Here is a 72,089-nt window from a genome sequence, read left to right as displayed (position 1 = left end):
GCTCATATTTCAAGACAGATCTTAGCGATATAATATGTCGATGCAGTCTTTGAACGTATTATCACTCAATGTGAATGGCCTAAACTCCGCTATCAAACGCACTCGTGTTCTTGAGTATCTACATCGTAAAAAGGTAGATATCGCCCTTATTCAATAAACACACCTAAAACAATGCGACGTGGCACGATTTCAGAATAAATATTATAGATTAATTGCGTCATCGTGCGCCCTAAATAAAACCAAGGGAGTATGCATCCTTCTTAACCGGAAAATATCATGCAATGTAAATGTTACTGGAAGTGATGAGAATGGAAGACTTGCTTTTGCCCGGGTTTGTATACTTAATCATAAATTAGCCTTCACGTCCATATACTGCCCAAATGAGCCTGACAGAGTTTTCTTTTCTTACATTCAAAACACATTGTTAGAACAAAATGACTGTTCTTTAGTGGTGGGAGGTGACTTCAATGCAGTCCTTAACCCGTCTCTTGATAAATCTAATTCAGATGTAACGGCCAACCCTTCATCTACCTTATTGAATACACTTCTCAAAGATTTAAATCTTTTGGATATTTGGCGTATACAGAATGTTACTTCTAGAGATTACACATTTTTCTCCAACAGACATAAATCATTTTCCCGGATAGATTATATTTTTCTTAGCCCGACCCTAATTGCAGGACATACGTCCATTACTATTTTGCCAATTCTATTATCTGATCACTCCGCACTTATATGCAACATCGATCTGCCCAACATCAAGTCAAAGGCCCCCAGGTGGCGTTTAAACACATCTTTACTAACTAACGCTGGATTTCTTAGTTCACTCAAAGCAAAATTAAAAGATTTTTTAGATATTAACACAAAGGATTGCCCTAATCCGCAAGTTTTATGGGAAGCCACAAAATGTTTTTTACGTGGTTTCTGTATCTCATTCTCCTCAACTTTAGCTAAAACAAAAGCTTCCCAGATCACAAATCTTGAAAACAAAATAGAATCATTAGAGAATTTGCAAAAACATAACTTCTCAGATGATCAGTCTAAATTGCTAGCATCTTTGAAGGATGAATACAAGACACTGGCCGTATCAAAGGCAGAATTTATCTTGCATAGAACCAGACAAAAGTACTATTTTGATGCAGAGAGGCCTAGTCATCTACTTGCTCTTATGCTTAAAGAATGTGAAACAAAAGCTCACATCCCAGCAATAAATACGCCTAGGGGCAAAATTACTACCAATCCGCAGGCCATCAATAATACATTCTTAACATTTTATGAAAACCTATACAAATCAGAGGTTTCTTATGACGATGCTACCAGCAAACATTTTCTTGACCAACTAGAGCTTCCCTGCCTCAAGCAAACTGATCAAGATTATCTGGAAGCTGTATTAGAGCTGGATGAACTTCATAAAGCTGCGAAATGTCTCAACAAAGGCAAATCGCCTGGTTTGGATGGCCTCCCTCCAGAGCTTTATTTAGAGATATGGGACATGGTGGGCACACTCATGCTGGATTCGTTCAATTTTGCAATCCAAAATGGGACCTTCCATAGAGACCAAAAAACAGCACTTATGACCCTGCTCTTGAAAAAGGGAAAAGATCCCTTTGAGTGTTCGAGCTTTAGACCAATATCTTTACTTACAAGTGATCTGAAGATATATGCCAAAGTACTCGCTCTGCGCCTGGAAAAAGTTATTCAATCTCTAGTTAAAGAAGACCAAACAGGCTTTATCAAGGGACGCTATGCATCTGATAACATGAGAAGGCTGCTACACATTATAGAGGTGGCAGAGACGCACCCAAATCCTTGTGCTGTGTTTTCACTGGACGCAGAGAAAGTGTTCGATAGGATAGAGTGGAAATATATGTGGGCAGTTCTACAACGTTTCGGTTTCAGGCACAATTTCATATCAATGATCAAGGCGCTATACCACTCACCTTTAGCAAGTGTTCTAACAGGTGACATAATCTCCTCTCCTTTTACCCTGCAACGTGGTACAAGACAGGGGTGTCCACTCTCGCCACTTTTATTTTGTCTCTCTCTGGAACCTCTAGCACAAGCCATCAGACAATCTACAGCCTCCCCTATGGAAATTGGTCACCATAATCATATTATATCTCTGTACGCGGATGATATAATTTTGTTCTTAGACAACTTTGACACCTCTATTCACCCAGTTATTAAAGAATTTGATAAATTTAGCAGTCTGTCAGGCTACAAAATTAATTGGACAAAATCTGCACTTATGCCTCTAAATAATATACACACAAGTGTTCCTATCCCCAACTATATTCACATCAAAAGTTCTTTCACATATCTGGGCATTACAATATATAAAAACATACATAAAATTACCAGAGACAACTTCAACACTATGTTAAGCAAAATAAAGTCAGATATTCATAGGTGGAGGAATCTAAAAACGTCTCTTCAAGGTAGAATTAATACAGTTAAAATGAACATATTGTCCCGTTTTAATTTTCTTTTCTTTATGTTACCACTTGGCCCCCCTCCAAGTTACTTTAAAGACATTCACTCTATGATTTCCAGTTTTATTTGGGATGGTAGACGGCCCAGGGTTCGTTTGAATACATTGCAACGGCCCAAACTGCTGGGTGGTCTAGCGGTACCAAACGTTGAACTTTATTATTGGTCATTTCAGATCAGGGCACTCAGCAAATGGCTAGACCCACAGTCTACCACTGCATGGAGATTGATTGAATCTGCTAAAATATTACCACACAAACTGCAAGATATCCTATTCTCTAGTGTAACAAACAAAACAATAAAAGAGAGTTTTGGGCCCATTATTGCTAACTCTATACAAGTGTGGAAGAAAGCAGAACGGTGGATGGGCGGCCCACCTAAATTCTGTCGGAATACGCCACTATGGCATAACCAGAGACTATTATGTGGCAACAAACCATTTAATCAGCCATCCTGGTCATCCCGTGGGGTGAATACTTTAGGTGATATATATGATACTCAAGGTCTCTGCTCCATTCAAGATTTAAGAACACGCTTTTATCTTCCTGCGTCCTCTTATTTTGTTTATCTTCAGCTAAGATCAGCATTAAAAATGTATGGAGTTCCCTGGAATTCTCCTCTCCCCTCACATCCCATGTTACAATGGATTGCACCATTACTGGGCAGACCTTCTGTCTCTTTAATATATAGTGCACTGATTCAGCATAGGGCCAAAACTTTACCAATTGAATCCATATGGAACAGGGAGTTGGGGAGTTTAAATGTAAACCTAGATTGGGAAAGAATATGGTATAACCTAAGTCTAACTTCTAAGAACCTAGCGCACCAACTAATACACTTCAAAACAATACATAGAGCCTACATTACACCTTATAGGAGATTCCAGATGAAATTACAACCTACTCACAACTGTCATATATGTAACACTGCTTCACCTGGAACGTTTTTACACATGTTTTGGGAGTGTCCAGTTATTTCTAACTTCTGGTTACATGTAAATTCATCTTTAGCGGATATACTTGACATTTTCTATGTTCCGAATCCTGGTTTCTGTCTTCTTAATGATAATTCTGATATAAATCTAAAGCAAATTCAGTTAAAAATGTTGTTCGCAGGGTTTACCTCTGCAAAGAAAACAATTTTGGAATCATTCTGGATCCATAGCCTTGTCAACATTGTCAATCTTGAACATACAACTGCACGACTCAATAAGGCGCAACCAGCGACTGTACAAGCTTGGAACTCTTTCTCATCTAGGATTATTTCTTGGTCCAGGGACAACAGCTAGGCAATCTTTGATGTGAACTGTACCTGCCAAACATATTTCTGTTGTTTTATGTATTATCTTATTATATGTATTGTCTCACTCAACAATAAAAATGTTGATCACAAATGAGGTCCAAAAAAATGACCCAGTTCAACGGTCAAATGTTGAACGTCAACATGATGTCCAAATTGGGTCATGGTTGGACGTCCTAATAGTGGACCTAGTTTGGACGTCGAATAGATGTCCAGAATTGGTCATGGACCAACGGACCCAATATAGACATGATCTGCACGTCTATCCGACGTCCAGTGTTTAGTGGGTACAGTTCGGTATACTGTATGTGCTATACCACAATCTATAATCTACGAGAAGACATGTCAAATATCCTGCTTATTTGTGTGTCTGCTTTTACAAAGAGTCACAAACACCTATTGTAAGTAGTACTTCTCAAAAGCACCTGTTTTGTTTCATTTGCTGATTGAGTCTTCCTGACAGAACTTAAAGGGTTAGTTCACCCAAAAATGAAAATTCTGTCAGTATTTACTCACCCTCATGTTGTTCCAACCCCGTAAGACCTTCGTTCATCTTCGGAACACAAGTGAAGATATTTAAGATATTAAGATCGCTCCTGCATACAGTCCATAGGCTTCTTGAGGGACTGGCTCTTGCTGTCCTCGAAAAGTCATTAAAGACATCGTTAAAATAGTCCAAGTGACTACAGGGGCTCAATCTTAAGTTTATCAAACGACGAGAACACTTTTGTGCGCAAAAAAACAACAAAAATAACGACTTTATTTCAACTATTGGTTTATTTCTCCCTCTGCGCGAGTCAGGTTACTAGTTTAATAGCGTAAGCTTCTGTTATTGTACGTCACACGCATCACACACACATGACCAGCGTCGGCCAATAGTGAGCCTACGTGTGACATAGCTCTACGCAATCACACTACGTAAACTGACTTACAGGCTCATGGAGAAATAAACGAATAGTTGAAATAAAGTCGTTATTTTTGTTGTTTTTTTGCGCACAAAAGTGTTCTCTTCGTTTGATAAACTTAAGATTGAGCCCCTGTAGTCACTTGGACTATTTTAACGATGTCTTTAATGACTTTTCGGGGACAGCAAGAGCCAGTCCCTCAAGAAGCCTATGGACTGTATGCAGGAGCGATCTTAATATCTTAAATATCTTAATTTGTGTTGCGAAGATGAACGAAGGTCTTACGGGGTTGAACAACATGAGGGTGAGTAAATACTGACAGAATTTTCATTTTTGGGTGAACTAACCCTTTAAGCTAAAGCTTTCATTTCTCAGCTCAGCTCAGCTGTTATTAGTCAAATAAGACAGGAGAACTGAGAGATCTTTAATTATATTAATGACAGAAGAGAGCGAATACAGGACAGTCTCTGACTCCATATGTGACACATGAAACACTTCTATAAACACACAACAATATTACAAATAACTCTCTTCTGATGTCCATGCAAGCTCTGGTTAATATTTCATATAAACTTACATCTCTTCTGATATACTTTCTGCACTTTAAATCAAGTGTTTTTAGGGATAGTTCACCCGAAACTGTCCACTGACTTCATAAAATCATCTCACAATATTGTCTTTTATGTTCCACAGAAGAAAGAAAGTTATTAATCTTTTGATGGACATGAGAGCATATGTACATTATGTCAGTTATCTTTGTAACAGCGTGAATAGTAGTTATTTGGTCAAAAGAGTATAATGTACATGCATTAGGAACACAAGCAAGACTACGAGCTGAAACTACTTGATGTTGTTGATATGTCAGTCTATCGGGGGAATGAAGTGAGAATAAACCGTGCTTTATACAACCCTCCTCTCCATCGTATGATAAAGTCCTGCTGATCCAGAACGCCAGCAGAAGCATCAACACTACCTTAACACATCTTTAATAAAACTCTGTTCACCGCATGTGTTTTATGGGCCGCAAACAGAGCAATTGATGAATCAAGAGTTGTCTCTAATAAAGCTAAATGCCATAGAAAGAAAGGGTGTGTGAGTGAACAGAATGGCATTGACTTCATGATGTTGAAACTGAAGTGCAGGTCCGTGAATGAGACGCAGGCTTTAGCACTGAAACACAGCAGGCAAACGCTGCACTACTGTCTCCAGAGTGTTCGTCCCGTGTGTGTGTGTGTGTGTCGAATCCTGATGTGTGTCAGTTCAACAACAGCAGTGAACAGACTTCATTAACCCTCCGACATCAGGCCTGATGAACATGTACAATACACAGTCAGCCAGCGGGTTCAGGAGCAGGAGACAGTCAGAAAAAACCCAAAATATATAGAGCAATACCATGCTGTTGGAACTGATATCTCTCTGTAAGCTATAATATACAATAAAATACAGGATTACAGAGGGGAGAATGAGAAAAGTGTAAGTCAGAAGCACCAGGAACAAACTGCCCAAAATCTTTTTGCGCTTTACAGAAGTAAGAGATATTGCGCGTGAAAGACCGCGACAAGTGCCGATAAAACACAGAATGATTATCGGGTAGGGGATTAAACAGCCGATCGATCGGGGCAGAGGGTTAAACAGATAATAGGACTTAAAGTTCGCAAAGATCAGAGGAACAAACCAGACGATCACAGAAATAACACAGCAGACTTTCAGTGAATGATGGGTTCTGTACAAGATAGGATGAGAAACCAGAAGATATCGTTCAAGAGCAACACATGCCATAAAATACAGACCCGCAATCAAACTATAAGTAAATGCCTTTTCTGCATCCCGTGACCATGTGATTGTCCATGCTAATCTAGAAATGATCTGAATGAGATCTGACAGAATCAAATGAATAACAAAAACTGGAGTGGAGCGCTGAGATTTGAGAAGAGCACACAATGCACACAGAGTTAAGATCATCATTACAATATCAATGGTGACAATGGTCCTGAGAATTATTGGGTGTGCAGACTCAAGTTTACTGAGAAATTCCCACATCTGACGCCTCCATTCATCTTCATAATCTCCTCCTCTTGATCCGTTGATGCTGGCGTTTTGTTCTGCCATTGTTTCATGAAATCTTGACAGGCACTAAATAACAAACCAGTCATTAGTTTAAAAAACATGCATTAATTTACTATTGTAATCATATATTCTCTTTATTAAAAACATTAGAGATAAATATATGGCGTGACGTGTTTTCTGTGTGATTGTTGAAATAAAGTTAGCTCAGTTTGCTTGACATGTTGTTTAGAGGAGTGTGTGTAATGTTAGAAAGCTTGAAATATGTGAAATGTCAGATTAAAGTTTGTAAATCCTCCATTTGAACAATATGACAGAAGCAAGAATGCTGTTGTTGTGAATATTCAGTCCAGCACAGCTGCAAGTGTACAATGGTTTAGTAAAGGAGGAATAAATCTTGAAGAACTTACGTTACTGACAGGAGTGTGTGTTTGGTCTGCAGGTCAAAGCAGAAGTTTGTGGAATAACACACAGACTGACAGATGTTTCACAAGTTTCCACTGCCGTGTTTAAAGAGCTCTTCATTCACTGCACACACTGGAGAAACACACATCTTAAAGATTCTTGATCTAACGGAGGAAATGCCTGAGATAACACACTTAATTAAATATGCTAATCAGGCTATATCTAATTAAATAAGCGCTAAATTGCATATATTTTGAAACAAGGTTCAAAATAATTTTAGTATTTTGTTGATATATTCAATGAAAAGACATTAGCAGAGGGGGATATTAATATCTCCTTTTGTTACCCTGTCAATCAGAAAAAACTGCCAATAGCCTTAAACAATTGATTTCTGCTACATTTTTAGGCATAAAATGTCATATAAATCAGGCCAAGAATGACATTTGAACAAATCCCTCCGGACAAACTTTCACAATATAGTTATGAATACGAGTGTACTGTAGAGTTTGCTGTGTGTAGGAGCTACAGAAGTGGAAAATCCTCACTTTGAGTGTGAGAAAAACTCATTTTGAGAAAAAGGCTTTTAATGATTTTAATGGCAAAATTCCACTAATTTCTGTTGAAAGCCACGAATTACAGACAAAATATGCTTTAGGTCCAAGTAAAATCCATGCATCCCACTGTTTAACAACCAAAACTCATCATTGCTTCATCCGTCACGGATCCTCCAAAACAACACATCACCACATCAGCAGTCCATCACTGGGGAATATGACCTGAGCAACTCACACACACTTCAGGATACACAATCACACATCTGTAGCGGTGTGTGTGTGACGACGGTGAAGACAGCGATCACAGATTTACAACGACAACTTTTGATGAATTAGGCGAAATCTACACACGCAAATAGACAAAGTGTAGTAAAATAAAGACCTAAACGTGTATTTTGGACTTTTTTCTGCACAAGTCTGAAAGAAGACATGTTACTGAAGACAAATATCCCAAAATCTCAACATTGACCAGTGAATAAAACACGATGTTTTTGCCTGCCGTGTCTCGCCTTAACATTGATCTTTAGCATATCTTGAACAGTTGTTTCACAATAATACATTAAATACGCACTTAATACAGTATAATTTAAATATATTAAGTATGTCCAAAAGAAAGCCCAATTTAAATGCATTTCCTCTCCACCTGGGAACACAGATGATGAAGTTTACGATCATCATCAAATGAATCTCAAGAACCTGAAATGGAAACTGGATCCGGCAGAACCTTAAAGAAAACTTTCAAACCTGCTTTAAACAATTCCACCTTAATTTCTTTAGTTTGTTCTCCACATAATCAAGCTCACTAGAGAGTCAGCAAGCTGAACAACATGTGCTAACGTTTGAGCAAAGGCTGAAACACAAGGACACAATAATTCCCACATGAGACGACATGATCTTACCGGGAATCAGACTGAAGACTGAAGACGCTGCTCATCAGGAGATGATGATGGTGTGTATGAGCTGCTCTGCCATCTTTTATCTTTTATAGCCTGAGTTGACTCCACAAACACCAAACAAAGATGCATTAAACATCATTAACCGTTAATGCACACGAACCGCATCAGCAATCAGCAAACCACACTACACAATATACAACCATTAACAGCAGCACAAGTGTTATACAGAGATGAATGTGAATAGCCATTAATACAGTCATATAATACTAAGATTTTCTTTTATCAAATTATGATTTTACAGTAAGGGCTAAATAAAGACAAAATCTTAAAGCAACTTTTCATTCATTTTCTCATCATTTCGCTAGGGCTGGGTATCGAGTTCGATACTTTGTAGGTACCGACCGAATTGCCTTGATCCTACCGAGTATCATGAAGGATTTAACCTGAAGCTCTTCTACTGAGTCTCATAATTGATTTGGTTTCTGCCATTAGAAAACACTTCTCTATTGAGTGGATATGGGTGATTTTTTTTCCTCAATTTTCTAAAGCTTTATTCCTGAAAGCTTGTTACTTAGATATTCAGTATGATTGCACATTTCCTCATTTCCCATCAGCATTAATTCATAATGAATAATGCCACAAACCACCTCTAATATAACACGAGTCAGTAATGGAGTGGCAATCGGGAGAGTCGGGCTTTCTCCGGTGGGCCGGTAGTGTTTCAAGGCCGCGAGGGCCGGTCTGATAGAGATACATGGCAAGTTCTTAGCAACAGCATCCGGCGGCCTGGTGTGCGGCCGCGGCCCGCGGGTCAAACTGTGCAGACTCTCTGCTCAACCCGTCAATGAATGCATCGATCCGCAGGTTTTGTTGGAGTTCTTCAATGGTCTAGAGCTAGATCTTCTGCCAAGCGTGTCAGAGGTCATTGGTTTTTAATCCGCACTCGTATAGTTCTTTTTCTTTTATCAAAACCGAACATGTTCATCATTGGTTACAGTCTATATCAAGCAGGGACACGTTTGTGTGCAGTTTATTTTCTGATTTCACCGGAACAAATAGAGAGTCTATTCGTTAAAGATATATTTCGAATAGAGAGTCTATCCGTCTATTCAAGGAACCACAAGAGAACGCTTGAGTTAAAAACAACAGATCTTAGCACTAGATCTCTTATTTAATAGCAAACAAAATGAATGCTCTGCTAGTTAACTGGAGCTGTTTTATTTATTTGTATTAGATAGCCTATTTATTATATAGCCTAGTTATTAGTGTAGGCTTCTACCACTGTATTTAAGAATGAATGGATGTCTGACGTCTAATCATTGTTGTGCATATCTTTGCAGATTAAACCGCTTTGAAGATGGCGAGTCCTGTAATCCTTCAGATCATCTTGACCGATGGCAGTTCTCAGAGGTGGACTCCTGCATCCATTGATGACTTAATGGTTGAAGATAAGAAACAGTGTGGACTTGAGGGCAATTTTAGGCTTCAATTTAAGGATTCCATGTTTGGAAATGACTTCCTTAACCTTAACCTAATTAGATTTAATATACAGATCATCAGAGTGAAAGTCTGCAAAGATCAGAGGAACAAACCAGACGATCACAGAAATAACACAGCAGACGTTCAGTGAATGATGAGATCTGGACCAGATAGGATGAGAAAACAAGAGAATATCGTTCAAGAGCAACACATGCCATAAAATACAGACCCGCAATTATTAACTCTTTATCTGACTCTGTAATTGTCATCATTAATCTACAAATGATCTGAATGAGATCTGACAGAATCAAATGAATAACAAACACTGGAGTGGAGCGCTGAGATTTGATAAGAGCACACAACGCACACAGAGTTAAGATCATCATTACAATATCAATGGCTGAATTGGTGCTGAAAATGGCTGAAATTATCATAATTATTGGGTGCGCATCAACAAATTTCCCGACATATTTCTCCATCTGACGACAAAAATTAATCTTCATAATCTCCTCCTCTTGATCCGTTGATGCTGGCATTTTGTTCTGCCATTGTTTCCTGAAATCTTGACAGGCACTAAATAACAAACCAGTCATTAGTTTAAAAACATGCATTCATTTACTATTGTGATCATATATTTTTAAGAATGCTGTTGTTGTGAATATTCAGTCCAGCACAGCTGCAAGTGTACAATGGTTTATTAAAGGAGAAATAAATCTTGAAGAACTTACGTTACTGACAGGAGTGTGTGTTTGGTCTGCAGGTCAAAGCAGAAGTTTGTGGAATAACACACAGACTGACAGATGTTTCACAAGTTTCCACTGCCGTGTTTAAAGAGCTCTTCATTCACTGCACACACTGGAGAAACACACATCTTAAAGGGCACCTATTATGCCCCTTTTTACAAGATGTAATATTGGTCTCGGGTGTCCCCAGAATGTATTTGTGAAGTTTCAGCTCAAAATACCCCACAGTTAATTTATTATAACCATTTGAAAATGTCATTTTGGGGCCTGCTTAAAAATGAGCTGTTTCGGGGGTATACCACCTTAAATGCAAATGAGCTGCATATCCCCGCCCTGCCTTTGGATGAGGGCGTAACTTGATACCTATGGCTGGCAGTCGGTACTGAGAGACTGAAGAAACCGCTGTTTTGAATGTCATTCAGCGTACGTTTGAATCGGAATATATAAATAGTACGAAGAGACTCCGGCAGAATAAACAAATGAGAATGGACCAGTACGTCTCGGTATGGTTTTTTGATACATTTATGTACTTTAGAGTTGTAATAGCGTCCCATTTGAAATGATGGATGTCCAACACACACACACAGACACTAGCGCAATTTTTTGAAACTACATTCACATTCTGTGATAAAGTTTGCTACGTACGAGCGAAATTACATTTATGCGAGGGACCTGTTGCGTCATGTTTAGCTTGTCATACAGGTGCTTCTGTGGCAAATGTGAGAAGATGGCTAACTTACAGAACAACAACATATATGCAGTTTTTAATACAATATCTTTAAAAATATATATATTTATAAATGTGTGGTTACACACTATACAAACAAGGTTTTAAATTATATACAAAGACATCCTATGACGGCAATAACTTTAGACGCATTTGTTGTTGAATTGGCTGACATCGACTGAAAAGACTATTTGCTCAAAAATCATAAAATACACTTACTGTTACTGGAGGTGACGGTGGATAACGTGGATGACAAACAGTAGATGACGATCCACAGCTGAGGATTAACTTTTAAGCCACAACAACAGGATTAACCCACGAGTCCACGACAGAACATTTATGTTTCCAAGAGACATTACCGGTTGTCGTTGAAACAATGGAGGATGTGTGTACAGATCACCGAGGGCGGGGTCTATCCCACAACCACACTGTCAATCAAACCCCTTTCTCACTTTCTACGTCACAAAGAGCTGGATCTTAGAACAGCTCGTTCTGGGACAGTGCATATGATTTATTGAGATTGTAAAAAAACCACTGGGTGGATTTTTATCATTCTAGGGTGGTTTTGCTCACACACTGCCAACACACATTTATGTTCAAACACCATGTAAAAGTGAATTTTCCATAATAGGTGCCCTTTAAAGCTTGTTGATCTAATGGAGGAAATGCCTGAGATTACACACACACACTATCTGATCTAACGTGTGAAACTGGATTTATACCTTAAACACACAATTCACTCACAAATAAACTTATAAACTCAACTTTATATCTGATGCTTTAATTTTTAAATTTCCCTCAGAGTTTATAACTCTTTCCCCGCAAGTGTTTTAAGATTAATATATTAAAATATATTGCAAATAGTGTAAGGCGAGACACTACAGGTGAATAAGGTAAAAATATGAACTATAAAGTTGATATTAACATTAAAGTTGATTACTCACATGAATAGGAGGAAAAAATGTATTGCGAGTTTTCTGTAATTTTATGTTTACATATGCTAATCAGGCTATAGCTAATTAAATATGCACTGATTTGTATATATTTTGAAGTGAAGAATCTGACCATTGAAAAAAAACAACTTAAAATTATTTTAGCATTTTGTTGATAATTATAACCAGACGGGATTATGAATATTTCCTTTTATTCCCCTGTCAATCAGAAAACACTGCCAATAGCCTTAAACGTACAGTATGCGATTTTTGGCCACCAGGGGTCACTTATTTAAAATAATAACAAAAGACGTACTTTGATGACGTCGGGAAAGAGCGTGGGCTCACGGGAGTTGTTGTCGCTGTCAATGACAACCAGCTCAGCTCATGACATGACATCATCGTTTCACAAAATATACGGATATACGGCATCTCTCTGTAGATTTAGCTTGTCAAGAAGCTTTAAATGCAACCCCAATGTTTACCTGTGTCATGCTTCTCCTGTCCCAAACCCTTCTCGGGTCATATTTTTCACCCGTACGTTTGAGCTTTACTAAGCTGGCTGTAGCAGCAGAACGTGCAGGCAAAGCGTAATCATGGTCCATAACTATAATACAGACGAATAAAATATTTATATTACGCTCCTTCAATGAATGACCTATTTTAGAACATTTTTCATATATAGGGCGCACTGGATTATAAGGCACATAAGATACTGCAGTCAAACGTTCGACTGGGTTTGCGTTATGCATCCACTATGTGCTAAAGGCTAAACTAAGAGAAAGTAGTGAGTGCGCGGCGCCGGAGGTGGGGCATTTATTTAGTAAGCATGAGCTCGCTGAAGCAGGCACGTACATTCGCAGCCTGACTCATATGAGTATTCAATGTGCGCGGCTCACTAACATCAACAGTTGTCTGTTTTGAATGAGACGACCCGGTTACTGTGAACGGGGAGCACTTTATGCGCGAGCAGCACCGGGGACAGTGTGTCTGTTAAGAGTGAGCACTCGTGAGCGGGCACGTGATTTACACACATAAAAATACGTACTACTTTTTTTTCTTCGTCATTTTCTTTGCTTTATTGGCGGTAGTCCAGTGTTCCCCTTTGTGTTTGGCGGTTTCGCCGGGTTCCGCAAGGAAGTTAGAGAAAATAGAGGAGTCAAAGGTTATATGATGCCATAGACGGGTGACGAAGTGATAAAGAAACGTCCCGTGTCTTCGAATTAAACTATAAATTTCTCCGTATTTGAAAGTTGATGGAAACTGTCGGGATAATGTAAGACAAACACTACAAACACACAAAGTGTAGTAAAATAAAGACCTAAATGTGTATTTTGGACTTTTTTTCTGCACAAGTCTGAAAGAACCCTTGTGAAAAAAAGTGCACTTTAGTGTACTTTTATAAAGTGTACTTATTACAAAAATAATACACTTTAAATGAATACACTTAAGTGCGATTTAAAAACAATTTTTTTCGGGGCACTGAATGCACATTAAGTGTAATTTATTTCAAATATATCTCATATTAAGTTGAAATAAAGTGTAATAAGTTGCAATCAAGTGTGATTTTTTTGGAACAACTTAATTGGTACTTTAATACAACTTTATATATACTTTCATAATTGCTTCTAGTGTATTTAAATTATAGTTAAAGTGTACTACACAATATAATGACACAGAATTAATGTGATTAAAAATATACTTTGAAGTCAGTCAACAATACACTTAAGTGTGAATTAAATACAATTTTTTCGGGGCACTGAATGCACATTAAGTGTAATTTATTTCAAATATATCACATATTAAGTTGAAATAAAGTGTAATAAGTTGCCATTAAGAGTGATTTTTTTTGGAACAACTTAATTGGTACTTTAATACAACTTTACATAAACTCTCACAATTGCTTCCAGTGTATTTAAAATACAGTTAAAATACAGTGCACTAGACAATATAATGACGCTATTAATGTGAACTAAAATATACTTTAATGTCAGTCAACAATACACTTAAGTGTGAATTAAGTGTAATGTTTTCGACAAACTTAATGCATATTATATGTAATTGATTTCAAATGTTTCACAGATTAAGCTCAAATTAAATGCTATTAGTTGATATTAAGAGTTATTTTCGAAATATGGTAAAAGTGTACTTCCAAATATACTGACAAGCAATTAATGTCAACAAAAATATACTTTAATTATATAATAGTGTACTTGTTTATTACATTAAATAATTTTTTTTAATTTAAAAAAAAAATATAGTTGCAATTTATTTCAAATTTGGACAAAAAAAGTCTTAATAACCTATATAGTTACAATCAACACAAATTCAATTTAAAACCCTCTATATTTACTGACAAAACAATTGACAAATCTCTAAAATAAATACATAAAAACCTTTGTTGGTGCACAAGAAAAAACCCAAGAAACAAACGGTTACAACACTTAAAATGAAAATTCTGTCATTATATACGCACCTTCAAGTTGTTTTAAACCTGTATGAATTTTTCTTCGGCTGAACACAACGAATATATTTTGAAAAATGTCAGTAACCAAATAGTTAACTGGTTCCATTGACTTCCATGGTATTTTGTTTCCTACTATGGAAGTCAATGGGACCAGTTAACTGTTTGGTTACTGACATTTCTCAATGGGACCAGTTAACTGTTTGGTTACTGACATTTCTCAAAATATCTTCGTTGTGTTCAGCAGAAGAAAGAAGGTAACACTTAACTGCACACTATTATTCATTATAAGCATGAGTGAGTTAACAGTTAATCATTTATAAAGCATTAATAGACATTAATAATAAGTTTCTAAATACAGCAATAAATGTTTTCTTCTTGATTTATAAGCATATCTATAATGTGTTTCATAATTGTATTTTCATACTTAGTTAATGATCAATTAATAATTTCTTAATGAAGTATAGCATTATTTACAAACCAGTTATTTAAGAGTTGTCAGTGATTCATAAGATCACTTAAATGTAAGTTGAGGGTGAGTATATGATGACAGAATTTTAGACATTTTCAGAAAACATAATTCTGTATGATTTATAAGATTGTTTCAATGTAAATTACTGGTATTACTATACTTTTGGGGTAATTTGGTCTCCATAACCTAGGGATTACCAGTACAAACATCATTTTAGAAGCAAACACACATTACATCAAATACACGACCCATGAATTAATACAAACAAAATGTGATGTTATACTGCAAAATGAGAACACTAAGATTCAAATGGGTAATGAAAAAGGTATTATTAGTTAACTCCTTCAGTTAACATGAACTAAGAATGAATAATACTTGAAGCATTTGTTAGCCTTAGTTAATGTTAATTTCAACATTTAATAATGCATTATTATATTCAAAAGTTGTGTACTAAAATTATAATGCACTGTGAACTTGTATGAACAATAACTATAAATTGTTCTAACTTTAAAAAACTATATTTGAATTAACTAATCTTAAGAAAGATTAATAAATACTGTAAAAAATGCTAATTTTTTACATCATGTTTTGCTAATACATAAACTAATATTAACAAATGAGACCTAATTAAAGTCAGGGGCGCAACTACCCAGTTTCAGAGGGGTATGCAGCAACAATTTTAGCCCCCCCCCCCCCCCCAAAAAAAAAGGAAAAATAAATGTAATGTAAGTGTGCTGTGTAATAAGTGAGTAGGAAGAAATGAGAGCTAACAGAAGAAAATAAGTGCAAAATTGTCGTTTATTAACGGGTCAATGACGGATAAGGATTTTCCACAGGCCAATTTTAAAATACTAAAAATAATAATATCTGTTGCAATTGTTCAAACATTAAGGATGTTGTGTACACCTAAATTCATTTTAAAAATTGAATTTAAGTGATTTTAGTGTTTTTTCATCTAGATGAATTGTCCCTAGCCTTAAAGGGCACCTATTATGCCCCTTTTTACAATATGTAATATTGGTCTCTGGTGTCCCTAGAATGTATTTGTGAAGTTTCAGCTCAAAATACCCCACAGTTAATTTATTATAACCATTTGAAAATGTCATTTTGGGGCCTGCTTAAAAATGACCTGTTTCGGAGGTATATGGCTTTAAATGCAAATGAGCTGCATATCCCCTCCCTGCCTTTGGATGAGGGCGTAACTTGATACCTATGGCAGTCGGTAAGCAGAAGGGCTGAGAGAGTGAGAGACGCGCTGTTTTGAATGTCATTCAGCGTACGTTTGAATCGGAATATATAAATAGCACGAAGAGACTCCGGCAGAATAAACACAAATGAGAATGGACCAGTACGTCTCGGTATGGTTATTTGATACATTTATGTACTTTAGCGTTGTAATCGTGTTCCCTTTGAAATGATGGGCATGTAACACACACACACACACACGCACACACATAAACACTAATGCTAGCCAGGGGCGTAATTTGCGGGTGGGACGGGTGGGACATGTCCCCACCACTTTTTGCCAGGGTCGATATTGTCCCCACCACTTTTTAAAAGTTCTCGCGGCACGGATAGCTAACAGTAGAAATAAATAAAACATATCCAACTGGCAGACCAGTCATTTCGTTCGTTTGTAAAATAAAAGAAGCGATCTAGCCCTGAAATACGTTGTTTTTTAAATCAAGTAATCAAAGTGCTCCTTGCCGCCTGCGATCGGTGGCGCGGTTACAGTGTATCTCGTGGCTCACACGCATGCATGCGCGCTTCAATCCGTTTCGGAGACTGTTTCGGAGACTGTTCGTTCCGGTGTAGAGCATATGAGCGGAGTGGAGCAGGAGCGAGTGGGGAGCGCGAGCTGGTGGATCTTGGACAGAGCGCAGAGGGGCATTTTTTGAAGGACGGAGCGTCGCCCTATTTCCCGCTCCAATTTCGCTCCGCTTACAACACGAGTCTGACTCCACGTCTTTCTTTTCCCCGCCTAGCTCGCACTGTGTTCAGCAACCCAAGGGGGTCTGCAAGTGCAAGGGCAGAGAGGGTTTTCTCCGCAACAACCGGAGTCTGAAGCCTCAGATATTGTCCAAACTTGTGTTCTTGAAGGTGAACTCAAAAGAACTGTAGATAAGGAAAGCAATTAATTTTCTTTCTTTCTTTCTTTCTTTCTTTCTTTCTTTCTTTCTTTCTTTCTAAAAGTTTGACAATGTAACCCATTTAAATTGTATATCCATAATGCACTATATGTAATCCATGCACTCTGCGCAAAAGTTCAGTTATACGAATTTTGGCCTAATAGTTCATTTAGCATACTTTTAAAACGTTAATGTAGCCTACTATAGCCTGTAGGCTATATTTTTATTTGTATATAATAAAGCCCATTGATTCGTTTAATTTTACAGCATTTTTTGTACAATTGATAAGCATAATTTTATTTTATTTGTGCATGCTGTGCAAAAGTTTAGTTATCAAAATGTTGGCCTAATAGTTAATTTACTTTTTAAATTTACTTTTAAAATGTTTATGTAGGCCTTTATTTTTTACATTTTTGTTTATACACTTATTTTGTTATCTTTATTTAGGCCCATTTATTCGTTTAATTGTACGGCAGTTTGTGTGTACAATGGATAGGCTAAAAGCCAATTTAAATTTTAATCGTGCGCGTTACGCAAAAAATCAGTTATCAAAATTCTGGCCTAATAGCCTATTAATTTACTTTTATGCATATTTTTGATTATATAATTTTTATTCATATTATTAGGTCAATTTATTCGTTTAATTTTACAGGACTTTAGGCCTATAGCATTGGCTATTCCACTGGACATGTTGTAAAGTCGGATATATGTTTTTATTCACGTGTCACGTGATTCATTCATTTATACACATGATGTCCCACCCACTTTTTATAACAAAGTTACGCCACTGATGCTAGCGCATATTTTTTTGATATTACATACACATACTGTGATAAAGTTTGCTACGTACAAGCGAAATTACATTTATGCGAGGGACGGGGACCTGTGGCGTCATGTTTACTTGCCATACGGGTGCTTATGTGGCAAATGTGAGGAGATGGCTAACATACAGAACAACAACATATATGCAGTTTTTAATACAATATCTTTAAATATATATAAACGTATGGTTACACACTATACAAACAAGGTTTAAATTATATAGCCTACACAGACATCCTACGACGACAACAACTTTAGACGCATTTGTTGTTGAATTGGCTGACATTGACTGAAAAGACTATTTGCTCAAAAATCATAAAACACACTTACTGTTACTGGATGTGACGGTGGATCGCAAACAGTAGATGACGATCCACAGTTGAGGATTAACTTTTAAGCCACAACAACAGGATTAACCCACGAGTCCACGACAGAACACTTATGTTTCCAAGAGACATAACAGGTAATGGAGGATGATGTGTACAGATCACCGAGGGCGGGGTCTAGGCCACAGCCACACTGTCAATCAACCCCCTGTCTCCCGTTCTACGTCACAAAGAGCTGAATCTCAGAACAGCTCGTTCTGAGGCAGTGCATATGATTTATTGAGATTGTAAAAAAACCACTGGGTGGATTTTTATCATTCTAGGGTGGTTTTGCTCACACACTGCCAACACACATTTATGTTCAAACACCATGTAAAAGTGAATTTTCCATAATAGGTGCCCTTTAAAAAATGTCATGTGGTGCGACCGTGATTTATCTTAAAATTTATTAATTTCTTTAACATGCTTAAACATTATTTTACAAGTTCTTAGTAAGTAAAGTGTTTAGAAACCAAGTATTTGCAATTCTTTTGAGTTTTTGTAAATAATGATCTCATTTTTTGTTCTATAATTTCTGAGTTGCCTTCTTAATTCTAGTTAACAGACTTATTTTTCCTATAAATCACATAAAACTGATAGAAATGTTTTAAAAATCTAATTTCCTGAAGCACACTATATCTGTGATTCATATTTCAGCCACAGAAATAAAATATATATTTTTAAATTTAATACAGTGATTGCTTTTATTGGTCGCACCACATGACAAGTGGTCGCTCCAAATGACATGAAGACCTTATATAGTTAAAATCTATTTAAAGAGATCAATGAACAATACATTTTATACATAAAAATGATTTAAACCAGATTTTATACAAATTTCAAAGAATTTTCTTGAACATTAAAATTTAATAAACTTTTTTTTATAAAAATCACATCACAAACACAAGTGCACCATTTAATTTAACTTGACTTAGAATTTCTTTCTAACAAATAATAATTGTTATATATATATTAAATAAAGATGTTTTATATTTTGTAAATGTCCTAACAGAAATGTATAAACATTTATTTTTGTGAGTGAATATAGCAATATTGCAAACATAAATGGACAACCTTAAAGGCGATTTTCTCAATGTTTCGATTTTGTAGCACCCTCAGATTCTAGATTTTCAGTTGTATCGGCCAAATATATCTAAACAAATCATACATCAATAGACAGCTTATTTATTCAGCATTCATATGATGTATGTGTATGTGTATGTGTATGTGTATGTGACCCATATGACATTGACCCATTGAGTGGTTTTATGGTCTAGGGTTACATGTTAGAATGATTTCTGAAGGATCATGTGACACTGAAGACTGGAGTAATGATGCTGAGAATTCAGCTTTGATCACAGGAATAAATTAAAGTTTACTATATATTCACATATAAACCAGATATTTTAAACTGTAATAATATTTCACTCTTCTTCTCTACTCCGCTCTTGCTGCAGGGTAAGAATTTTTTCGCTTGGCAGGCAGTGGCATCTGGTAAAATAGATTAAAATAGTTTTATATAAATAAATAGGCAATAATAAATACACTACAAATAAATGCAGTATTACTAAACTGAAATTACATGCTCTATTTTTTTTCATTTTTCTCATATTGTACAAAGAGTGAACATAAACTGTCTGAAATATATTTAAAAAAATCCCAAATTGCATAAAAATCTTTTCCAAATGATACTAAAGTAAAGTACTTTTTTAAAATAAACCGTCGATTGAATATAAAAGCATAAAACTGCCAATCTAGGACATATATCTATCATTGAAAACAGTCTGCAGTGGTCGCACCACATGATATTTGACATTTTCAAATTCATTCATAATTTACAGGCACAGAAATGGCCACCAAAACAAAACAAGCTAGCTTGCCAAAAAAGGTCACTATGAAATTTATAATAAAAATATATATTTGTAGAAATAACTTTAATATTACATTTTTTTGAGGTCACACCACATGACATCCAAATTTGGCAACTACATACCAACCATTACAAAGGTTTATTTTTTTTCCAATTTGAGAGAATTAAAAACCTGCTTGCTGCTTCCATGGGTCCTTGGTAAATTGGTTTATGATGTAACTTCCTGTGTTTGAATAGTTTTCAACATATAAGTCCCAAAATGGTAGTTCTTTGATGGTCGCACCACATGATATTTCATAAAATAGACATCATCGGACAAAGTTTGTTTAGATAGATAGATAGATAATCTTTATTCAGGACACACAAGATGGTCCATAGCCCTATACATATACCATAATATTACAAAGTGCATTAAAAAGAAAAAGAAGAAAGAGAGAGAGAGAGAAAAAAAGGAAGAGAAAAGAACAGAGTTCTATAAAATGACTACATAGTCAGTATTCTGCAATACATACAAAAAAGTGTTCAAATGTTAACATACAAACTAAAACGCCAATGATTCCACAAACCAGAAGTGAACCTAACAGCACTCAATGCCGGATTCACTAGTGTTTTGATGATGCTGTTATGTGATTCTGCTAGTCTACACATACATTTGTACATGAGATTCCTGAGTACAGCAGGACATGTGGATACGTTAACACTTACACACATTTGACTCGCACTGCCCCCTCGTGGCAATTTAAGCAGCAACCGCAACCCATCATTATATGCCACCTTGAGTTTCTGCAGACTACTTTTTTTATAACGCCGCCACAAGTGAGCAGTGTACATCGGAGTACAAAAAGCTTTAAAAAGTCTAATCTTTACAGAAAGTGAGCACATATTAAATTTGCGATTCAACATATTAGCTTGTGCATATATCATACAGTACTGTCTATGAATGTCCCTATCATCAGACAGGTCATCAGTGATATAATGTCCCAAGTATTTGACCTCATCACACACTTTCAGTAAAGTACCAGACAGATAAAATGCAGGAAATGAGAGTTTACTATCCTCCCTGCTTCTAACAATCATTATATTACTCTTTTTAGAGTTGTAAGTAATGTCAAAGTCCAAACCATATTGGGAACAGACCCTTAGTAGTTGTTGGAGACCAGCACTATACGGACAAAAAATGACCAAGTCATCCGCATACATTAGGTGGTTAATAACAGTGTCCCCAACCCTACAGCCTGTCCCACAGCTGTTTAACAGATTTGATAGATCATCCATATAGATATTAAAGAGAAAGGGAGATAGAATGCTTCCCTGCCTAACTCCATTACCTATATTAAATGAGGCAGACACAGCATTACCCCACTTCACAAAAAAAGACTGATGGGCATACCAGAAGGCCAAGATTCTCACTAGATATTTAGGGGCCCCTCTGTTGTACAATTTGTAGAATAGCTTCTCATGGTTTACCCTATCAAAGGCTTTGGAGGCATCAATAAAACACAGAAAAATAGTTGAATTATGCCTATTATACAAATCTAAAATCTCCTTCAGGGCAAAAATACACATGTCAGTGCCATGCTTGGGTTTGAAGCCAAACTGATTGTCAGATGTCAAAACAAAATGTTCCAACCTATTCAATATAATTCTCTCCAGGACTTTGGATAAAATACTGGCTAGGGCTATGGGCCTGTAATTGTCTATGCTATTAATCTTACCCACTTTATCTTTAATGATAGGCACTAATATAACCGATAAAACAGAATCAGGTAAAATACCATGGACTAGCAGCCCAGTGAAACAAATAGCAATTAGGGGACAGAGTTTCCTACTTGCAAATTTCAAATGCTCCGCAGATATCTCATCCTTACCGCATGCCTTATTATCCTTTAGCATCACAATTGCATCAAAGATTTCTTGAGGTAAGACAGTTACATCTTCATTGCTATCAATGTCACCCATCGTAAACAGCTTACTTTTAACACAGTTAAACAGCTCATAGTAATGTTTCCGCCATAGCTGAATAATTTCATCAGGGCCATTGACACCATTAACGTTCGTTGGTAATGATGTTTTGCAATTATTCATTCTCTTAATTTCCTTCCAGAAATCAATAGGACTATTATATTGCAACTTCCTTGCCAAAGAATCCGACCTCATTATATTTTCCTTCCTCTTAATGTACCGTAGAGCATATTTAAACTTTGCATTTGCCCGTTTCTTGTAATCAAATAACGGACCCCATTTATGTCTACCTGACTCATCCCATGCCTTAAAGGCTCTTCTTGCCTCAGCATGTGTCTCTTCTACATAGTCATTCCACCCTGGCTTGACCTTGTACAATCTGTGTGTCTTAACCAGGGGCTTGCTCGAGACAAGAAGGGACTTTACTATATTCTCATATAGGGTACATAGCTCAATACCGTGTTGAGGGTTCTTACAATTAATATCAGAGCATGCCATAGATACTTTAGGTAATTCAATATTATTCAGCAGGACATCAGACTGGATATAATATTTTTTAAGGTCCTCCTCATTCAGGTTAGACCAATCTATGTTCCCCACGCACATGTTATCTGCAGGTACAAAAGCAGGTAGACTGCCTAGACTTACAGATAGAGAGAAAGGCACATGATCAGTAGTGGCAAATGTTTGTATATTATGATGGGAATATAAATGCAAATGCTTAGAATTTTTTTAAAGGATCACAAAACATTTTGGAAATCATGCCAAATAGTGCAGTATATAAATTTGAATTAATTCAGAGTAATTTCAAAGATCTTTTCAAAACAGAAGTTATGGCCGGACGGTCGCACCACATGATGTTTTGACACTTTAAATAACAAAATAATAACAAATAAGTAAAAGGTTTTTGAAAAGTTAAAGTGAGTACATACATGAGAGAGGTACTACAAATATGCAGTATCTTTATAGGCATTTAAACCCATTTTTGCCTGAAAAAATGCAGTCGGACAGAAAATTTAGGCGTCACGTCATTGACCCACAATTAAACTATAGCTACTCCACCTTAATGAACCCCCCTAAGAAAACTATAAGCTCCATTGGAACAGCAATACCAGTGTTTATCACAGGATTTTAGGTAAAACTGTGGACCTCTGTTTCTCTAGGGGGGTTCGGGGGCATGCTCCCCCGTAAGAAAATTTTGTGTTCTGTAATGTTAAATTCAGCAGTCTGGTGCACTTTGAGAGTTCAAAATTGAAAGCTCTAACCCATATTCAGGGTGCAAATTAAACAGAGAAAAATTTTAACCTCTTTTAGTTAGTGTCTGTCTACATTACACTACTACATAATAAATAGTTATAATATTAATCCCATGATAGTAGCCATAAAGGCTATTGTAAAACAAATGCACAGAAAAATAAAGGAAACTTTCATAATTAGTTTTGCACTAATTTCTATACTTGAAAGATACTTGCGCATAATGACGTATTTCATGGGCCAGTGTGTCAGAAAAAAAAACTAAAGCTGACTTTTTTTGACCAATGCATTACACCAGCACAGCGCTGCCAATTAAGCAAAAAACAAAACAAACAACAAACAAATGGGCCGCCGATGTATGAGTTTTGTGGGCCGTTAAGACAAATAAATTAAAAAAGGATGAAATGTATTGGCTGAAAAGCACTTCGGCCCAGCGGGAATCTCCCGGTAGTCCCGATGGCCACCGAGATATAGCCTACATGTGTTGGGATGTCACATTTTAAATCCTACCTGTTGGCTTTCAGCAATGCATGCAGTTATTTAGCTGCTGTCGTATCAATTGACATGCCATCTCCTTTTCTCTCTTTCTTTTTCCATTTTTAGCCCCACAACATTTTGTTTAATCCATCTTTTTCGACGACAACTCGACTACTCGTACCTGCTCGCTCAGAGCTCACGGCGCCCCCGCCCGCTCGCGATATTACCCGCCCCCCCTTCTCCATGAGGGCGCCTACTCTAGCCTGGCTGTTAGTCCTCTAAAGTTTTATATAACAATGAAGGAATGCAGAAATCATTTAGAAACGCACAACGGCAGCTACATATAGAAATACAATATAGCCTATATAATTTTTTTTTTTTTTTTTTACCATCGCTTTGGCGCCCCCCATTGTGCTGCACCCCTATGCGCCGCATATAGCGCATACCCACTTTTTGCGCCACTGATTAAAGTGTTAACAAACCTGGTTAATTTTAGCTCTTAAACCTTTTCGTAGCACCACCATTAAAGAGGACAAAATGCTTACTTCAGCATTACAGTGAATATAATTTTGTCTAAAAAATTAAAATAAAATAAAAATAAAATAAAAATGAAGAAATCCAAAGGTAAAAAAAAAAAACAAGAAAACCAAAATCATTTGTCACCAAATGTTTTGAAGTAGTTGGAAAGTCCTGTTTATGTCAATGTCCCGGTGCTCTCCAAAGTAAATGTGAATGTGAATGGAGGCAGGAAAGTCAGGAAAAAATACCTTGAGGAAAAAAAAAGTGAAAAAAATGTTTATAAAACAGATCCAGTCCATTATTAAATTTGGCTCAAATGAATGAAAGTGATAGATATTTTCCCTTTAAAGTTTTACATACACCTTGCAGTATCTGCAAAATGTTAGTAATTTTAGCAATAAGAGGGAACACAAAAATTTATATGTTGTCTTTTTATTTAGTACCTTGATGAAGCAGTTTCTTCTGCAAGGTGTACATAAACTTTTGACTGCTAACTGTTGATGAATGTGTGATGTGATGAATTACCTCATCAGCGTCACACATAAATTATTGGAAACATGATCAATTTAGCTCCCGAATCTATATTGCGCATAGCAACGTTACTATCTGCGATTAAAAAGCACTCATCGCAATATTAACTGCGGTGAAAAAAAAATCAATAAGGAAAGCATCAAGATATACTTACTTGACTAATTATATGCAGTATAACATCTCATCTGCAAACAGCCAAACGTGGCGCTCCTTTTGTTCTCTTCTTGTTTTCATTTCCTCATCGCGATTACAGAAACACAACAGCGCATTTTTCAAACTCTAGGGAAGTAGTGCGTCATCATGACGTCTGGCGCATGCGCATTAAACACCGTGTTCATATACAGTATATTTTTATTTTAACTTTTCTGTTTAAGTTGAAGTTGAACCAACTAAAAGTCAATATTTTTGTTCAGTGTAGATTGCAATTAAATGTGTTTAATTGACTTTCTCACATATGTAAAGTACACATTACTGTTATGCTAAGACTCCTCTCATAAATTACATTTTATTGTCATATATTATGTAGAAAACTGACAAAAATGTCAACAATAAGTTGTCCTGGATTATACTGTATTGCAAATTTATTGGAAAAACACATTCCAAGTGCATTAATGCACACAGTCGATATATTCTAGATTAAACACATTTAAAATAAATGAACTAATTGTTTTTGGACAACACACTTGAGTTGAAATTAAAATGAAATACTTTCCATGTTTTCCATTAAAATTATTATTTTATTTAGTATATTAGTCAATTCATCAAAATACATTTCATTTAATAACTTATAACTTTAATAACTTTAAAACACTATAAAATCATAATTATTTAAAATGTAAGATTTAAGTAGACACAATTAAAAAGGGAATTTTTTAAAACATGCACTTGATTAGAAATATTAACATGAAAGTGTACTTTCTTTAACTAAAACTTAAGTAGACATTATTAAAAAATTATTTTTTTAAAACATGCACTTAGGTGTATTTAGAAATATTGTGATGAAAGTGTACTTACTTTAAGTTAAATTTAATTAGATATTATTACAAAGTGAATTTGTAAAAAGTACACTTAAGTGTGTTTATAAATATGATCACGAAAGTGTACTTTCTATAAGTAAAACTTAATTAGACATTATTACAAAGTGCATTTTTAAAAAGTACACTTAAGTGTGTTTATAAATATTGTCATGAAAGTGTACTTACTTTAAGTAAAACTTAATTACATATTATTACAAAGTGCATTTTTAAAAAGTACACTTAAGTGTGTTTATAAATATTGTCATGAAAGTGTACTTACTTTAAGTTAAACTTAATTACATATTATTACAAAGTGCATTTTTAAAAGTGCACTTAAGTGTGTTTATAAATAATGTGATGAAAGTGTACTTACTTTAAGTTAAACTTAAGTGGTCTTTAATTGTAATTATATTATATTATCTGCAAGTACACTTTTCAAAAAGTATACTTTCATGAGTTTAAGCACACAAAAAGTACACTTTCAATACAATTAAGCACACTTCTTTTTCACAAGGGAAGACTCAAAATCTCAAAATTGACCAGTGAAAAAAACACGATGTTTTTGCCTGCCATGTCTCGCCTTAACATTGATCTTAAGCATATCTTGAAAAGTTGTTTCACAATAACACATTTAATACGCACTTAATACAGTATAATTTAAATGTATTAAGTATGTCCAAAAGAAAGCCCAATTTAAATGCATTTCCTCTTCACCTGGGAACACAGATGATGAAGTTTACGATCATCATCAAATGAATCTCAAGAACCTGAAATGGAAACTGGATCCGGCAGAACCTTAAAGAAAACTTTCAAACCTGCTTTAAACAATTCCAGCTTAATTTCTTTAGTTTGTTCTCCACATAATCAAGCACACTAGAGAGTCAGCAAGCTGAACAACATGTGCTAACGTTTGAGCAAAGGCTGAAACACAAGGACACAATAATTCCCACATGAGACGACATGATCTTACCGGGAATCAGACTGAAGACTGAAGACGCTGCTCATCAGGAGATGATGATGGTGTGTATGAGCTGCTCTGCCATCTTTTATCTTTTATAGCCTGCGTTAACTCCACAAACACCAAACAAAGATGCATTAAACATCATTAACAGTTAATACACACGCAACCGCATCAGCAATCAGCAAACCACACTACACAATATACAACCATTAACAGCAGCACAAGTGTTATACAGAGGAGAATGTTAATAGCCATTAAAGGGTTAGTTCACCCAAAAATGAAAATTAAGTCATTAATTACTCACCCCCATGCTGTTCCAACCCCGTAAGACCTTCGTTCATCTTCGGAACACAAATAAAGATATTTTTGATTGAATCTGAGGGCTGGATCAGTCTTCCATAGACAGCCTGAGGGACTGCCTCTTGACGGCCCAGAAAGTCATTAAAAGAAAAGGTTTAAATATTCCATGTGCCTACAGTGGCTCAACTATAACTTTATCAAGCGACGAGACTACTTTTTGTGCGAAAAAAAACGTAAATAACGACTTTATTCGACTTTCCATTACTTCCTTATGGGCGCATGCGCGAGAACTGAGACGAGACCGTTCTTCTTCGACTACTTTTTGTTACCGGCTGCTCACCGCTTAGGAGTTTTACCGCCCCCTACCGTATAAGATGACGTACTGCTTGTAAACAGAACGTTTTGCGCCTCCGGCTATATCAGTACGTCATCTTATACGGTAGGGGGCGGTAAAACTCCTAAGCGGTGAGCAGCCGGTAACAAAAAGTAGTCGAAGAAGAACGGTCTCGTCTCAGTTCTCGCGCATGCGCCCATAAGGAAGTAATGGAAAGTCGAATAAAGTCGTTATTTACGTTTTTTTTCGCACAAAAAGTAGTCTCGTCGCTTGATAAAGTTATAGTTGAGCCACTGTAGGCACATGGAATATTTAAACCTTTTCTTTTAATGACTTTCTGGGCCGTCAAGAGGCAGTCCCTCAGGCTGTCTATGGAAGACTGATCCAGCCCTCAGATTCAATCAAAAATATCTTTATTTGTGTTCCGAAGATGAACGAAGGTCTTACGGGGTTGGTACAGCATGGGGGTGAGTAATTAATGACTTAATTTTCATTTTTGGGTGAACTAACCCTTTAATACAGTGATATAATAATAAGATTTTCTTTTATCAAATTATGATTATACAGTAAGGTCTAAATAAAGACAAAATCTTAAAGGAGAACTGCGGCGAACAATGAACCTTTGGTCTAATAAAACATCGGTACCTAGTCAATCGTTCTCTGAGTTTTGTTTTCATGATAATCGAATGTAAAGAGTTTTATCTGTAAAAACTGTTTAACCCATCTTAGAAAATAGTCTCGATAAGTCGATCCCCGAACACCATTCATATAGTTCAGAAGTTCACTGAACTTCATTCAGTTCAGATCATTTAGCACGACGTTCGTGGTTTGACTTATCGAGACTATTTTTTAAGATGACTCCTGTCTGTACTCGCGAAGTGAACTGTCTTCATAAAGTATCTTCTTATACTTAACTGTCACCGTCCCACAGGTGGGACGTTTGCCACTATATTTTTAAAACAATAATATCTTAGTAAATACCTTAAATAATATTGACAAACTATATATCATTTGAAAGCTTACAATCTCTAGTTTCCATATTTGGTGACTGATTTTCAAAATATATTACAGAGGAGCCATAATTTATCAATATAAAACAAGAACATTTTCATACTCATAAGGCGTGTTCAGACCTTTATTTTAAAATAGCAGTAAACATGAAAAATCATGAAAAAATGGTAGATACCTCAGTTTGTTTTCATGCCAAAAGTTCAAAAGATAGAATCCATTCAATTATTTTGGAAAAAAAAGGTCTGAAAAGTTTGAAATATCAAGAAAAATATAATAAATTCATCATTTGTGACGTGGCAGCTAGCTATGACTTACATGCGTGTTCTTTGTATGTGTTTCTTAGAGGTTCAATTCATATCAAAATCTGCCAAACTTCCCATACTATTTCTGAATAGGATCTCTACTTCAGAAATTGTATAAAAATTGTGAAAATAATGGTTCATATCACTCAAAACACGAATGGAAATGCAGGCGCCCTTATATGGGCAGTAATGGAGTCTGATTGTGCCCTAGTGAAAAAGTTTGGTACTGCGCCCAATCAAAATCTTACTGAAAGCTCATTTTTTGAGATATCAACCTAAAATTTGAAACACAACTTGTTCAGATTTTTGGCTTTGATCTTTCTGCCATTTTAGAGTAGCCCAGGTTTTGAAAATATATATTTTATGTAAAATATGAATAATTAATATTTTTACATTGTACATTTCCATAAACTCAAACTTCTATAACTTTTTTTCTGTTTCACTTTCTTAATTTATTTCACTTCTACAAAAATCTGCCAAATGTCTTCTTTAAAACAAGACCAATCATATGTCTATATTCCAAAGCATTCTTGAATTACAACCATTTAAGTTCGAAATGTGCATTTTCATGTCTATTCAAAAAAGGGGGGGTGACAGTTAACAGGTTAAACGGTCTGTACACTTACAAAGTTCTCAATGCTTCGTTTTGCATGTATGGAGCCTCATTATGTTACTGCGTTAGTGTGGGGCTATTTTGAGCCTTGTTAGTGGTATAAACTAGCGATTTCTTTTTACTTAGTCAATGCCCCATTACTAACGTTATATGCTAAAAAGTTTTTTAGAGATAAAACACTTTACATTTGATTATCATGAAAACAAACCTCAGAGAACGGTTGACTATGTACCGATGTTTTATTAGACCAAAGGTTCATTGTTCGCCGAAGTTCTCCTTTAAAGCAACTTTTCATTCATTTTCTCATCATTTCGCTAGGGCTGGGTATCGAGTTCGATACTTTTTAGGTACCGACCAACTGCCTTGATCCTACCTAGTATCATGAAGGATTTAACCTGAAGCTCTTCTACTGAGTCTCATAATTGATTTGGTTTCTGCCATTAGAAAACACTTCTCTATTGAGTGGATGTGGGGGATTTTTTTTCCTCAATTTTCTAAAGCTTTATTCCTGAAAGCTTGTTACTTAGATATTCAGTATGATTGCACATTTCCTCATTTCCCATCAGCATTAATTCATAATGAATAATGCCACAAACCACCTCTAATATAACACAAGTCAGTAATGGAGTGGCAATCGGGAGAGTCGGGCTTTCCCCGGTGGGCCGGTAGTGTTTCGAGGCCGCGAGGGCCGGTCTGATACATGGCAAGTTCTTAGCAACAGTATCCGGCAGCCTGGTGTGCGGCCGCGGCCCGCGGGTCAAACTGTGCAGACTCTCTGCTCAACCCGTCAATGAATGCATCGATCCGCAGGTTTTGTTGGAGTTCTTCAATGGTCTAGTGCTAGATCTTCTGCCAAGCGTGTCAGAGGTCATTGGTTTTTAATCCGCACTCGTATAGTTCTTTTTCTCTCATCAAAACCGAACATGTTCATCATTGGTTACAGTCTGTGTAAGAAATCGATCCTGAGGAGAACTGGTGTGGACATGTCCCTTCCCTCAACTCACGCCTGTGATGACGACGACTTTACTGGATCTGAACAAATCATAGATACTGGATTGATCTCTTGTGATTAATAAAGGGTCAAAAAGATTTAGAAGTTTTACAGTCAATTATTAAAGGGATACTCCACCCGAAAATGAAAATCTTTCTACTGCTTTTTTTAGTCATTGGTGCCAAACAACTGTTTGGTTCCAATCGTTCTTCAAAATATCATCCTTTGTGTTCAGCAGAAGAAAGAAACTCATACAGGTTTGCAACAACTTGAGGGTAAGTAAATGATGACAGGATTTTCATTTTTGGGTGGAGTATCCCTTTAAAGATTTTAGTTTGATATCATCTGCTAAAGTACATTGGACAAAAAGTGATGCAACTGCGTTTGTAGATTGGGGAAAAGGTCTACCCACATTACCTAAAGCAGGGTTATCATGGAATAAAAAAGGTTTGAAATACCTTTTTAGTTTATTTAGGTAACAATGAAATGTTGCAGTAAAACTGGGAAGGTTTTTTGGAGAAAGTGCAAGATCGACCTGATAAATGGAAGTGGCTCCTTCCAAAATTATCTTACAGAGGAAGAACTTTAATAATAAACAGTCTATTAGCTTCTGCTTTGTGGCATCGTCTGGCTTGTGTTGATCCCCCTGCTGGTTTTTGGAAAATTGCAGTCAATTCTGGTGAACTTCTTTTGGGACGAACTGCACTGGTTCCACAAAGTGTTTCTGTTCCTCCAAGCTGAAGAAGGAGGACAAGGACTAGTTCATCTGGCAAGTAGAGGAGCAACGTTTCGTCTTCAATATATCCAAAGATGGATCCAAGCAATGGTTGAAATCTAATGATTCACTCTTTTGGTTATTAGAAGAGCCTTTAATAGGCGGAGCTGGTTTTGATGTGTCTTGTGGATATTAGTGGAGTTGATTTTACCAATGTTAAAGAGTTGTCCTCACATGTGGGTATGGTGTCTCTTTGAAAAGTCAATATGTTTGTGGATATGATGAAGCAGAGATTGACTGCTGAGGAAAGAGCTCTTCTCAGAGACCATTGGAGTGGATGAAGTACTCCCACAGGCGGGGCGTAGCAACCGGAGGACACGTCCCCCCACTTTTACAAACAGGAGATTCTGTCCCCTGCATTTTTGTTTTTGACCAAGCGCCAATATTTCTGCTCGTGTTCTCTGATTTGTTACTTAGACTTGAGTGAACTATCATTCAGCCAATCACAGCCCGAATCATCTCTTGGGCGTGTCTGCCATGAGCTTTAAATCTCTTGTTACGAATTTTCGTTCGTTAGTCACAAGTCGCTTTGCTGTTTGTGTGTGTGTGTGAGTGACACTTGACGCTTACATGGACGTGTGTTTTTCTGAGAAAATGTTGAAATATCAGTCACTAACAAATGCTTTATCAGTATGTGGCTACAGAACAAAATTGATCATTCTGATCTTTGGTAGTCTAGGACATGTGCATAGATTATGTGTAAGGGGTTTGCAAGTTGCTGGACTGAGTAAAAAGATCTCTAAGCAAACAGCCAGATACTTTTCTGTGTCGGCAATCATAGGCAGTCTGCGTGTGTGGAGGAGGCGATGTCATCTTTATCCATAGTTTATTTATTTATATATTCATGTGGTTGTGATATTGTCGATGTGTGTATTGTCTGGTGAGACATGACAGGCTCTTTGTGAATATTTGGATGCTGTGTTGTTTTAATCAGTATTGGTCATTCCAAATAAAATATTCAAATGTGTGTGTGTGTGTGTGTGTGTGTGTGTGCGCGTGTGTGTGTGTAATGGGTGGCGCCAACACTGATATTGCAAACCCCTCAGCAAATGTGCAGCTGTGCCCATGACACACACACATATATACCTCTCTATCTCTCTCTTTCTCTCACACACACACATGAATATGAAATATATATTTCATATTGACAGCATTATGTTATTTATAGTTTAAGTGTTGTGTTTATCTCTGGATATAGGCTTAATGTGTGTCATTGTTCTCTACAGGTTGATTGATTGTGGAGTCACAGATGAAGGTTGTGTTGCTCTGGCTTCAGCTTTGAGATCAAACCCCTCACACCTGAGAGAACTGAATCTGTCTGAGAATAAACTAGGAGACTCAGGAATGAAGCAGATTTCTGATCTACTGGCGAATCCTCACTGTAAACTGGAGAAACTGTGGTAAGATCATCTCTACCATAAAGACTGAGTGAATAAGGATTAACCCTCTAGGTGCCACGGTCGAGTTTACTCGACAAGATGCGTCACTGAATAAAACGGCCGATTTTGTCCAATTGGGTGTCAAATTTCATTCGACCTCTCCTCCACTGGATGGCAGACATGTCATACTTCATCCCCAACTCAAAAATCATAATTTTTCTATACAAAATGTTCAAGTTACAGTGCATTGAATCAGTGCGATCAACAGCGGAGCTAGTATGAGAGTGAGCCATTTCATCAGAGTGTCTCAGCAATCGTAGCGACAGTATTGTGGTGGAGTCTCTGTCTATTATCACTGGGTATGTTAGACGAGGTCGAAGTATTCATAGTACAGATAGGGGGCAAAGTGAAGACAGGGTGAGGAGTCGCAATAGTGTGCATACTACATACCGCGCTCGTATCATCTCACTCATGATCTGTGCCTTGCCGTCGCAAGTGATCTTTTGAACTAAACAGGTTTTGTCTATGTGATGAAGACGAGCCCACCAGCTCGTCTTCGGGGAGAAATGTGTGTCCGTTTGGATGTAAAAGGATGGCGCACTCGCAGAAGCACTTCGTGCAAGGTGGAATTTATTTTACAGTGCCAATAAGAAGACTGTCCACAGTGAAATATATCTATACAGGTGCGTACAAACAGAAAAGGGAAGATCCCTTAAAAAGTACAAAAATAACAAAATAAAGATGAAAACTCTTTTAAATAAAATGTATCTACCACACACCAAAGGGTTTCGTTTGCTTGAGGCACCACAGTTGCACTCTCGCTTCCGACTTGGTTAACAAGTCCAGACTTCAGGTTTGGCTTGGTTTAAATAGGCCAAACCCCGCCCCTTTTTGGGCCACACCAATTTCAGTAACATCTTACATTCACTACACACCAATACTGCATCTATTGGATTATCCATAATAATCCATACTAATTAATTCCCTATAAATATATACACATACATACACATACACACATAATAACACATAATTTCTTCATTTAAATACATACACGAACACCTATCCACACTATACAATGGTTTCGTCAGCTTCCGGTTTTGATGCGCCGACGTGGCACGGCCATGCCGTCATAAACGACCACCGCTCGCTCGTTCGGTTTGGATTCCCGGCCGGAAGACTGACTACGCCCACACAGACAAACAACACGAACGAAACGACACAACAGTGCAATGTAAGTGTATGAAATGACTGGGGAATGAATATGGAAAGGAGATTGGAGAAATGGGATGAATGTCCATGTGCTATCATAATCGCGTGTGCACCCGCTTCTATGATAGCGGCAATGATGAGAAGGAACAAGATGTAGATGAATGGAGTATTTAAGGGTGTATATATGTGAGCGTGCCAGTGCTGCTTCCCCAGCGGTAGCAGCTAAGGTGACTTTATCACATCACCTTCCCCCTCTCCTAGCCGCGGACTGGCCGGAAACCTGGACAGGTAGTCGGCTACTACGTTGAGTCTGCCCGGTCTGTGTCGTATCTTAAAGCGGTATGGTTGTAGGGCGAGGTACCACCGTGTGACTCTGGCATTGTGGTCCTTCATAGACTGAATCCAAGTTAGGGCCCGGTGGTCGGTTTCTAGATCAAACTCTCGACCAAGGAGATAGTAGCGCAAACTGTCCAGGGACCACTTGATGGCGAGACCTTCCTTCTCCACCGCTGAATATCTAGTTTCCCTGGGCAGTAGCTTACGGCTGAGGTAAACGACTGGTCTCTCTTCTCCAGCGCTTCCCTGGGCTAGGACCGCACCAATCCCCATTGCGGACGCGTCTACTTGCACTAAGAACCTCTGAGAAAAGTTTGGACTCTGCAGGACTGGGCTGGAGCACATCTTGTCTTTTAATGTAGTGAACGCTGTCTCACACTCATCGGTCCATGGAATAGGGTTCTTCACCAGTTTTGACAACAAGTTGGTCAGGGGGACCGCAATGGAGGCAAAGTTTGGTACAAATCTCCTGTACCAGCCCACCAGTCCGAGAAATGACCTCACTTCTTTCTTCGTCTTTGGGTTTGGGCTCCTTCGGATTGCCTCCACCTTGTCAATCTGTGGTCTCAGTTGTCCATTGCCCAGGTGATACCCAAGGTAGTTTGCCTCCTGCTTTGCCCACTCACATTTTGAAATGTTTAATGTCAATCCTGCTTCCTCTATCCTCTTTAAGGTTTTTTGGAGGTGTTGAAGATGCTCTGCCCAAGAGTTGCTATGGATTACCACATCATCCAGATATGCCGCAGACCAGTCCTCACAGCCTTGAAGGACTCGGTCCATCAGCCTCTGGAAGGTGGCTGGTGCCCCGTGCAGACCAAAAGGAAGGACTGTGAATTGATATAGTCCTAGTGGTGTTCGGAATGCAGAGTATGGTCTGGACTGAGGGTTGAGGGGTACTTGCCAGTATCCCTTACACAAGTCTAAAGTGGTGATGTACTGGGCTCTTCCAATTTTCTCCAACAGATCATCTATCCTAGGCATGGGGTATGCATCGAATTTAGATTGGGCGTTGAGCTTGCGAAAATCGATGCAGACACGTAGGGATCCATCCTTCTTGGGTATGATCACCACCGGGCTGCTCCATTCGCTTGTTGAAGGTTCTATCACTCCTAGCTCCTTCATCACCTTAATCTCTTCCTTTAAGGGTTCCACCAGCCTCTCAGGCACCCGGTAAGGACGTTGACGTGATGGTGTCGGATCGGAAAGGTGGATAGTATGTTGGGTTAGCTCCGTCCGTCCAGGCCTCTGACAGAACAAAGCAGGAAACTGGTTCAGGAGGTGCTGCAGCTCTTTTCTCCTGGAGTCTTCTAGGTGCGATAGATTCACCACAGACGGCTGCCTCTTTGCATCCTCTGATTCCTCTTCCCCCTCCACCTTCCTCACCAGAAGAGATGTTTCCGGTCCCTTACCGGGTGGCTCCTTCCACTCCTTCAACAGGTTCACATGGTAGGTCTGCCTGGTCTTGCCCTTGTCCGGATGATAAACTTCATATGTAAGTGGCCCCATCTGGCGTAGAATGCTGTAGGGTCCTTGCCATTTAGCCAGTAGCTTGCTCGTTGAAGTTGGCAACAGGAGTAATACCTTCTGCCCTGGTTGGAATTGTCTTAGCCTGGCATGTTGGTCATACCATCTTTTCTGTGCTCGCTGTTTTCCCTGTAGGTTCTCTTTGGCTTGTTCTCTGTACTGCTCCAGACGATCTCGCATCTCTAGAACATACTGTACGATCCCGCCTTTCTCCTCCATCTTGGAGGCAGGTTTCTCCTCCCAGCCTTTCTTCAGCAGGTCCAGAGGTCCTTGTACCTGCCATCCGTAGAGGAGCTCAAACGGTGAGAATCCCGTTGAGGCTTGGGGTACCTCTCTGTAGGCAAAGAGAACAAATGGTAACCACTTGTCCCAGTCTCGTCCTGTGTCTGCCACAAACTTCCGCAACATGTTCTTAAGGGTTTGGTTGAACCTCTCCACTAAACCGTCCGTCTGAGGGTGGTATGGAGTTGTTCGAATGGCTTTTATGCCCAGCTGCTTGTTCAGCTGCCCCATCAGTTGTGATGTAAAGTTTGTACCCTGGTCTGTCAGTATCTCCTCAGGTATGCCGACCCTGGAAAAGAGTTGAACCAGGGCATGGATGATCTTTGTTGTGGTGATAGAACGGAGTGGGAAGGCCTCAGGATACCTTGTGGCGTAGTCGCTGACTACCAGGATGTAGCGATGTCCAGCACTGCTCTTTTCCAATGGTCCCACAATGTCCATGGCGATCCGTCTAAAAGGTGCAGAGATGATAGGGAGGGGTTGCAGGGGTGCTCTGCCCCGCTGGGACACAGCACTCGTCTGTTGGCAGATAGGACATGTGTTGCAGTACGTTTTTACATCAGTATATAGTGTGGGCCAGTAAAAGCGTGAGCTAATACGTGCATATGTTTTCTGTTGGCCCAGGTGGCCAGCCCATGGAACAGTGTGTGCAAGGTGCAGAACAAGATGACGACAACAAGATGGTACAATCAGACGATTCACCTCATTCATTCGCACATACAACACATCATTCACGACTACATATTCTTCTTTGCACAGATTCAAATTCTTTCCACACTCAGCTTTGACAAACAGGGGTTTTAAAGTTTCATCGTTCCTTTGGAGTTGTGCTATGTTCCCTGGGACCTTCCAGCCATTAACTTCTAGACCCTCCCCCGAGGCCTCAGAGGCTGGGGTACCCAGGTACTTTGCAAGTCGCCTTTGGCGCCGTGACTTTTTAGGGCCTTTAGTCCCGCCCTGTACCAGACTACTATCGAAATCTGGCAGTGGCTGCAGACCTGACCTGGCTTGAGCTCGCGTAAGAGCAGGACATGACAAATTAACAGTGGCAAATGAATGTTCAGCGTCCTTAATGGTGGATTGCAAAAGTTCATATAACACTGGCAAGTCTCTTCCTAGAATCATATCAGCTGGTAAATTGTCCACTATGGCAACATTCAGCAAGTACATTTGATTCTGTACCTCTACCATTATCTCAGCCCGGGGATACTGCTTTACATCCCCATGCACACATTGAACAGAGGTAGTGTTCACATAATTGACATTATTTACAAAGCATGATTTCAACATTGACAGAGAACTTCCAGTATCTAAGAGTGCTTTTAGGGCATGTCCATTAGCAGTCACATCATATCCATTCTGACCCTCTTCCCCAGACACAATCTCACAGTCCCCTTCTCTAGGCACATAACAAAAGCCTGTGAGCTTCGCTTTGCGAGCGGGACACACAGCTGCCTTGTGGCCCGGCTGTTGGCAGTAAAAGCAAAGCCATTCTTTGGCCATTGACTTTGGACCTTGTCCCTGATCAGGAAGTCCAACACAGCCCCTCTCAGACCCAGTGTTATGTGAAACGCCACGTACAGTACCTTTGAGTGGTTGAGTACGAAGACTGCCGCGATGAGCATTCAGGTATTGCTGAGCCAACTTTGCTGCCGCCAATCCTGACCTCGGCTCGTGCTCTCTTACCCAGGTGCGTGCATCATAGGGTAGCACCCGAAGAAACTGCTCCAGGATGATGACCTCTCCGATCTCCTCTTTGGAGTGCTCCTCCGGTCGCACCCACCGCCTGTACAGATTCTTTAGCCGCTGGTAAGTCTCTGTCGGTGACTCTGTCGCTGGGACTGTAGATGATCGGAAGCGCTGGCGATAGGTCTCTGGAGATATATTAAACTTCTCTAGCAGTGCTTCCCTCAGTTCAGTGTAGACCTCAGCCTGCTCCTCGTCCATTGCAAGGTATGCTTCCAGTGCTCGCCCTGTCAGCAACGGGACCAGACGGTAGCTCCACTCCTCCTCGGGCCACCTCCAGGTCCTGGCCAGCCGCTCGAACCGCTGAAGATAATTCTCCAAGTCTTCCCCCTCCTGGAAGCTCGGCATTTTTGGATCAGCCCACTGCATTGGTTCTCTCTGTGCCGCGACATTCCTGGAGTCTTGGAAATAGGCTGAACTGTGTCTTGTAGAGACCTTCGGTGTTGGTAGCTCCCTTCGTTCACTCTCTGTGTCCCGTGAGGTCTCAGCTGGACGAATCGACTGCGCGATGGACTTCCGAAGACCTCGCATTTCCTGTAGATACCGCTCCTCTCTCTGCTCTTGAGAGTCGAGAAATCTGCGCATCAGGGAAACCATCCCCTCTTCAGCTGTATCGTCCGGAGTACTCAACTTAGTTGATTGTGGGCTGGACTTTGGTGAGATTCTGGGAAGACTTGCAGCTCCCTCCTCCTCCTCCTCCGTATTCTCACCAGAATTCCCGGTCTCCTCCTCGTCTGATGCCGCCTTCTCTGTGGATCGTAAACCCGCCTTGGGTTTTCTACCTCTCGGCACTTTCCCACGAGTCGACATCCCACCGCTGCCACCAAATGTGATGAAGACGAGCCCACCAGCTCGTCTTCGGGGAGAAATGTGTGTCCGTTTGGATGTAAAAGGATGGCGCACTCGCAGAAGCACTTCGTGCAAGGTGGAATTTATTTTACAGTGCCAATAAGAAGACTGTCCACAGTGAAATATATCTATACAGGTGCGTACAAACAGAAAAGGGAAGATCCCTTAAAAAGTACAAAAATAACAAAATAAAGATGAAAACTCTTTTAAATAAAATGTATCTACCACACACCAAAGGGTTTCGTTTGCTTGAGGCACCACAGTTGCACTCTCGCTTCCGACTTGGTTAACAAGTCCAGACTTCAGGTTTGGCTTGGTTTAAATAGGCCAAACCCCGCCCCTTTTTGGGCCACACCAATTTCAGTAACATCTTACATTCACTACACACCAATACTGCATCTATTGGATTATCCATAATAATCCATACTAATTAATTCCCTATAAATATATACACATACATACACATACACACATAATAACACATAATTTCTTCATTTAAATACATACACGAACACCTATCCACACTATACAATGGTTTCGTCAGCTTCCGGTTTTGATGCGCCGACGTGGCACGGCCATGCCGTCATAAACGACCACCGCTCGCTCGTTCGGTTTGGATTCCCGGCCGGAAGACTGACTACGCCCACACAGACAAACAACACGAACGAAACGACACAACAGTGCAATGTAAGTGTATGAAATGACTGGGGAATGAATATGGAAAGGAGATTGGAGAAATGGGATGAATGTCCATGTGCTATCATAATCGCGTGTGCACCCGCTTCTATGATAGCGGCAATGATGAGAAGGAACAAGATGTAGATGAATGGAGTATTTAAGGGTGTATATATGTGAGCGTGCCAGTGCTGCTTCCCCAGCGGTAGCAGCTAAGGTGACTTTATCACAGTCTACTTGTGTTTGTGTGTCATATGAATAATATATATATATATATATATATATATATATGTGTGCTGTGCCTCATACATGGAATCAGAGTGTCATAATATGCAAATTAGAGAAATATTAAGGCTGACCAAAAGTTTATGTAGGGATTACATTTCCCTCTAATTTACAGAATCAATTAATTTTTTACTTTTAAAATAAAGCCTTATGAAATTAAGATGTCAAAATCGAACGTTTTAGGAAAAAACCTCTGGCGCCTGAAGGGTTAATATGTAGATAGTGTATAGATGCAGGAGGTGGAGATTTATAGCCTTTTCTCACAGCACTGGATATAACTAAACTAATTAATTTGATGGCGGATCCAGAAAGGTTCAAAAGACAATCACCAGAGACACCTGGAGACTCACCGCTGTAACATGCAGAAGACTCTGACTGAGAGTTTGGGGAAAGAGACTGCAGCGGCCCATGCCAACACAAGGATAATATCAGAAGGACATTACATGTAGTCACGCAATGCTGACGTTGAACATTAACAATTTGAGAACAAAGGATAATTTGCACGGTTTGACATGATAAGATAAACGATCGTTAGATTTAATCAGCGCGATTTACTGCAATGCTTTTTTCCCTTAGTTGGTCTGTTTCACTCTCTCTCACACACACACAGACACACACACATACACGTGTAAATAAGTATTATTTATTTTTTTTCTTGTATATTTAAACATTTTTTTAAAACATCAATCTCATAACATTAGTCTATTTATTGTAGTTGCAATTTTGCAGTGTTTAGACTATATAATATAATTTAATTGGTAACAGCCCCATTTATTATTTTAACTGAATTTATTGATCAAATGTAAGAATTTGACATGAAAGATGATGCATACATTTAATAAGGTAAAATTAAAGCAGTGCCTTTATAAAGGTAAATAACGCCCTGGGGTAAATATAACACACTGATGAAAATATTGCTTCACATTACATTAGGCTATTTATACCCAAAAAATGTGCAGTTGTAATGATTGTGTGTGTGTGTGTGTGTGTGTGTGTGATGGCTGTGCCACTGACACACACACACATACATATACTTCTCTCTCTCTCTCTCTCTCTCTCTCACACACACACACACACACACACGCATGAGTATGAGATATATATTTCATATTGACAGCATTATGTTATTTATAGTTTAAGTGTTGTGTTTATCTCTGGATATAGGCTTAATGTGTGTCATTGTTCTCTACAGGTTGTGGGGTTGTGGAGTCACAGATGAAGGTTGTGTTGCTCTGGCTTCAGCTCTGAGATCAAACCCCTCACACCTGAGAGAACTGCATCTGTATAATAATAATCTAGGAGACTCAGGAGTGAAGCAGCTGGAGGATCTGAGGGATGATCCACATTATAAACTGGAGACACTAGAGTAAGAATAGTTCTTTACGATTTACGTCATCATATTTTCATTTAAAGTTCAAATCTCTGTTTTACTTGTTTTACTCGCTAGAAATAATAATAAAGGTTCAAGTTCAGTAACAAACTAGTGTGTGTGTGTGTGTGTTAGGGGTTGAACGACTTCAGATTTTTTGAAGTCGACTGTTATGACATCAAAGTCGAGTCGACTAGTCGCTGACGTCATTCATAAAAACACAAGAGATGAGACAGATTTGCAACATGCCACAATTTGCAATTAATTAACAGAAAGTGACGCTGACAGCTCATAATGGGGCCGTTTACACCTGGACACTATGTGTTTTTACTGATCTGATTTATCAAAACGATTCCATTTACACCTGGTCACATAAATATGTTTCGCAAAATGGATATAAATCCGATTTTCAAACAACGCGCTATATGCAGATTTAACGGTGTAAAGACTCTGGGTCGGTTCTGATCGGGGGGGGAATTTGCATATCATAATTAATAATTGATAATTAATAATTATTTATACAGATTTGGATCAGACCGGTCTTACATGTTAATTTATTAATTTTACCCATATGCATACATGTGCGTCCCCGCAATCAACCACAAATTAATTGTTATTGATTGCAAGGACCACGTTTTACAAGATAGGCAAAATCAATTAGCTCAATAAGTTATATAGCTTGTGAAAACAAATTCTGTGGCCACTAGAATCTGCCTTCCCTGCTCTATAACCAAATACCCTCTTAGGTATTTATAGTTCTGTAAAGCGTGTAGCTTTAAATTGACATTTCATTGACCCGTATTATGAGCAAGACAATCAGTCAAGGTAAGCATATTTTGTATTTAATAAAGTTACTACTTAAGCATTCACTACGTTACAATGATACAGGTATTTACAAACATTAAACACAAACTAAGATGACGCAGAGCGTTTAGACAATGGATACGCGCAAGTTAAGTGAGTTGGAGAGAGAGAGAGAGAGTGAGAGAGTGAGTTGTAAGAGAGAGAGAGAGTTACGTTCATCAAAACAGTCAGTTAACCTTTCTTGACACCCCAAAAACATCTTCTTAATGCTTCTTAGAAGCTCTAAAAGAAGGTATACTTGCAAGGCACATGTGGTCTGTGTGAGTCGTGGGCTCGTTGCTCGACCCGTTCGGGCCACGTGTCGGCTAGAGGTGCGCCGGTCCGGCGCGCGTGCGTCACGTGAAGCGCGGCCGCGGCATGTTGGCGCGGCCCGTCCCGGCTCGTTCATGGCTGCTTTGTTCCGTGGGGAGTCACGTGGCGTTCGTCGGCATTTAGCGCCAGTGTTTGAAAGGCTGAGAGTCTTTGAGGTGACGTTACCCGAGGAGATAGTTCGGCAAAGTCCACTTCCTTTCCTGGAAGACGAACTTGGTAGTCCACTTGAGGAAAAGATGAAACTTTTAGACGAACAAAAGGAAAGACCCATGGTTGGATCAGAGTCCCGTGAGGTTTACATGTTGAGCGCTGGAAAGTTCAGAAGAGAGCGAGGGCGGACCTGCGTTCTCACATTTATCACCTTGGAGAAATCCATCCCCTTCCTGTTGGCTTGAGCCAATCGGAGAGTGGATGTTGCACGCGGGAAGCTTTCTTTTGTTCCTCAGCGCGCGCTTCTCGTAAAAGGGGGTGTGTTAAATGAGGGTTTTGCAATAGCAATTTGATCTTCATTGGCAGTACAACGAATTAAAAATACACTTTACTTTACATCTCTATGCATATTCGAGTGTTTCATTCAATAAGCATTCTAGAGATATCAAGGAACATTATGTTATATCAAAGGAATATACACTTATGTTTCGAATGCATGACGAAGGTATTTTTAATTCCTATTTAAACCGTGACCAAACAAAGTTATTTCACTGTGACATGGGGAAGACATATATACATAAAAACCATTGAAAACATTTTGTTGAATGTTTTTAAACACCAAAAGTCCTTCTCTTTGTTCAAAAACATTCCACACATTCCGATGTGTGGGGGAAGTGAAAGGTTTGTGTGTGCGTTTATGTGTTTCAGAACGTCGCCTGGCCAAGATTCATTACATCTCCCCCTTTTCGTTAGGTGAAGTCCTTGTGTGACTTCATCGAACGACACCATCGCAATGGACGGATGGCAGGTGAATCATGAGGGTCAGGTGGCAGGCGGCGGCTAGGCTGAGGTAGGGGCTCAGCTTGCTGAGGTTCGACGCAGTCTCCAGCGTGGTACCCTCTTCCTGAGGGTCCCGTGGTGGCTGTGGAGGTTTGCATTTCCTTGCCTCTTGTGCAGCGTGAATGTCAAGTGTCAGGGTGTGGTTGATTACCGTAGAGGTACCCAGTGCAGAATCAGCTGCAGTCCAGGATTGGACTACCGGTGAGGCAGTTGTGCAGTGCAACAGGTGTGCAGTTGAGACACAGCGGTCACTGGGAACAAGTCCAGTTTGGCTGGACCCCTCCTATCATCGTTCATAATTCCAGTTCTGGAATCAGGGTGAAATCGTGGGTTTCGTCCTGGCTGGGACTTGACTCACGCTCGGTTGCAGCAGGGTAGCTCGGGTCTTGGAGCAAAGGCTGCTTGGTGAATTTTTAGCAAAGTCATTCTGGCAGACAGTGAACAGTTGTCTCGCTGGAGCTCACTTGTCTGGTTCAGTAGAATGCTGTGTGCGTTGCGGATTTATCACAGTTCCTTTCAATTTCTTGATGGTCTGTGAGGAGGCACTCTGTGTTGTGAGTTACCTTTTGGCTGTGGGATTTCAGTTCGTTTGGTTGCTGGACAGGCCGGTGTTTGACTGCGTACTGACAGCAGCGGCGTGGGAGTCCATTTAGCTCTGCTTGCGTGGCAGTCGACCATATGCTGTCTGATGTCGGACCCGGCGGTGAGGCGGTCGACAGTAGCTGTCCTCTGGTTGGCTGGAGGCACAGGAAGACGACCACAGCAGCATCCTGTAACAGAGACAGGGGAGAGAGAGAGAAAGGGAGGAAAGCATTCAGCGGCTGTCGGCTGGGACAGTCTGATGCCTTTGAGGATGCCGAGATGTCCTGGTGCTGCGGTGTGCAGCCCACATGGTGCGTGACTGGGCATACACTGGCATATCCCCCTTTCTGCACCGTGGCAGCACAAGCCGTGGCGAAGTGATGTCACGAGGTGCATGAAACTGAGTTGTAGGGCCGTTGAGCAGCATGTTCTTGGTGTGCTGCCTGATGCGTCCGACGGCAGGCTTGGGAGGTTGGAGGGGTAAAGAGGTGGTAGTTTCAGAGTTCATTTGGTTAGTCAAAGTCTTTAGTGAGCTGAAAGGTGCAGAGTAGCAAGTTCATTTCTCCATTTGGTGCTGAGGCTGTGCCTTCATGGCTGGCTGCGGGAGTTCTTGTGACCTCTGTGACCTGCCAGTTAGGTTCTCTTGACCTGTATGACTGGAGGGGGAGGGGTTCTTGAACTTGAGCTCAGGCATTCAGTTGTTTAAAGTCTATTAAAGGCTCAAAGCGATCTAACAGATCTTGGGCAATCAGAAGTGGGTACGTGATCGTTCGTGATCGGTACCCTGGGTGAATCAGGCTCATAGGACCAGAAGGATGAATGGGAGCTACCTGTTTTGAGCCAGAAGTTGTTTTGGCTGTAGGGTTTTCATTCAGCTCACATGTTTGGGCTTTGAGAGTGCGTTCTTGACTCTTAGCTTTAGCAGTGAGTCTTTTGAAGAGTTGGGCTGACATTAGCGTGATGTTTGAGCTAGTGTCTGACAGGCCTTCAAGGCTCAAATGATTGTCTCTGGTGGTGGTTATGTAGAGTCTTTTGGGCCACCCCCTTTTGTTTAGGGTTTCCAGAAGTTTCGGCATCTGGGCTGGTGTTGTGATCGATGAGCGGTTAGGGCCGGTGTTTTGTGGGACACCGGACTGTCATGCTCAGGTTGTGCAGCTGTCAGTTGTAGCGGCTGCTTGGTGTTGTCGCTTTGTGATGCGACAGTGAGCTCTGTGGTCTGATGCTGACGAGCAGTGTTCTGGGTGTCTGGCTTGGGTCTTGCGCTGAGACATAGGATGTCTGACTTGTCTCCTTGTGATGTCTCGTGCAGAAACGCTTTCAGCACCTTCAGGATTTCTGCCGTCTGTGACGTGGCTGCACTGTTGTTATCTGATGTGTGCTCAGACTTGTGCTTACCAGTGGCGTGTTGAGAGGGTACCGCTCTGGGCTGGTTGGGCTTGAGTCTCTTGGTGCTGGGCGGTCCATTCTGGGTCGCCGGCTGGCTTCCAGAAATGTTTCAGAGCTCTTGCTCTGGGGCGTTAGATGAGCACCATGACTGTTGTGTTGCCCTCTGCTGGCCTGGAACGGTTTAACTCTCAGTGAAGGTGTTTGTGATGTATGGGGTGCCTTCTAGGGGCAGCTCTGAGTCGTGCTCAGAGACAGGTTAATCTGAGGGTTTTTACACAGTCTTTTCGGACAAAGCCTTTGCTTAATGTGAGCTTTGCGGGCCCAGTCTCGTAGCTGAGGTAGACAGGCTACAAGCACAGGCCAGGGTGCTTATCGACTAACTCGCTGTGGGATGCAGGTTTTAAGGGAACAAAGTTCTGAAACTGGTATCCTTTTCATACCTGATGGTTTGCTTCTCGAAGTAGGCTTGCCGAAGTCGGTGGAGTTTCAAGTCGGTCTTACTTGATGTCCACGGTGGTGATAACCCTTGGACTGATTCTGGATCAGGGAGTTAAGCGATCAAAGCTTATTGCAACAGCTGGTAGTCCATTTTGACAGTCTCTGTTTGACGATCTAGGAAGCTGTGCACCTCGCGACTGGACGTAATCCATATCAAGCAGAATCTGTTTCATGCAGTCATGTTGGTTAGACAGTTTGCAAGTGAAAGTCTTGTCTGCATGTCGTGGGTAGATGCAGGGTCCTGAGTGAATCTTGGGACCTTTCTGGTTAGCTTTGTTGCATCCTTTTTGGAGCCATGCCGTGGTTTGGGGCAGTGGTTCCTTGGCAGGTTGAGGTCGGTTTAAGCAGGGGCTCTGTGGCATTCTGGCACACTTGTTGTGAGTGACTAATGCATGGCCCTAAAAGTTCAGAACTACTGCTTAATAAGTTAGTTAAGCGTTTAGCATAAAGCTAAGTGTCTCTTGTGTCCTTATCTTAGCTGTGCATGTTAGGGCTAAGTCTTGTGTGGTTCCGAGCGTATTTCCTGGAAAGGACATATCCGAGATGAAATAAATAACATAAGGTGGTCCTTATGACTAAATTATTTCTCTGGACTTAGCTGGTGGTCCACTATGGCTCGACGAAGTGAACAATAATAGGAAAAGGACCGCTTTCTTATTTAAATTCTGCTTATTATCGACCCTCAGGACTCTAGTAGTGCCCTAGTAAATTGTTGAAATTACTTGCGTTGCAGGGTCACAAACGAGTGCATTGGTTGAAACTAAGCCAAAATAACAAATAAGGGGGTCTTTGTTTCCTTTCTGGGCCCTAGGGGAATAGAACCACACTTGGACAAGAGAGGAAATGAAATTAAATCATATAGATGACCTAAGGTAATAGCTGCTTGCTATTATCATCAAGGTTGAAGGAATGAAATAATCAATGAGGCAAAATAAAATTAAAATTAAAGCAAAAGGAAATAAAGTGATCAAAACACGGGAATGATCTGAGGTCAAGAGTGTTCAGTGGCATTAGTGACTAAACTTTGGATTTGCTTTGAGCCACACTATAGTGGGTTGTAGCGGTTGGGTGTTCAAAACCACATTGTGTGTCCCTCCAAAGCTTTAGTCAACATGCCGATGAAAATTCCTACGGTTACACGCGTTATTCTGTAGTTAGTTACGCAGTTTTCATGTAGTTAAACTTAAGTTTAATTAACAAGGCATCTGCGAAGTTCGTCCTTAACGGTTAGCAAGGAGTATTCCTAACCCTGTGAAGGTAAACTTTAGCTAATAAGAATGGTAAACATGGAAAGTGAGTAATTTAAAACCCTAACTGGTGTTGAGAAAGTATTCTAGAATACTTTGCGCTGTGGAACACGAGCGGTGAGTAAGGGTTCACGTAAATGATGCTAACTGTTAACTGTGGAGGTTATTCAGCTTAGCCTATGTTGGATGGGAGCTAGGTTAGGTTAGCTTAGCCTAAGTTAGCTTGATGCTAAGCTAGGTTAGCTTAGCCGGAGTTAGCTTAGTGCTGGGTTAGTTTAGCTTAGCCCAAGTTAGCTTGATGCTAGGCTAGCCACCCAGGCTGGTTGGTTTACAAAAGTGACATTACAAGGTAACACTTCCTGTGACAAGATGTTGTCATGGGAACCAGAGCGTGTCGCTAGGCTAGGTTAGCTTAGCCACCCAGGCTGGTTTGTTTACAAAAGTGACATTACAAGGTAACACTTCCTGTGACAAGTTGTCATGGGAACCAGAGCGTGTCAGAGCAATTCAACAGTACCTGAAGAATGTCTGTATATTTTACATAAATCATGCACGTTTTAATGGGTTAAAAGGAGGCGCCTATACTTTATGATTTTCAAGAACTTTGGCTGCATTCAGTAAAACGCAAATGGGTTTGGCATTTGCTGATTTTCTCATGGAACTCTGTTCTTTACTTTACACGTCTTCTATTTGTTTACAGAGTAAGGAAATAGATTTGCTGCAAGTCAAAGCTTGTCTTGTTCTATTTGTTTACAGAGTAAGGAAATAGGTTTGCTGCTGAGTCAAAGCTCGTCTAAGCATATATAGGTACGTCTCTCTCATGCATGAGTGTTAGCTCTTCCGCGAGTAGCTTGTTTTGATCGTTTAGTGGCTTTCTGCTTGTCGATGCAGCTAAAATTTAGGTGAATTACATCAATCTAACAATAAACTTAAGGCCTTTACTTTGTAGAAAGGGGGAGCGTCTCCCAGGTCCACCTACATATAACTCTGTCCTGGGCTTCCTTCGTCAGGAACAGGTTTAGTCATACCGCGATTTGGATTTCCTTTTAACCAAAGCAGAATAGATATCGGTACAGATTACAAGCTGCTGAGGTGATACCTTTGTTACACAGACTTACGCTTTAATGCTGAAGTTCTTGATATCAGTTGGGACTCTAAGGCTGTTTTTTTTTTCAAAGTAGAGGTGTCAATTCCAGCTATTTGTTTTATCTGCATTTAGATAAGCCAGCGATCAAGATGCGTGTTGCACGTTGCGTTTTAGTTGGGTCGCGATGATCGAGTGCACGCCTGTAGGTTAACAATAGTTAAAACTCGGGTGATTTTACTACACTCTGTCGTCAGGGTAACGCACTGTATGCCCTGTTCGGAGTTGGTGTTTTCTGTAATTCTTCACTGTCACGAAACCTAATGATTAACGGTGCTGATTTAAACAACATCTAGAAACTGTCTGTTTCAAAAGAGTCGTGCATAGTCCGTCGGCCGTCGAGGCTTACATGCCTATCTCAGATTCCTTTAACTTAGTAAAATTCTAATTCTACAAACGCAGAGTCTTGCACGGTGTTCGTGCTGTGTGTCTTCTGGTTCTGCAGCTCAGAATAATTTGGGGTTTGAGGAATTTTTACTGGGGGCCTTCACGCCTCGTTGAGTGGGCATGGTGTGGGGCCAAGAGAACTAGGTGACTGACGGGTTTTTGGAGGGAAAGTTTCTTGAAACTGGCGTCCTCCTCAGTTACGGGTTCATTGTAAGTTCCACAGAAAACTCGTTCGGAGCCGGTGGTGATGGTACAGGCCCTCCGGGGTCTGTCTTGCTGGGTGTCGGTGTCGTGTTCACCGGTTGGAGACAGCAGGTGAAAGGTCACTGTCTTGTAGATTGTCAGAGATGTTGTGGAAGGCGGGCTTTTCCACCCCCCTTTTTCAGCTCTTGTGCATTGGCTGAAATGTGCAGACTGGTCAGGGGAAGCTTGTGGTGTGTGTCCTCCCCTTTCCAGTCATGCTGCAGTCTATCAGAGTGTTGCAACTCTGTGGGTCAAGTTCGTGTTCGAGATCTTGTCTCTGCTGAACGAGCTTGTGGGTGGTCGCACGGGCCTCTTGCGCAGGCCGTGGCTTTTGAGTCTCTTTCAGTTCGGTCTCTGCTCTTTGCAAGAGACTTCACTTTGTCGGAGTTTCTCGTTGAATTCTTTTTAGTTCTTTTCTCTGACTATTCTTCTTCAGTCTATGTAGAAAATTAGACAGGGCAGTTTGAAGTCTTTCACTCCCTTCGGTAGCTCGGGGTCGTTGTCATCCTCGGCGTTACAACCTTGTGCTCCAGGGCGATGCGGCTCCTTTCGCGGAGGCGTGCGTGTGCGTTGAGCTGGTGAGCGAGGTTGTGACGTGTCTGGCCCAGTCTTTGTCAATTGCTCTTGGCTCGGGGCTCTGAGTCGCTGGCGGCTTTGGGCAGGGATGGAGATGTCATGAATCTCAGCCATGTCTCCATGTTGTCCCAGGTCGTCCCAGCGGGTTGTGGGACTGTGGGACTGGAACATACTGGCTTCACTGTGGACGAGAGGAACACAACACACACAGACAGACCAATGCCAGTTCGACTACGTTTAACGAGCTATAATACAGGCTAAGCCGTGTATGAGAATTTTGGTTAACTGATGCAGACAGTTAAACCGTTTGGTGGGACAATTTGGGTAGGTCATCATGGGTCTGAATGAAGGTTTTTGACAGGGCGCTAGCTTAGGGGTCACCTGTTGGTGCTAACGACTTGGTTGTCAAACTATTCTTCAGCTTTCCTTGGTGTGTCAGAGAGGTTCTGTCTCTAGGTGAACTGAAAGGAACAGAGCACAACAGAACAGAGCAATGGCAATCTAGCAAAGTTTGAAGTAACATGCAACCATCAGAGATGGGGAGGTCTGTACTAAAATGGCAGTAGTACACCAGCAGTGTTAGAAAGGGGAAGAAGAGAAGGCCTAAGCCTGTTTGGAGCCGGTTTGTGGCTCGGAGAGGAGGAAGCCAACCACTTCAAATTACCAGGGGAATCTCTAGGTTCTGTGGCAAATAGTAAGTGGATGGGTTTTAATACCTTTTCTAGTTTGCCTGGGGTGAAATGAGGTCATTCTGGCCGGAGTCAGCATCGTGGTTGGTCCTTCTGTCGCCCCACACATGACAGCAGTGTCCCGGGCCTTTCGGTGCATCTATACAGAGGTGCGCCCTCTCAAGCAACTTGACCTTGAACACAACCGGCGGTGCCAGATTGGTGATATCGTGTTGCGGGCCGCACCATCAGAAGATACAGAAAAGTCCGAGACTCGCGCTCAGTCAGTGATGGTGGCGCAGATCAGACGAACCAGCTCGCTGGACCCCAGGCAGAGATGACTGTCAAATCATCACAGCACGAGAGAGATTTCTACTTGCAAACACAAAACAGAATGAAGAACAAGTGTACTTCAATGTGAATTAAAGCTCCTTTATCTAAATCAAATTGAGTGTTTTTTGTAGAAAAATCAAAGGCAACAGCTTTACTAAAATTATGGTATAAACAAAAAGGAAATTATGACAATGTTACTTATCAGAATAACCTAGCCTCCATTCAGGAAAGGGATAGAGTGCAGCAATGGAGAACACAGGAGGAAGCGAGCTGTAGTGGCGGGTTTTGGCTACTAAGGGTTTTGGGCCACTTCCTGCTAGTGTTTCACCAGGCTGACAGAGAGCTTGATTTAAATTGCATTCAAACTGATTTAAACACAATTCAAATTGAGCAAATGCATAGGGGTTAAGAAACCATTAGATTAGTAAGGATACAGTTGTACCGAGACCAGATCAAAATTATTAAAAATAATTTGAGGAGGAAATATAGGAATAAAGCCATAAACCATTCCCAACGGGAAATGAGAGAATTAATTCAAATTAACTTCGAAATTTGTCTGTTTCAAACCAAATTTGAATAAGTTTAGGAAATTAAAGGTTGGTGTCATATTTGATGATAATCACGATTACGGTGAGGGATCAGTGATAACCAGAATACAACCAACAGAGAGAGCCATGCAGAACAGAGTGAGGTTAGCTGATGACTTACCAAAGGGACGGCCACAAGGGGGCGCTTTCCCCTAAGTGGTCATCAGAAGCTGCTAAGACTTAATTCTGAATTTTAAATTCAAATGTCATTTGAACCAAATTCAAAACAAGTGCACACAGTCAAGGTAAAGAAAATCATGTTATTACAACGAGGCTGTAAATTGCACATGCATTGAAAGTTAGAGAAACTAGTTCAAAATTTCAGTAAGAAAATAGGAATTTTCTAACAGAGAATTTTGAGGAAAAGATGACCTAGCTGTTAGTGTCCACACGATGGCGCCACTGCGCTCACACGGGGTAAAGTCAGGACACCGGTGGAAATTTGATACTGCAAAGCACTCAAGGGCGCACCCTAGTGTCTGGCAGTAGTATTACAACCAGCCCCCTGACCCGGTGATTTATTCAGAGGGAGTGGAGCGTTACCACCCTCCCTGCTGTATAATCACAAATATTACGGAATTTTAAATCTCGACGGATTTCTTTCCGGTACGATATTTTACAAGCACGTTTGGCAGGATTTTTTTTTCTTTTCGCTGCGTTGTGCAAAAGAAAACAGGAATTACTCGTCTGTTTCAAAACTCCAAATAACATTTATCAAAACTAGTATTAATGATTGGAATGTTCTCAGTTTTGGATTTTTTTTTTTTTGCTATATTTGTTTAAAACACGTTCGCAGGTTTCTTAGCTGCATTGTGCAAAGGAAAACAGGAATTACTCGTCTGTTTTCTAAACTCCAAATAACATTTATCACAACTAGTATTAATGATAAGAATGTTTTCAGTTTGGGATTTTTTTTTGGTGCTATATTTGTTTAAAACACGTTCGCAGGTTTTCTTCGCTGCATTGTGCAAAGGAAAACAGGAATTACTCGTCTGTTTCCTGCTCCAACAGGCATATATCAAATAGCACTTATGATAATATGCTTGGCGGTTTTATACATTGAGTAGCTAAGTCAATGTTTTTTCAACCAGGAGCTTATCGTTACTCTAACGATTATAATATAAGGCCTTTTAAGAACAGTAAAAGAGCATCGTTTTACCGATCTTGTCTTCGACTCTTTCAGAAGATTATCGTTCATTCAGAGGAGTTATTATTATTAAAAATGTTGTTTGTGCGCAGAGGTTTCTCTTCCATCTGTGCCAGAACAAGTTTAATACTATGGAAACTGCAGTTTATTTTTAACAATTAACAGTGACTGAAATGTTTGAACATTTAGCAGCTTGTTAAATGTGCTTGACTGAGGCGGCTTTCGTGCCCAGATCAGTCATATCGTGAGTTCGCAAAGCGTTCACTCCGATGCGCGCGTGTAATATTAAATATTACATAAACCATATTAAATAACAATATACACATTAGCTTGAAATTGATTGCTCATAAACAAGTTTGAAATGCCCGCATTCTCCACCATTCATGTAAAGACTCTGGGTCGGTTCTGATCGGGGGGGGAATTTGCATATCATAATTAATAATTGATAATTAATAATTATTTATACAGATTTGGATCAGACCGGTCTTACATGTTAATTTATTAATTTTACCCATATGCATACATGTGCGTCCCCGCAATCAACCACAAATTAATTGTTATTGATTGCAAGGACCACGTTTTACAAGATAGGCAAAATCAATTAGCTCAATAAGTTATATAGCTTGTGAAAACAAATTCTGTGGCCACTAGAATCTGCCTTCCCTGCTCTATAACCAAATACCCTCTTAGGTATTTATAGTTCTGTAAAGCGTGTAGCTTTAAATTGACATTTCATTGACCCGTATTATGAGCAAGACAATCAGTCAAGGTAAGCATATTTTGTATTTAATAAAGTTACTACTTAAGCATTCACTACGTTACAATGATACAGGTATTTACAAACATTAAACACAAACTAAGATGACGCAGAGCGTTTAGACAATGGATACGCGCAAGTTAAGTGAGTTGGAGAGAGAGAGAGAGAGTGAGAGAGTGAGTTGTAAGAGAGAGAGAGAGTTACGTTCATCAAAACAGTCAGTTAACCTTTCTTGACACCCCAAAAACATCTTCTTAATGCTTCTTAGAAGCTCTAAAAGAAGGTATACTTGCAAGGCACATGTGGTCTGTGTGAGTCGTGGGCTCGTTGCTCGACCCGTTCGGGCCACGTGTCGGCTAGAGGTGCGCCGGTCCGGCGCGCGTGCGTCACGTGAAGCGCGGCCGCGGCATGTTGGCGCGGCCCGTCCCGGCTCGTTCATGGCTGCTTTGTTCCGTGGGGAGTCACGTGGCGTTCGTCGGCATTTAGCGCCAGTGTTTGAAAGGCTGAGAGTCTTTGAGGTGACGTTACCCGAGGAGATAGTTCGGCAAAGTCCACTTCCTTTCCTGGAAGACGAACTTGGTAGTCCACTTGAGGAAAAGATGAAACTTTTAGACGAACAAAAGGAAAGACCCATGGTTGGATCAGAGTCCCGTGAGGTTTACATGTTGAGCGCTGGAAAGTTCAGAAGAGAGCGAGGGCGGACCTGCGTTCTCACATTTATCACCTTGGAGAAATCCATCCCCTTCCTGTTGGCTTGAGCCAATCGGAGAGTGGATGTTGCACGCGGGAAGCTTTCTTTTGTTCCTCAGCGCGCGCTTCTCGTAAAAGGGGGTGTGTTAAATGAGGGTTTTGCAATAGCAATTTGATCTTCATTGGCAGTACAACGAATTAAAAATACACTTTACTTTACATCTCTATGCATATTCGAGTGTTTCATTCAATAAGCATTCTAGAGATATCAAGGAACATTATGTTATATCAAAGGAATATACACTTATGTTTCGAATGCATGACGAAGGTATTTTTAATTCCTATTTAAACCGTGACCAAACAAAGTTATTTCACTGTGACATGGGGAAGACATATATACATAAAAACCATTGAAAACATTTTGTTGAATGTTTTTAAACACCAAAAGTCCTTCTCTTTGTTCAAAAACATTCCACACATTCCGATGTGTGGGGGAAGTGAAAGGTTTGTGTGTGCGTTTATGTGTTTCAGAACGTCGCCTGGCCAAGATTCATTACAACGGAGTTCACATCACCGGTAGCAACAGTAATGAGCTTTTTTTATCATCAGCTAATTTCAAACTCAAAGACCGCACTGAGAGAGACAGTACTGGTAATATAATTTTGTTTCTTTACTTTTAACGAAGATGATTGTGTGTTAAGCGTCTGTGACTTACTTTCACTTTGATTTACGATAGTTTGCACGTTGGCTTTATGGATAGAAGCTCAGCTGCGGTGCGTGTTATAGCTTCATCATGAAAATAATAGCATAGGCGTTTTATTTCAGCATTTTTGGGAGAAGTCCAATTTACATATGCGATTTCAACAACCAGATGCATGTATGTGTCAAGTTTCGTCTTTAAAGCGTCCCAGACCTCCTCATGAAGTGGTTTGAGCATAAATCCGTGTCCAATGCGTTTCGGAGGGCATTTAGCTTACACCTGGTGTTTTCACGATCGGATAGCAATCAGATCACAGAAACAGGTGAAGTGGCCAGATGAAGCTAAACAGCCCGTTGTTTACATCATCATTTAGGATGAAAAGAAAAAAAAACTATAAATTCACATCTGCACGTTAGTGATGGATCTAAGTAATACAAAGTAATATTCCAATTGATTGCGGGTGAATTAGAAATGCATTAATATGTTTAAATAAATATATGGGGAAAAATAGGCTGTTTGAATGATTTTAAAAGAGACTGCTCTTATTTCCCGGTAAAACAGTGAGCGTGCGTCATGCTTACTTTCGTTTTCAACAATATAGTGGTGCTACGTTAGTAAAGTATTTCCATACGCTTTATGTACCAATGCTGCTTTCTTGCTGCAATGACCCTCTAGGCTCTTCATCTGTTGTCGTCTGCAACGCGGCCATATACTATCAAAATTAGCGCAATCATATAGTGTCACATGATCAACGCGACTAGTCGACGTCAAGCTAAAAGCGTCACGGCATTGCATTAAGGTCGACTAGTCGACTAATCGGCTAGTCGGTTCAACCCCTAGTGTGTGTGTGTGTGTGTGTGGAGATTGTGTCTGAGATCATCAGATAATGAGTCTTAAATTCAGCTTCAGTTTCTGTCGGTCTCTGAACTTTAAACTGTTTAATATGAGTGTAATTCTGCTCATACTGTTGTGACTGATTGTGAGAATAATATGAATGTTATTTTCCTCTTTTCCCCTTGAACTGTCTCAATAGGCATCTTTACACAGCCGAGTTAAGGCTGCTCTAAAGCGGCTCTGTGTCTGCTCAAAGTTCTGTGTAAAGACACAATGCCGCATAAAAGCAAACTGAGAATATGCCGGCCTGACCCGCCTCAGCCGCTAGTGTCAAAGATGACTCTGATATTGTTCTGATTCAGTGTAAATGAGCACCAACTTGTGCCGCTCTAAACTACGCCATTGTCATGACAACCAAACGCGCGGCGCGAGAGTAAAAAAGCGGAAGACAACACATATAGGCCGAGCTCCATATTGTTTTAGCCAAATTAAAACATGTCAGCCAACAAGAGACAATAAAGTAAATGAGTCCTGTACTCACACCGTGAAGCAAACCAGCAAAATAACAGAGTCGTCGTGTGTGTAATCGATTGGCTTTGGCTGTTAGTAATCTTCCTTTGAAGAGACTGGCAGATCAACACGCCGCCGAATAAATGCTTATTCACGTCACTGTGTTATATTATATTCCAGAAATCATCTTCTTGAGGACGATATTACACACACACACACACACACACGCGCGCGACCTGCCTGACACGCTAACAAAAGTGACGCCTGTGGTTTCTGTGCTGCTTTTTCTGTGTAAAGACGCCTTATGTGTGTGATAATCTGAGATTTGGTTATCAACTGATATTAAATCTGTAGTGAATGTAATGATGATTTCTGCTGGTTCTGGATCAGCTGTCCGTTGTGTGAAAGTGACCTTTCATGTGCTTTTGATTTTGTAAAGTGACTTTGAGCATCAGATAGAAGCTATATTATCATGTTGGAGAAGGAATTATTATAGATTATCTAGTTAGTTTTCTTATGTAAAGATGTGACAGATGTAATATCTCATACTGCATATGTGACTGTGTGTGTGTTTTATTTTAAGTTATAGATGACAGTCTGATGTTCTGCTGATCATCTGATGGTGAATAAGGATCCACTACAGAGACTCACAGTCAACAGAATCAACAGAGACTGAAGATACAGTGACTTCACTGTTAGAAATTAAGACTTCATTTAGATTTCAATCATCCTCTGACAGACCTGATGAGGCGGCTGTGAAACACCTTTTATTTCACAGCAAATTACACTTTCTCATTCATAGATTAACCTTTTTATTTGTATAAACGCACAGTATAAACTCAAAAATGTTGGAGTTTTAGAGCAACTATTGATCCTGAATGTGTGTGTTGTACCAGCAGAGGGCAGGCCCGGTTCTGGAACCAAATCACTGAGGGTGCTTCTGAAAATAGTGAGGGTGCTCAAAATAGGGCTGAGCGATACCTAGTGTCTACAACAATACTGTAATTGCTGTTATGATAAACGATATGTGATCTGCATGATCGAGTAGCCTATGTCCCTGTACGAGCTTTTGTGCTTTACATTTACATCATATGATATAGTTAATAAATGTTACACACAGAGTGCTTTTCCCCCAAATATCAGCAGTATTGCAAATGTGTGAAGTATTGAAAATGAAACTGACTACATTTTAGACATCTAGTTTCTGACGACAATGAATCAGTGCATTTAAACAGCTGATTTAAAGATTAAATGACTCACTCATTAAGACAGTCAAATGCTGGTCACTCGATCGGCCGCGGCACTTGCTGGGGTTTATCACCGGTGTTTGAATGGGTGTCATGAGGTGAGAGTGAAGGCAGGCGGTGTCATTTCGTCTTGTTGTGATGTAGAGCTTTGAGCTTTCTTGAGCCAATGTCGTATGTCCATGATTGAAAATGGACAATTGATATTTTTAGGCTACCTAAAGGCCTCTAAAAAGTCAGCTATCGAATTTCCTGAGCGGGACGCACACCCAAGCAAAGTGGGCAATTAAAGAGACAGCTTCACCTATGTATCGCGATCGCGAAAGGACAACCAATCCAGTGCATTAAACATGAAAGCCCGGTCTGGCACATGTGAATCGGGTGACGGCGTCTGTCCCCATCTGCTGAGTAAGAGCACCTAAAACAGAAAATAAAATCACAATGCAAAGAATTAGCATTTAAGTTAAACAGGAGACATTGGTACATTCGTGCCGCGAGATGTTCCTATATGAAGTATGTAATGTGAGGCAAAGCAAAGAGAACTACAAAGTAGGCCTAGGCAATTTTTGGCAGATTTTGACACAGTGATAAAACAGAAATCTATTCCAGTGTCTGCAGCACTGCGTTGGTTACTACACGAACCATCGTGTTAACAATCAGCCTAACAATTCATTCATATCTAACATTAAGCAAGCTTACCTTTACGCTTGTGCCAAGGGTCCAGAAATGAGCTGTGTCCGGTGCTGTACGTTGGTTTTTCATCGACAGGGTAATGGTGATTTAACGTTAATTTTGCATTGAAATTTCAATATCAATCATAATGATCATTCAGATCAAAGTTTATTCAGATCAGATCAAAAAACAAAGTTTATTCAATGTTGGCTTGCTGTCTGATATATTGCATCAATACTATCGAGTATCGAAACATGTCTTGTTTTTCAGTACCGAATTTCGATACCTAAGGAGCTAATCTTGTCAACGTTAGTGAAACAATAAGCATGCAGCATGATTGGCTGTGGCTGAAATGAGAGGCTATTGTGTGTGTGTGTGTGTGTGTGTGTGTGTGTGTGTGTCATTATGTTGACTGTTGAACTGGTGTTTGGATGACACATGGTCCGCTCGGACATGCTATCAATAAAAAGCTTAATTGAATTAGCCATGTCTCCTCATGTCTGACGCTCCCCAAAGTATATTACAATAATAAAGACATGTCTATGCCTATAACTGCACACATCACGCAGTGAAAACACCAGAGACAAATGCGATGTCAGCTCACAGTGCCTAGGAGGCGCTGTCTCGAAAAACGAGGGGTCTGAGGATGCGGGACTCTGGGTGGGGGACTGTAGATGCAGGTCTCTGAGTCTGCAGCTTCACACTCGCTCTGGTTGTGCAGGAACACACTACTGACTCTTTCTCTCTACGGCTCTGGTGAACGATTGAGGAGCCGACCAATCAAAAGTTCTCAGCATGCTCCTCTCATGAATATGGTTAAATACTTGCTAACTACATTATTTATTCATATATACACACACTTACTATCATTACATACAGAGAAACTAACTTACATTACATATATATAAGTAATGTAAGTTAGTTTCTCTACTTTTATTTTAACATTTGATGTATATTGTTTGTCATATGCCAATAAACTAAAAGAAAAGCAGAGACTTCAGTTTGTCACCAGCGCAGAGAAAGCCTGTAGCTTGAATAGGATCAAATCAATGTTCTTTCATTAACTTAATTGTCTGGTTATTATGAAATGATGATTGCGACATCTCTCTGAAACTGTTCAGTGATTATAACACCTTTCTGATCTAATAACCAGTAATAATATCTCTCTTTGATCCTTCTGTCTGGTTTAGTGAAGTGATGATTGGATCAAACACGTGTGGTGCGTGAGATGCGTAGCCTCTGATCCATTAACCAGAATTACAGAGGAGATAATTGAAGAGGAAGACTACATTATCTTACATTAAATGAGAAATAAATAAAGGAACAGCGCAGCCGGGGCCCCACCCTGGAAAATGATCAGCAAGTGATATATATATGTTAAAATAATATATTAACATTTTATGTATGTTTTGTAAATTCTGTTATAAGTCATTTACAAGTGATTAGTAAATGATTAAATAGTTTTTATGAAACATGATTATACGTTTCATAAATGTTTAATAAGTGATATGTTAATTATTGTATACATGTTTTGTAGATTGAGTTAAGTCATTTACAATTGTTTAGTTAATGATTAACTAATCATTTACAAAACATGAACATGCGTTTAATAAATGTTTAATAAAGGTTTTTATTTTTTCCCTACTTTTACACAATTACAAACAACCCAGCCTGAAAAACACATGTTGTATGAAGACTCTTTAAAACACCCCTCCTAATCCTCACAGAATTTGCAAGACATTGCGTACTGATAACACCTGATGTAACACCTGATGTAACAATGATGTATGAGCGCCACGACATCATCAGAGACGACTAGAGCGCGGGAGAGAACAGCCGAGCTGCCAACTCTCACACACGCTCACACGACACACCCCTGATTTCTCGCGCTGAAGTGTCAATCCCGTCGGTCAAATGCCTGAAAGATGAGTTTATCTATAAATCTAACAATTGAGCCACATTTGTGATTGACTAGTTATAGCGCAAATTAGTTAAAATCTCCCGGAATCTAGAGCGAGCGCGCATGCGAGCACGACGAGGAGAGCAGAGAGCATCCTGATCTGGAAACTGGACCCCCGTACGGTGTAAATTTTAGGACATCCTCAGACCTCAGACATATGAAGACAAGGCATCATGCCTCAGACTAAAAGGCTTCAGTTATTGGAAAAAACGGCATCACGCCTCAGACTGAAAAGCTTCAGGTCTCAGGAAAAACAATGTCAGGTGTCAGGTCTCGTACAATTAGGCATCAGACAAAACAGTCAGCCTCAGACAAAAAGGCATCAGACAAAACAGCCTCAGACTAAAAGGCATCAGACAAAACAGCCTCAGACTAAAAGGCATCAGATCAGACATAAAGGCATCAGGCGAAACGGACTCAGAGATGGAGTTTGGAGGTTCGCATTGCCCCGCCCCTTGTGACGTCACGTGTACATGCGGTTCAGAGCTCGAAAGAACCAAAGAAAGCTTTACTTCACAATAGTTTGCACAAATATGTCATCTAACATTTTAAACGTGCAAATAAAACTCGCGAAATGCATGTTCTCTTCTGCATACAACGAAATAAGTGTAACATTTAATTAGAGCATATATATCACTAAGATTTTTTCTAATGTTGTAAAGTGTAGCCTAATTTCTTCCTGTGATTAAAGCTAATTTTTCAGCATCATTTTCAGTATTACTCCAGTGTCACATGATGATCCTTCAGAAATCACTCTAATATGATGATTTAATGATCAAGAAACATTCATTATTATTATTATCAATGTTGAAAACAGTTGTGTAGTTGTGTTTGATGAATAGAAAGTTAAAAAGAACAGCATTTATTTAAAAAAAATATTTTCTAACATTATAAATGTCTTTACTGTAACTTTGATCAGTTTAACTCATTGATGAATAAATGTTTTTATTTATTTTATTTATTTCCCCCCAAATATAAAACAAAAATTCTTACTGACCCCAAACTTTTAAACGGTAGTGTTTAATGTTACAAAAGCTTTAGATTTCAGATAAATGATGTTCTTTTGAAAGATTCTTTTGTTCTTTTGCTGTTCTCTCTTCAAAGAATTTTGGGAAAAAAAATGTACACACCTGTTTTCAACACTGATAAATATAATGAATGTTTCTTGAGCATCAAATCATCCAATCACGCTAAAGCGTGTAATACACACGCTGGTCCACTAGCTGGTCCACTAGCACTTTGCCTCCTCAAGGCGTGAACATGACACGCAGGAATGAAGGTTGAACACCAGCAGGGGGCAATCATTTCCTCAATGCCGACTACTCTCCACGGACCAAAATAGAAGCGATTAAGTGCATTCTCCAAAATTCCGCGATCTGGTAGGTCAAAGCCATATTTTTATTACGGTGCTGTCATTTAAGAAATCTACTTTGCTGTAGCCTAACGTTATATTTGTGTGTATGAAGACTGTGGAGCTTTTTAATCGATGGACGATTTTTTCGATTTTGAACGAATTTTTTTTATTTTATTCAGAAATTATGCAATAAATCGATTATACGTGATCGTAAAGGCTTTTACATTGTTACACACACACACACACACACACATATATATGTATGTATATCATATAAGATGTTCTAATAATTATGATGCTGAAAATTCAACTTTGATCTCTGGAATAAATTACATTTTAACATATTTAAATAGAAAACAGATCGCCTATTTTAAATAATATTTCACAATTTTTGTTTTTATAAAGATTTACTGTATTTTTGATCAAATAAATTAAGCTGTCGTAAGCATATTATACTTCTTTTAACATTAAAGATCTTACCGACCCCACATGTAAAATTTACTATAATTATTCTAGTTTGTGCCATTACATTTTTTTTTATTGATCGATAAAGTTCATATTATGTTCTGTAATTGATGTAAATAAATCTTTCAGAAGAAAATGGGCAAAATTGGGGGTACAACACTAAAACAATAACCATACACACAACTATTTACAGGCGCATCGAGAGGACAAATAACAAAATCTTTTTTAAATCTCATTTATTACGACACACTGCTTCTGTACATGAATGCAGTTTGCATGCTGAATATGCAATAACAGCAGCATCAAAGTTATCTTCTTTATTTTGTTGCAGTTATATGTATAGTATGACAAATCGTGGAATCTTTGCTGCAAAATAACTATGTTTTCGTTTTCCTTTGTCCAACAGCTCCTGTTTTTACCCACCATCCTTACCTCCACCTGTCTAATTTTATAAGAAACCAACGGCTCTTTTAAGAGCCACTCCTCTATCTCTCTCACTGTCAGTCTCTCTCTCTCTCTCTCTCTCTCTCTCTCTCTCTCTCTCTCTCTCTCTCTCTCTGTCTCACTCTCAGTCTCTCTCTCACACACACAGACACTTTCTCTCTCTCTTTATTCTTCTCTTCCAGAAGCCTGGTGTTTTTAAGTTGCCTAAGTATTACATTTTAAAAAATATATATATATTTATTGTTCTGTTTTGGTTGTGTGAAAGAAATTCTTCTCAAAATCTCTGTCACTCTCTTACTTTATCTATAGAAATGCCAGGCCAGGGGACAACCAGGCGAAAATGTATGGTCTGTCATACAGATCTAAATGTGGCCTGCAAAACTTGCAACACATGCAAGAAAAAACAGCCACATAAGCTGAGGCTAGAAAAGAAACTACAAAAATTTGATCAGAAGAGGGAGAGCTGGGTTCAAATGCAAAAAAAAAAAAAAAAAAATCGGACTACCTCTCATATACAGGATGAAGCTGTGTTGTTGGTATGCAATTTCTTGTATTGTTTTTATGCAGGTTATTTTCCAAATGTTGCTAGATATATTTTTAAATAATATATGTTATTTTGTATGTGTGTCCTTGTATTTGTAGCTCGAAAAATTGCAGGCCTTGGAGTTAAGGGGGGTTTTACTTCTCTCCAAGCCTGGAAAAAAGCAAAACAATTGGGTGTCTGAGGTTTTGGCACCCCGCTGCCAGCTGAGTGAGACATCACATACATGCCTTGAACGAATTAAGGCCATGTATGATATTGTTATTCAAGGTAAGAATATTCTGTTATTTATTTAAAAAAAAATGTCCTGTATTTGATGTGGTCACAGCCTCACAGGTCAGCCTGTGGTTGCCTTCTCTTGACTAATAATTGCTTTGAGCTTGCTCAGTTGGGGTTATTTAGTGTTTAGCAATGTTGTTGATCTGTGTTGTGCTACTTTCATGTTATCACTGTGAAGCTGCTTTGATACAATCTGTATTGTGAAAAGCGCTATATAAATAAATGTGACTTGACTTGACTTAATAGATCATTCAGATTATCATTGAAGGTTTTTGCTTACAACTAAAACTAAACTAATTGGGAGAGGTTAAAAGCTAAGCAGTTAGCTATTTAGCTGCTCATGTTTAAGTACCAATAAAATAACATAAATTTTATCTGCTTGGTTTTCATTTTAATCTTAAATAAAATAGAACACACACACACCAGGCGATCCAGTATATTTGGCTTTTATACTAAACCAAGCTTGAACTGTGATGGTGGATTAAAGAAAAGAACATTCTTTTATAAACGCATGCCGATATGCTGCCTTTTTTCACTAAAACAGTGCCTGGCCCTAAACTTAGTGATCCATGCCCATCATAGATGTTGCAGATCAGGGTTCTACACTTTTTAGGTGGTGACACTAGTCCTAGCAGAGTAGCTGGTTTGTTGAGCGCACTGGCGCTGTTTGATGGTGGCTTCCATCACATCACCAAAGTGGATGCTGCACACTGATGGTGGTTGAGGAGACCTCCTGATATGATTGTAAAGCGCTTTGGGTATACAGTAGTACATATGATAGTGCTAAATAAATGTGTCATTCTATTCTATTCTATTCTATTGAATTCAGTTGGAAGACAATGTAATTAGCCGTGCTATAATTTTAATTATAAAATTCCAGTTGAAAAAATGGCACAATTGGTCATCCACCAGACTATCTCAAAACATTCATCACATGTCTTGAGGACATTCACCCATTAATACAACTTAGGAAGAAGTAGTTTGGTAGAACAGCACTTATTAGGTCTATACACATCTCTTTTTGCTACTACGGCTGCAACTAACGATTATTTTTACGGACTTTTTTTCTTGATGAATCGATTAGATTTGTTCTATAAAATGACTTAAAATTGTGAAAAAGGTTGATTGATGTTTTCTAAATAATTATGTACTTCTACAATGTAGGCTGGAGCCCACAAGTAATTCAAAGTTCATCAGCCCCAGTTGAACCACCAACAGGACCACCAATGGTCATTTCAAATCAGCAGGAAGCAGTGGTCCTTCTTAATCCTCCAACAGCTCCAACAGGACCTCCAGCAGCCCTTATTGGACCACCAAAGTCCCCAATTGAACACCCAGTGTCCTCTTTAGCACCCTCTGTAAAGCCATCCCAGAACCTGGGGAAAAGACCCCACTCCCCAGAAGGACCTTCAGCAGCCTCCCCAGTTTCTTTTGAAAAAGGTGAGCATAAAAGGAGCTACAGTATATGAAGAGTTAAACCATACTCTTACTTTGTGTAATGTGAAACTGTAAACAAATTCAGAGTCCGAAACATTTATATATATGTTTCTTGAGCAGCAAATCATCATATTACAGTGATTTCTGAAGGATCATTTGACACTTGTGGAGTGTGGAGCAGTGTGGCTGCTGATAATTCAGCTTTGATCACTGAAATAAATTACAATTTAAAGTATATTAAAGTCTTCATTATATGGAATATTAAAGTCTCCATCATATGGAAGTCTCCAGTCTTCATTATAAACTGTGCCTAATTGTATTCCTCATGAGGGAGACATGGATGCAACATTTTGCAAATGTTCTAAAATATTTTTTTCACATATTTTAAATGTTTCTCAATATTTAACAGATGAAGTTGTGGAAGGAGGCTGTCCTGCTCCCACTATTGTGCGGCCGAATAAAAGGAAAGGTGTGTATGTAATGTGTGTAATCCATACATTGGGATTTATATTAATTGTTGTGAGTCTTCATGAAGGCTGTATTTGCATTTGTAAGTTGCTGTGATCTATTAGGTTTAGGCGATGTCCAAATTAATTTGTTCAATTGTTTATTTAACAGTAGGGCTGAACAACTAATCAAAATCTTATCGAACTCGCAATATGACCTATTGCAATTTTTAAACCACAGGAGGTGCAATATTTGTTTATTAATTTGTGTTAATACCATTTTAAACTAAATATTGTGGCGCTGCAGAGATGTCCTGGGCCTACACATCGTATTCTACAGCTCTTTGTTAGATACAAATCACATCATAATCGTTTAAATATGTTATTACCTTGTTTGACAGTGAAAGTTGTGAAAGGAGGCTGTTCTGCTCCCGCTACAGTGCGGCCAAAAAAAAGGAAAGGTATGTTGATGTACTGCTTGTCCAGATTTCTGTATTGGAGTGTGAACTGAATCCCACAAAATTGATTAGTATGATGAGCTGTAGTACCTAGTTACAGTCTTCTGGCAATTATTTGCCAACACAATAGTGAAGGGGTGGTCAAAATCCCTGTGTCACTGTGTTACAACTATTAGGCAATCCGAATGGCCCTGGTGACTCTCGAATGTTTTTCCTAAGCTCCAGAAACAACAGATTTTGTTGAAGAAAACAGTTTTGGAAAATGGCGGTTGCCATGTGTGCACGAGTGGTCATCTCGATGACGGGTAAGACCTTCTTTGGCCAAATAGGAGGCAACCTAAGGCAGGGGGATCACGCAGACACTGGGCATCTCCTGATGGAGGTGTTTATGTGAGGTTGGGTATGACATTGGACGGGTGTTTGCGAGGCCAACAGCATCCGGTATCGTTAGGGGGGATGGAGCTGTGAGGAGTCACGGCAGTCTGCCCCAGAAAACGTAAGTCCCTCTATCCCACTCACCAGAAACCGCATTCACTGCATGGCTTGTTTCTCATTGTGACAAGCTCTATGTATGCCAGGGGACCACACCCTGATGGAGATTATAGATAAAGAGCTAACAGGAAGTGGGCTTTCGGGGTTCAGTCAGGGCCATGAAGTGATTCCCATTAGTTGTTGTGGAGACAGTAACAAAACCTTTGGATGTCGGTTACCTTATGGGCAAGGAAAACTATAGTGTAGATTTAGAATATGTCTGTCACGCTTGTGGTGCAGGCAGAGGAACGAGGAGTCCGGAGTAACGGTGAAGATAATATTTAATGTTCAAAACAGGCAGGAAGACAGGAATTCAGGTGCAACACAGGCTCACATTAGACATCGACCGACAAAGACTGACTAAAACAGAGGGAACTAAATACACAGAATAATCAAACATAATGAGGTGAAGACAGGTGAAACAGATGAACAGGACGCTGAACGGGAGGCTGATGAGGGAGTGAGTTCAGGTGTGCAGACAAGAGGATCATGGGAAGTGTAGTGCTGGAGACGCAGACGGGATGGTGCAGACGAAGGACTGTGACAATGTCTAACATAGTTTTGACTCCTGAAGGTCGTTAGACATGGTGGTGACTAAAGATGAAGACAGCTTTTGTAGATTTAAGAAGAGTCTGGAAAACAAAGGTAAATGGTCAAAGGATATTGTAATGAGTTTAAATGTTGTCTAAAAGTTAGAATCTTAGGAGGCTGTTATAAAGATTATTTTGTTATAGTGAGAGAGACTTGAGTGGAGGAAGGGATGGAAACTGTGTCTGTCTTTCTGTTATTGACCTGCTAAAGAAAGCTTAAACAAAATAATGTTAATGAACCAAAACAACCCAGCTGACCGTCTAAAAGTAAATGAATAATAAGCAGGCATGCTTTGAAACTGGTTTAGAGACCATAAACAATTAAATAAAAGCTACAAAAAAAAATGTTGTGATTACTAAACTGTAAAAAAATATTGTTGGTTTAACTTAAAAAAGTAAGCAACCTGGGTTGCCTTAAAATTTTAAGTTGATTGAACTGGAAAAAATGAGTTAATACAATGAAGGAGATTAATTTAATCCTCAGAAACTCAAAATAATAAGTTATCTCAACTAAATAAATTATTATAAAGTTGATTTGACAAAAGAAAATATGTTGTGATAACAAATCTTGAAAATATTTTTTTTACAGTATGTGTGCATTTTTTTGGTGACGGCCCTTTATGTTTTATATGTGTTAGTTTGGGGACTATTATTTCCTGATTTTGAGGATGTTGTGTCATTAACCTCTGGAATGAGTGTTTTAACATTACAGATGGGTTAAGTGGAATGACAAACTTTTAAAAAGTTGACATTTCTGAGTCAATCTGATGAAAAGACAATACAGAACATGGGACGAGCTTTAATTGGAGTGGTTTTCCAGCTCTGTCTGTTATTGGTGATTATTAATAATTTTGTCATTTATGATATTGTTCTGAATTACTCTCTGGATTAGTATGTTAAATAAACTGGAATTGTAAAGTTGAAGATTGCCGTCCATTATGGGGTAAAAACTCTTCTCTAAATTCTCCTGAGGGTCTACATTTAAATAGACGACTATGTGGGATCTTAATGATAAACGTAAATAAAAGAAATTATAGACTTGACGGCAGAGAGACAAAGTGACACATTGGCTGAGTCACTATCCAAATTATCCAGAGTGAGCTCCCTCATTTTTTTATGAAAGGCCGGTGGGCGAACAAAGGAGGAGTGAATATAACTTCTTAAAAAGTTTTTATTTCTCAAACCATTGAATGGATGTTTGACATTAGATGTCTAAGAAAACTACAATTTAGTTAATAAAGGTTAAATGAGAAAGCAGCTTTATGGCTGTCTTAGAGGTTGGGATCTGAGTAACATAATATTTTCGTTTCTGTAAAACTGTAAAGATAAGTGGGACTGAGACGATACTGATAATATTTTTGGACTTCTATTTTTCTAATATTCTTTAGACTAACCATTTGATAGACAAATACTGTGAGAAGTAGTTATAAGGAAAAATAAAGTTGAAATTAATGATAAGAAACCAAGGGTATTGAAGAATTAATAAAATAATTTCCCCAACGAGGGAACTCTAAGTGTCACTAGGCTGACAGCGGTGAGAGACTTGTTGGAAGAGGGAAGTGAAAAACAAAAAGGTTGTTTTGTGAGATATGTCTGTATGGATTGTAAGCAAACAATTATGTACTGGTTAGATGAGGAGTGTAGGTAAATAGGTAAAGATAGAAGAAATATAGGTTAAATTAAGTTTAAATGGTATGAAATGTTTCAAAATCAAAATAGGGCATTGTATGATTAACAAGGTTTAACGTGATATAAAGATAAGGAATGGACAAAAGCTTTATTAAGCAGAATGGGGAAAATTCTATATTTTAGTGGTAAAATAATAATTAAACTGATGATGTGGATTTGTTTTATTTTATTTCTATTTTTGAAACAATAATAATAAAACAGGTGTAAGATGTTATACAATTAAACTGATACATGCTTTGTGACCGTAAACTGATTGATAATTTCAGTAAAGACTTAAAAGTGCTTGAATCGATTATCAGTAATCTTATTAATATTTTATTTTTTGTTGTTATATTTTTGTTAGACAACCATTGTGTTTTGAACCTAAAGGGTCTATAAAGGGGGTAGTGAAAATAATGGATTAACTATCCAACATTGTTTATGATAAAAGGATTTGAAAATTATGGTTTTAAATAAATAAATAAAAAAATAGCTTATGCTTATATTCTGGTATTCATGATTATAGACAATGTCCTTATTTAGGATCTGAGTAGTGACTGCGGGTCTAGCCCACGCTAGGAATACAGCAACAGTGCTTGTTTATTTAGCCCGGCTTCCAGAGGATAAATATGTACTTGTTTCGTAATCAGTTATGTGTTTTATAAAAATGTTAACCTGACTGATAAACTGAGGAAGAATGACATTGATGTCCTGTTGTGAGTGGAAGGTGGGAGAGCCTCTTAATAGGGACTGGAATTTTTAGTATCCAGCATGTCCGTGACGAGGTGAAGAGACTAGTGTGACCCGTCAGGGGATCATGCGTTACCACTCCCCCTTCCGTAGTGACCTCACTGGTTAGACCAGACGTGGCGGTATTGGACCCCACATTGGTCTAAAACGGGGGACTGAAGGGGTGGTCAAAATCCCTTGCCTCTTCAGCATATATATATCATAATATCCTTTTAAATGATTATGTATTTCTTTTATAAAATCAATAATTAAGTATATTCATTGTTACTTAATCATTTATTAACATAAATTTATTCTTTGTGCTTTTGCTTGTGAAATTATATACTTAAATGCATGCTGATGTAAGTCACCAGGTTCTTTTAGGTGCACAAGGCCATTTGTCTCTTTCTCTGGTCTCAGGAGAAAGGTTTATGGATCCTAAAGGCGTCATGAACACATATGTCCAACACATATCATATGTCCAACACATATGATACTTCTCTGTACAGATGGTCAAGCTATATTGAGCATTGCTATATTGAACTTTAATTGTTGTATTAAAATGTATTCTTTCTATTATATTTGCTTTCTGAGAAGCAAATGTTATCTGTTTTTCTCCCAAACGAGTGAATGTTTTACCATTATGTTTTGGTACACTTAACTGATAATAAGACGCTCAGACTCTCTTCAGCCTTGATAGGAGCTCTTTATTTGCTAGTATGTGAATGCAGCAACAGTGAAAATAATAGGGAAATATGGATTTTGGTTTATGTTTGAGTGTTAAAACATAAAGGGGTCATTGAATCCAACAGTTTAAGGCACTATTTCTTTGTTGATGTCTTACTCCAGTTAGACTAAAGTTTAGTGCTAGTCTTCTTGGTTGCAGGTTAAGCAACCACTGCCATTATTGGAGATTGAATAAGTTGTTGTTCTGGACACACTGGCGCCAGCAACCCAAATCTGTGACCTGGAAGGTCATGACGTGCCTCATCGATGGAGATATGTTTCGTCTATCTGTATATGTGTGGAAAATTACTGTGTATCTATATCTTAGCCAATGAGAATCATTCAACGTGTAAGCAATGACGTAGCTTAGACCTTGAAAATGGTATAACTGCTGTGATTGTTGTAACTGGAAGGGGGCGGCCTACGAACTCCTGAGTGAGTCTTGAAGCTGACTTCTGCTGATGAAATGGCAAACTATGTTTAGTAAAACTTTCTTTAATTTTTATAATTCTGACTCCGGGTCTTCATTCTTCATATCTGGTTCTGGGTCCTTTAACTGTTAGCCCCTAACAACATATCATACAAAAATGTATTCTAAATAAGCATTACTAAAAGCCAGATATTTTGTCTTTAAAGCTAGGGTATACGATTTCAAAGATTGTTTATTATTAATATCCTCGTTTAGATGCTGGTTATGGTTATATAGTACAATCCTAACAATATGAATAGAAAAAAGAACTAAAAAAATCCATTCACTCTATTGGCTGGACAGCCGCAGAAAAGTTGACCAATGTAAGCTGTGCGGCCGCACAGCTTATATTGGTCAACTGCTCTCATCCAATCACCAGCTCCACTTGAAACTCCGCCTGGCGCTCGCGTCTCCAACCCAACCGCACCCGCCCCCGCCCCCCTCCGTGCGTGAGCAAACAGCTGAGCTGACAGACTGTCTATGGTAGCTAGCTAGTAGCGTCAGATCAGCAATGGATAAAGCAATGGATAAAAATATAAACGACAACAGCAAGCGGCCCCTGCTTACCTCTACTGTAAAGTTTGACGCAAGAGAAAGTCTGTGGAGGAAAGATCAGAGATTAAAAAGAAATGTGAAGAACGCCGGACTCTAAGTAGGATAAATATAGCGTCCTTCATTGACCATTGGAGAAAGCTTCAGGGAGATCTGGGGCTGAAAACGACGCTGACACGGATGACTTTTTGTTGAGCAGGTAAACATTTATTTATTCTTTTATGGTGTGACGTGTTACGTGGCTTTTTATCAGTTTGACAACTTGCTCATGCTGCCGGTCGGCATTGGAATGTTAGCCGTTTAGCATCGCCGATCGCGGTTCAAAGTAATTATATTTCTTGTTCGAGGTTTCTGTTCGAGCCGATCGGAATTTGAACAAGATGTGCTGCAATAACAATTACTGAAAACCTTAGCAATACTAGTAGTATTATAATGGTGGTGGGGAGTTTAGAACATTTCATGTGTTGCTAATCTTGCGTTGACGTGAACTCAAACGTGACATACGTCAGGGATCAGGTAGCACAGAGGGGAGGGGGGTGTGTGTGGAGGGGCGGAATGAGTTTTTTAAAACTTCACTACCGTCTCGACCGATTTTTAACATCGTATACCATAGCTTTAAAAATAAAAGTTATTTAGTTTGAATACATTTACAGTGATCATAAATACAGGGCACATTACAATATTATTTTCACATATTAATTTCTGGCTATTTTCAGGGGTCCAAACAACATTTAGAGTACACAATTGAATTAGTCTTTTTCAAGATAATATATAGTATAACATTTCCATAAGTAGCCTACTTATTTACGTATACAAACGTTTTACTCTTGTGGTATAAACAATAAAACAAGCACGTGTTAAAGTCACCCTGAAATTACAAGAGACAAATCTTGTTTTTTATGGAATATTTATTTGCACATCATTTTTTTTTTTAAATTCATGTGTCCTCATAATCTTTAATCAAAACAAGATCTCTTTCCTTATGCAATGACATCTCTTCTCTGACGATATGTTTACTAGCAAACCATCAAGTCCCACCCAACATTTCTGTTCTCATAAAAAGAAGAAGCTCACATCAGATAATACACTCTTGAAAAGAAAGGATCTGATGGTTCCATAAAGAACTTCCACAAGTGTTCTTTAGATTATTAAAAAGCCACACATATTATACAAGTAAAAGATAAAACATTATATATATAAATAAATAAATATAAAATTATGATATGTATCAAAAATAAATAAATAAACAACTATGAAAATTGTGCTGTTAAGTAAGTTGTGCATTAAGAAGCGTCAACAATCAAGTCAATGTGCATTATCAAGTCAATAAACAGTCAAATCTCAACAATCCATTGTCACAAGATGACTTTCAAGCCAAATAAACCACAAAAAGAAAGTAAGTGGCATAAATTTATTAACAGAATGTAAATCTCCCAGGTGTGGTCTTCTCTGTCATCCCTCCTCCTTTTATCCTTCCGGAGCTCCTTCATGGGACAGGTGTCACTTATTAGTCTTTGCTCCACCTGCCTCGCTCCACTCCCACAGCCCTCGACACCACAACTGACTGAAGACAGGAATCAACTACTCCATGACCTGAAATAAAAACATAAATCAGTCTTATTTGTCTAAATGCAAAAAAAAAAAAAAAAAAAAAAAGAAATTCTCCTGTAAAACGCTGTCGGATCCAAATATGGTCATTTCCTTTTTTTCAGCAACCAATCGTGAAAGTAAAAGGGGGGATTTTAACTCT

At 39.2% G+C, this 72,089-nt stretch overlaps 3 protein-coding genes and 1 pseudogene across 5 annotated transcripts in view; 2 read left to right on the top strand and 2 right to left on the bottom strand.

Annotated features, from left to right (window-relative positions):
• Window positions 1-5,858: 5,858 nt before the first annotated feature.
• On the bottom strand, window positions 5,859-9,167 carry LOC148997163 (uncharacterized; annotated as a pseudogene). The gene is made up of 3 exons (XR_016169026.1): window positions 8,617-9,167; window positions 7,169-7,295; window positions 5,859-6,827 (listed from the first exon to the last, which is right to left on the bottom strand). The product of XR_016169026.1 is annotated as an uncharacterized LOC148997163 (transcript).
• Window positions 9,168-32,751: 23,584 nt separating this feature from the next.
• On the top strand, window positions 32,752-57,006 carry LOC120488630 (ribonuclease inhibitor-like). The gene is made up of 3 exons (XM_089118601.1): window positions 32,752-33,062; window positions 41,143-41,316; window positions 56,358-57,006. The coding sequence occupies exons 1-3, from the start codon at window positions 32,866-32,868 to the stop codon at window positions 56,365-56,367; spliced, it is 381 nt and encodes a 126-aa protein (XP_088974727.1). The 5' UTR covers window positions 32,752-32,865; the 3' UTR covers window positions 56,368-57,006.
• Window positions 57,007-62,224: 5,218 nt separating this feature from the next.
• On the top strand, window positions 62,225-65,871 carry LOC148997162 (uncharacterized). The gene is made up of 7 exons (XM_089132846.1): window positions 62,225-62,449; window positions 62,556-62,724; window positions 63,898-64,173; window positions 64,580-64,639; window positions 65,018-65,077; window positions 65,653-65,757; window positions 65,846-65,871. Exons 1-7 carry the CDS (start codon window positions 62,225-62,227, stop codon window positions 65,869-65,871), a joined length of 921 nt encoding a protein of 306 aa, XP_088988972.1.
• A 5,461-nt stretch (window positions 65,872-71,332) lies between these two features.
• Window positions 71,333-72,089, bottom strand: part of LOC120488632 (serine/threonine-protein kinase pim-2-like) — a 2,510-nt gene continuing 1,753 nt past the window's right edge. For both annotated transcript variants that reach the window (XM_089118594.1, XM_089118598.1), the window contains one exon: window positions 71,333-71,932. In XM_089118594.1, the coding sequence (XP_088974720.1) occupies window positions 71,921-71,932 (12 nt within the window). In that variant the 3' untranslated portion in view covers window positions 71,333-71,920. The remainder of the gene's footprint in view (window positions 71,933-72,089) is intronic.

Source organism: Pimephales promelas, chromosome 2 (genome assembly GCF_988280905.1).
Source record: "Pimephales promelas chromosome 2, fPimPro1.hap1.1, whole genome shotgun sequence".
NCBI lineage: Eukaryota > Metazoa > Chordata > Actinopteri > Cypriniformes > Leuciscidae > Pimephales > Pimephales promelas.
The sequence above is the reverse complement of the archived record's forward strand: the minus strand, read 5'-3'. Positions and strand labels throughout refer to the sequence as shown.

Excerpts from the sequence above, each read along its gene's own strand:
- LOC120488630 (XM_089118601.1), top strand. The coding sequence starts at position 32,866 with ATGTGTGTCATTGTTCTCTACAGGTTGATTGATTGTGGAGTCACAGAT. Across the intron at positions 33,063-41,142 it reads TGTAAACTGGAGAAACTGTG|GTTGTGGGGTTGTGGAGTCA; the intron begins GTAAGATCATCT and ends TGTTCTCTACAG.
- LOC148997162 (XM_089132846.1), top strand. The coding sequence starts at position 62,225 with ATGCCAGGCCAGGGGACAACCAGGCGAAAATGTATGGTCTGTCATACA. Across the intron at positions 62,725-63,897 it reads GTATGATATTGTTATTCAAG|GCTGGAGCCCACAAGTAATT; the intron begins GTAAGAATATTC and ends TCTACAATGTAG. Across the intron at positions 64,174-64,579 it reads CCCAGTTTCTTTTGAAAAAG|ATGAAGTTGTGGAAGGAGGC; the intron begins GTGAGCATAAAA and ends AATATTTAACAG.